We start from the raw sequence: 72089 nt of genomic DNA, 5'->3' as shown, positions 1-72089 counted from the left end.
CATGTTTGAGTCGTAGTGGGAGGGATGGACTAGGGATAGGCACTATTGTGCACAGAAATTGAGTATTGGAAATGAGTTAAGGAGCATGGTGGGTTCACAATTAGTATGGCATTTTCACTGGGAGCACAGAACAAGTGCACTTAGTATGTAGTGGTTATGTTTTTGGACTATTTATTTCTAATGTACATATTGTACAGGCTGTGCACTGTAACATGGGGCACAGCTAAAAGGTACAGCTGTAGAAATCTTGTAACACGCACAAACCAAGGACATCTATAACATGCGGTTGTACTTTGATTTTATTGTAGTTACCCCTGGGGAAGGGTAATAATTGCCTAAAATGCATTGGGTCAATCACTCTTCACGTCAGATTATACCTAATCTTGAACCTCTGTGTGTTATTTAAACAAAGATAGGAGGGTACACGTTGAACTATGAAGAAACATAGAATTATGAATACACAAAATCATGAATGACCTTGGGATTACTTTGTTATAAAATGGATTGAAATTTTAATGAAGATGTCTGAACTTTCTTGGACGATTTATGTATTCATGCTATGCATCCTGGGTGTGGTGCCTGATGAGGTTCTAAGTGTTTTCAGAAGTATTCCACGCACACAGACGGAGTGCATTTCAGGATAGCATGAATCTATTATTGCCTGGAGCATCTAAAAATCATTGACCAAATTGGTATGAAGGTGTGCATTCTAACATTTTCAGAAAAGTGGCTTAGGAGTACCATTAAAGGGGGTTATATATTACAATTCGCTAGACACTAACTCAACAGTCCTACTTACTCCCAATTAAAAGTTAGCACATATTAAATGTAATAAAGTAACCAAATGTTCTCCTATGGTACAGGTAGATCTTCAGTAGTGAAAAATGAATTTAAGAGTTTTTAACTACTAGGACATTTAAACCTTAAAAATACACACCCAACTTTTCAAATACACTGCAATCTGCCCTCTAGAATGTTTAGGGCCCACCATAGGGGTAATTTATATATGTTAAAATAAAAGGTTCAGGCCTGGCAAAAGATGTATTCTGTCAGGTTGAAATGACAGTTTACAACTGCACACACAGGCTGCAGTTGCAGACCTGTAATATGTTTTAAGAGACTACTTAATTAGGTGAAACAATAAGTGCTGCAAGCCCACTAGTAGTATTTTAATCTACGGGCCCTGGGTACAAGTAGTACCACTTTATTATGGACTTACAAGTAACCTCTTTGGCAGACTTTAGAAAGGAATTCAAGACATGGCTCTTTGACTGAGACATCACACCCAGCTTCCCCAAATACCCCTCGGGGTGACAGTGCTGTGCTTTACAAATGCTGATTGATGTATTGATTAAAGGTGCCTATTGGGTGTAAGCTAATATTAGTTACCATGTTTAAAAAGGAGATCACAAGCAATTTAGCACTGGCTATCAGAGGTAAAGTGTACAGTGTACAGAGTACTAAAACCAGCAAAAACTAAGTGAGCCAAAAACAGGAGGATGGACGGACAACAGTTGGGGGAAAACCATACCAATGATGTCAGGTCCAACACTGATTGAACAAGAACATCTGGTCAAGCAAACATAGAAAGGCCAAAAGGGCCAATAAATACCCTTTAGCAGGGCCCACTGCAAATTCTTGTCGGGCTTAAGACAAAATAAACAATAATACATATGAAAAGTTAGCCCACAATAGGTCTGCTTGCTGGTCACTGCAGCAAGCCACAAACGTATCTCAGTGCCTGGGATACACACATTTCAATTGAATGGTGCCTAGCCGCTAAGACAACATCAACAACTTTGGGAGGAAGGTCAAAAGGAATGAACTATTGACACTCAGTCTCCATTCATGGAGGTGCAAGTTGGACATGCTCAGGTGCAAGACCGTGCCCTGCTTCTGTGACAGGAGGTCCTCTGGAAGTGGCAGCCTCATCCGAGGGCAGATGCTCATGCTCAGAATTTACAGGTGGCATGCTCTCCTAGCCCAATACGGAGCCACTAAGATTTCTTGGACCCGGTCATCCCTGATCCATTTCAGAACTCAAGACAGGAGAAGAAGAGGTGAGGTGGGGATACAGGGGTCCAGATCTCCACTGTATTTGCAATGCATCTCCGCGAGAGAGCCTTCTTGGAAACTCCAGCAAGCAAAAATGTTGACATTGTGCAGTCTCCATAGACTTGAAGATATCGAGCCAGGTTTATCCCCATTGCTGGAAAATGCCCTCGCCCACTCCGGGTGCAATTACTATTTGTGATCCGCCAGACGTCATCACCTGAATTTGTCTATTCTGGCATTTAAATATCCTGACAGGTGGTGTACCACCAGGGAAATGCCTGACAATTCAGCCAGTTCCAGAAGTGTACAACCTTCTGACACAGAATTTGGGACCCCACCCAGTCATGCTTGCTGCAGTAGACAAGGCAATGGTGTTGTCAGAGAGAATCTGCACGGGCTTCCCCATGATTTTGGGAAGATAGGCCTTGAAATGCCCAGCATATTGACCACTACTCCATCAAATTGATGGGGAGGTACTGCCAGAGACCAGACTCCTCAGATTGCCACCCCAGCCCAGTAGTGATGAGTCCCTCACCACATCAACTCTGGGTGGGGTAAAAAGAGGGGCCTGCCCCTGGTCCAATTGCAATTGAGCAGTCACCACTGTAAATCTGTTGTAGTCCTCTATGACACGTGAATGGAATCTTACAGTCTTCCTTCATGCTGGGCCCACTAAGACTTCAGGTCCTTCTGTAGAGGCTGCATATACCATCTGGTGTATTTGAGCAGGAGGAAGGAGGCCAGCAGACCAACAAGCCTTAGATTATTTCACATGGAGACCCAGGACAGAGGCTGAAACATCAGGCTCACAGCCTGAATGTCTTCGACCAGTGGACTTCATGGAAAGGCTCTAAAGGGCACTGTATCTGGATGACTCCAATGAAGGTAAACCTCTGTCAAGGAGTCAGGAGTGACTTTGGCAGGTTGAGCTGAACCTCAATGAGGTAAAGAAGTTCACCATCTTCTTAAGGTGGTGGGTGACTAACTGTTGCAAGGGGGCATTCAACAGCCCTTCATCAAGTTAGGGGAAGACTGGCACCCTGACCTCAGAAAACAGTCTTACCACCTCCATCACCTTTGTGAACACCCAAGAAACACTAGTAAGCCTGAAAGGGCAAACTTAAAGTGCTCCTAGCCTACTTTGAATTGCAGGTAGCGCCTATACACTTGCAGGGCAGGGATGTGGCAATAGCCATCCTGTAGGTCCAACATCACCATCCAGTTTCTGGGACCCAAGGCAGAAAAAAACTCTGCTGGTGTTTGCATCTTGAATTTGTCCTTTCACAGGAAGGCATTGAGAGGGCAAATATCCAAAATAGGACAAAGACTCTATCCTTCTTCAGTTTAAAAATGAAACCGGAGTAACAACCAGTCTCTACTTTTGAGGCTGGTACCCTACCTATGGCTCTTTCGGTCAAAAGAGCCTGTGCCTCTTGAAGCAAAATGGTACAAAAGGGGGGTGGTGAAGCAAAATGGACAGATGGTCCTCAGAAAGTTACCCTGAGACAGAGGCCAGGTGCAAAGAGTTAAATAGGATTTGCAGGATATAGTCCATGGAACAATCTGAAGGGCTCATCTGTCAGATATAATGCTTTGCCATCTCTGGAAAAAGTGGCTGACTCTGCCTCCAACAGAATGACTGTTCTTCACAAAGGGTGCACCTAGGAAGTGCGAAGGCTGTTGCCAGAGGGGGGGGGGATTGTAAAGTTAAATGGCTGAGGGCCTTTGTTAGTCTGTTGCCCACACCCCTTACCTTGAAAAGTATGGGAGCCTGTTGTATAGGTGGAAGCTCTTGATTTTGTAGATATGCCAAACCCCTTGCATATCCTGCATAATGGTGGAACTGTTGAGGGGATTGCTAAACTGGAGCTGAACAGACCAAAAAGTGTGGCAAGGCTTTCTATAAAACACTTTAGGGCTGAGTCGCCTTTCCACCACACTGGTGGGAGGCATAGAAGGCCATATACATCAAGGATGCCTGGATGTCCTTGGAGAAACCTGTGAATCTCATAGATGTGTGGTGCCTGAGAACGTTGCCTATACCAATAGCCCTTCTAAGACAGTTTGTGGTGTTTATGCCTGAGCGGATGATGAACTTGGCCACATCCCAGCCTTCATGAATGGTTTGGGCCAAAGAAGCTTGAAAGTCTTCAGGTGCTGTCTGCAAGATCCCACTTGCCATGTCCAATAGGGCATGAGTGTAGTGTCTAAGGAGGCAACTCTAGGACTGATATCAAGACAAGGCTGGCTGAGGGAAAATTTTGCTTGCCAAAGTTTCTATATGTTTGGTCTCTGTGTCAGGAGGAGTAGTCAGAAAGACATTAGGGTTTGCTGTGCTGTTGGATGTCTTTACTACTAAACATTTGGGAGTTGGATGTTTGTTTAAATCGACTGGAGCTGGTCTATGGTTATGGGTGGCTTGTGGGTTGACAGAGGTGCCAGATAAAGTTTTAGTCTAAGTGCCTATGTGCCCAAGAGCATGTCAATGATGGCTTCATTGAAGGGCAGGAAAGGTTGAATTGGTGACTGGCCAGGCTGAAGGACCTTGAGCACATTAATTTGTAGCTCCACAGTTGAAAGATGGTGGTGATGGACCTCATCTAATCAAAGTTGTGAAAGATGTACTTTTCTTCATTGCTGGTCTGGGGGGCACCCCAATTTTGGGCACGGTGTTCAACCCGCTGGCATCCTCTAGGTCCATGTACCAACTGTCCTTATCATAAGGTGTAAATTCTTTCCCATTCCCTCTGGTTAAAGTCCTATAAAAACAGCTGGGGGAGTGTCTGTGCAAAACTGTGCACTACTGGAATATTTCTGAATTAAATTAATTGAAAATGGGCTGCACCACATCAGGATCTGAGTGTGGCCTCAGTAGGGGTCGGAAAGCAGTCAGCTCAGAGTAAGACAACCACAATGGGTTGTGATTCCTCCTCCAGCACTGACGTTGTCATTTGAGGGACCAAAGCATATTGAGCGTTGGCAGTAAGGCATTGTTGTTATTTGATGGAGTATGCAGAGAATATAGTGCTGTGCTCCCTGAGCACTTACTTAGGGCCCAATTACAAGTCTGGTGGTGCGGCGCTGCGTCCGCTCAACAGCTGCGCCACCAAACCTATGGTGAGGCCGCCCGCCAGATTATGAGTATAACTTGTGTCTGACAGTCTTTTTTGCCGTTCCCATGGCGGTGCCTTTAAAAACAGGCACCGCAATAGGAATGCCAAAAACAGTTCCTGATGTTTAGGAACTGGTGTGCATGCACATAGGGGGCCGCATGTTGTGCCCTCCTGTGTGCATACATAGGGCATAAAGGACTAGGGCCCCTTTGTTTCTTCTCTACCCCAGTATACATAGAGTAAGAACCTCATTGTAAACTCTGGTTGCGAGGAAACCCGTAATATACTTGGTGGGACCACAGCGGTGAGCCAAGCATATTGCGGCCTGAAGACCAACACAACACTGCCAGGGAGTGGAGTTTCCCTGGCAGCTGTCCCAGGGCAGACAGGAGACTGCCACCACCTCGTCCCCGCGAGTCTGGCGGTCAGTGGACCACCAGACTCGTAATTGAGGTATTAATGTTTATCAGGCCATAGCTGTGGACTTGACAGGGTTATTGCAGATGTCTGAATTGTTCAGCAATACTCATCATTGGTAGAAGTCCGTCAGTTTCAACCACAATGTGTGGTTAACATAAAATACATTGTAGTGTAGTGAAGAATTGATGTAATAGATGGATCAGTATATTCTGAAATAGGTAAAGAAATTTTGGTTAAACAACCATTTTTATCAGAGCAATGCTAAATGTCATTTTATTCTAAAAATAAATTTGCTCTTCATAGGTTGAAATGGGTATTTTGCAGTAATCTTCCAGGATTGTCTAAATATACCTATGAAGCTGTATCACAATGTATTAAAATGTAAATGTAAATGTACAGGAATTTATATAGCGCAAATCACCGAGCAGTTTCTAAGCGCTTGCTTAGGGAACCGGTCCTGGTATTCCCCTGTGAGATAACCCCAGCAGGGTATCCGCAAGGTGAAAGCCAGGCATCCCGCCGCGACGGGCCGTTGTGGAGATTCAGCAAGCTATTGCCCAGAGTCGTGGAGATTCAGCAAGCTATTGCCCAGAGTCGCAGAGTGTAAACCCGTGAATCGAGTAGGCACCGGATCGAGAATTGTCGAGTACATGGACATTTTAGGACTCCAGACCCCGCCGAGCCGGGAATTGAACCCTGGTCCCGGGCTGATCTCTGCTTCCAGGTCTGCCTCCTCTAACCAGTGAGCCACACTTCTCCACTAAATAGATGCTGATTGTGAAATCAATGGGTGTTCTACCTGATGTTTCTGAGTGCAAGGTTTGAGGGGAACAGCACTAACTTATACCAATTATTCGCTAGTACAGACATCCCTCCAAATTTTAAATATGCTCTGATTATGGGTAAAATACAGGTAGACGGGTCACTCACAAATAACAGAAAGTCGTCCGCATATAGCTACACCAGCATGTCTAAGACATGAAATTGAGGAGGATGTGGAAATGGTATTGCTAGAGTTGACATGGTAGTGGTTCAATACCTATTGTAAAATTTAACAGGGATAGGGGCAGTGCTGTCTTGTAATCCAGAGCATGTTTAGTGTTTGGGAAGGATTGTTATTGACAAAAATACACGCTGTGGGCTGTGCATACAATAGACCCACCCACAGCACAAAATCTGCACCAAATCCAGTCCTGCCAAGCACCATTAACATATTTTTACATCTAAGTTTTCTCTAAGCTGCACGCTTGGGCACTCCCTAGCATTTGGCTCCATGCTGCACACAGAGATGCTGAAAGCAGACACTCAATGACTTGTAAACAAGGCATCGATTATCACCCTCCAGGAGTGGATTGATTGTTGCCCTCATGATACCTACATGAAAGAGCTTCAGGCAGATCCCAGGCTGTTTTAGTTGCATCCCTGCATATTATTACCTTTCAGTTCATTATCATCGCGGTATGACACCTTGGTGCAGCAGCACCACATGTAAGTAAATGTCAGCCATGTAAGTAAATGTCAACCACATAATATACTTTATTCTATTCATTACATGTAATGAAAGTGAAATTACTTTTATTGAAAGTTAATATGTTATATCAGAATGTAATGCTGCCACCGACCTCTCAACAGAAGCTAAATATAACTTAGTCATGGTGCTGCATGTCACTGCTTCAACACCAAAACTCTATGCATACAAAAAGCTCTAACTTTTTTAAACCATGATTACAGAATAGTAAAAATATTACTCTGGAAAACGTTCAGTACAGTTACCGAGACCATATGTGGTCTGGACACCAGACTCTTGACATAAGCTGGAATATGTTGTCCAAGTGCTACACCAGTTACTATAATCAACAGCCACCAGACATTTAAATGCTGCAAGGAGAGAGCAGCTCAACTTTCCAGGAGCCCTGAGCCCTGAGCAACCAGAGAGAAGGAGAAGCTGCACTGGTCAGGCACTAGTTATTCAGTCTCACTTGCCCGCCGCAGCAAAATAGACCACAAGCAGGTCCGTCAGCACCCGGTCACGATTCATTAGAGGCTAGACAGGGTCACCCACATTGTGCCATCACTGTGAACTCACCCACTGTGCTCCTGCTAAAGGGCTCACCACACAAATGGTAAGAGAAAAGCTGCAGATTTAACTGTGTCAAATAAAGAGCGCCTAATAACTCGCACTATTACTAGCTTTATGTCCACTACTATGGGCACTATAAATACTGCCATTGAGTGTGTGGAGGAGACTCTGGGAGTCACTAAAAAGTCCTAACACTGTCCTTATCTTGAGACTCTGCCCCAGATAGCAGGTTTGTGAACCCAAATGTAGAGCACGCACAGTGGGACTCCCTGGAGGGCAGCAGGGTAGCAGTCTTGCACCTAATAACCCATGTGTATTTACTGGGAGCTTGGGAACAGCTCAGGAGATTGAGCTACATAATGGAAATGATTCCATGGGATCAATACCAACCAAGAAGAAAAAAAGTAACGTACACCAGGCAAAAACTAGTATTGGGAAATTACCCATGGTTATGAAGCCTCCAAATAAATCAGCTTATCAGTAGAAATTGGACTTGTTGCCCAGAGAGTTCACAATGTGCTCATAAAACCAAGGAACATATTGAAATGAGGAGAGGTTCCCAAGAAAAAATGAACAGTGATGTTACTGATCAGTCTTTAAACTTTAGTGCCTCTGCACACCAAGGCCCATGCCGGAAAATTGAAGTTATTTCCCCGCCCCTTGATACTGGCCATACATCTAGCAGCAAAGCTAATGAACTGCTTGTAACAGTATCTTCCATTATCACCAGATCAATTGAGGATGAGTCCCAATTAAAGAACACGATCATTCATTGGATGTCTTTGTCACCCGTGAACCTTAACTGTAGCAATATTCATAGAGATATCGTCAGAGTCTGTGGAGTCTCCTGGCTCGGTAATAGGCCCAAAACGAAGGAATGCACAGTTGACGGGCCTTGTACTGCAAAGATTGTCTATATCAGATAATCTTAAATATAATATATAGGCAGTTCCTCATGGCTACTTTTATAAGCTGTTTCCCTCTGTACCTGCCAAAGCTACTTTACTGAGTGCCCCAGTGTTCAGGTCACCTGTCTTTTCAACTTAGAACCGTGTTTCTATTCTAGCATAAGTTGCATGACTGGCCAATATTAAACTTATGAATAAATCTGAAAAATGAATCCTGCATAAAAATGAATCTACTTTAATGACACATGCGACAAAAAGGAGCCATAAGGATTTAGGCCCTAACTACAGGCCGGACTACTCTCCTTTTGTGCCTAGCATTACTTTTACAGCAATAGACCCTTTTATTGGATGCAATTTGTTAATTTTAAATCCACTGTTATTATATCCCAACCTGGTTAAAAACCCGATAAGCACTGAAGTGCAAAACATTGCCGGGATTTCAAATAAGTTGACCGATGTGAACTGGGTTAATGTTTAAAAGACTTTATTTATTGTCAATAAATACAGCAATATAAAACCAAAGAACTGATAAATATACAATCACCAATAAACATACTGTATTAAGAACTTGGGAGAAACAGTAAAGTCTTTATAATTGTATAAGGGTGGGAATGGGAAAGAGGGAAGGAAATACATAAAGGATAAAAAAGGAAAATACATTTTCTCATAAATATGACAATTGAAAAAAAACAATATTCTCACCCATATCCTAATCTAAAATAGCGAACATGAATTACATAACTCCAAAAAGCCATCTTACAATCAAGATACAAGAGGAAAAACAGAGAGCAAATATTAATTGAGGATAAAGGGTAACCATAACAATTCAGCATTATGAGAAGACAAACATTGAGTGGTGTACACAGTGTTCAACTTACGATGCGAACATACAGAATCCCACCAAACCTTTTAAAAGTAACTTAAATGATGCTTTACAATTAAAAACAATTTGATGAAAGGAAATTGCTAATAAAATATCTAATAGTTTATGGGTAAGAAAAGATGAGACAAGGGAACGTTTTAAGGAGCCAAGAAAAATATAAAAGACTTAAAAGAAAAAACGAAACCAAAGATCTTCTTAATCTGGGACCTAACCTTATGCCAGAAAGAAAGTGTATTTTGGACACCCAAATAACATATGCGCCTTGGGAAAATCCCAAGACCAACATTGATCAGAGATACCTAAAGAAAATATGGAGCAGTGAAGAGGAGTGAAATATATTCTATGATAAATGAAAAAGAGGGAGTGAGTAATACTAGCTGCCCATGATATTCTATATATGTGTTCCCATATGTTATTCCAAAAAGAAACATCCCAAGTAATCCTCAGATCCCTTTCCCACAAGAGCTCTGACTGGAATTTGGTTCGAGAGGGAGATTAAAGAGAGAGATATCTATAAATAAGCAAAGCTTTAGGGACGGTTTTTAAGAAATCAGTAAATCCGGAAGAGAAACAAACTAAACTTACTGAATACTGCAAGGAAAAATTAACATCAAGAATGACATTCATCAATATTAAAAAATGACGACAAAAAGACTTGGGAAAGTTATAATTTAGACAAAATTGAGGAAAAGAGATTGGAGAATTATTATGAAAAATTTGAGATACCTACAGAAGACTTGTATTCGTTCCAAGTACACCAAAATATAGGTCTATTAATTAGAGAATTGTACCAAATGGTCATTGTCAAAAAGATAGAAGAAGTCAAAGGAATTAGGAAAAACGTAGATTTGATCAGTGAAGTCATATTTTTCAAAATGGGAGAATGGAGGAATAACTTTGTGTAAGAGAAAAATAACACCTCTTTGAAAGTAAAAGGAAAAAGAAAGGCTATTTCAAGCTCGAGCCACAACAGAAAAAGGGGCGGGTGTAGCCTGACAAAAAGTAAAAGCTCTATGATAATTATTGAAATTTGGAATATTCACACCTCCAACTAATTTTGATTTTGTAGAGTAACTAAAGCTAGTCTTGGCGTTTTACTATGTGATGAAAATTTGGGAAGAATCGAGTCAAGTTACTTAAAGTAATATTTTGGAATACGAATTGGGAACATAGAAAGAAGATATACCCATAGTTGGGAGATCATCATTTTAATGGAATCTAATTGACCCCACCATGACAAAAATAAAGGATTCCAAGAGGATAGAATGGTCTCTATTTTGGCACTTAGGTCTTTAAAATTAATTTTAATAAAATCCGGATTGGATATGGTGAACCAAATACCTACGTTTTTAATCCTAGCAGAAGTAGACAAATGATAACTCATAAGAGGATAAGAATGTCTGCTGGTATGATTATTAAGCGGAAGAATTTCAGTTTTTTCTCTGTTCATTTTATATCCAGAAACATTTGAATATAAGGACATTTATTGAAAAAACAGGGGCAAAGAACTGTCAGGAGAAGTAATACATTTTAAAAAAATTCCACATATGCAACACATTATAAATGACAATCTCCATAAGGAAAATCAGACAGAGACAAAATATTGCAAATGCGAGAGAGAAAGGGATCAAGCGCTAAAGGAAATAATAAAGGAGAAAGTGGACATACATATCTCACACCCCTATAAGGAGAGAAATACAAAGAATCTATACCATTGACCAATACAGAAACATAAGGATTAGAATACAAAAGGGAAATAAGAGCTATTAACATCCATGCCATTTTAACAATGCAAGCATAAACTCCCAATTTATTCTATCACACACTTTTTCAGCATTGATTGTTATGGCTGCAGGGGAAGATTTAAATCTAGAAGCTTTACTAAAAACATTAAGAAACAACTAAAACATTATCTGATATAAGTATTCCTTTAATAAATCCTGATTGTTCTTTCCCAATAAGACTCAGAAGGAAAGATTCCAGACGAAGAGCTAAAAGCTTAGCAAAAATGTTGTAATCCACATTAAGTAAGGAGATGGGCCTATAATTTTTGCAAACCATCTTTGTGTATAAGACAAATAGTCTTGAATACCTCTTGAACAGTACCTGAAGTGGAAGAGGATTGAATAACATAATTAAACAACCAATATAGATAGGGAAGGAGAAGATGAGAGAAATGAAGATAAAACTCCATTGTAAAACTATCTCGGCCTGGTGTTTTCCCTAACTTTAAAGATGTTAAAGTTCCAGAAATGCCCTCAAAGGCGATATCAACCTCCAAATAACCAAAATCCAGATTGGGGGGACATGATATGAGGTTTGACTCAAATGTTCTGTCATTATAGAAGATTGGGGCTCTAATTCTGGAGTATATGAGGATTTTTAAAATGTAACAAACTCTTCAACAATAGCTTTATGGTTAGTAATAGACTACCCTTGTGTAGTTCTTTTCTAACCTTTAAGTAATTTGCTAACAATTTAGCAACTTTAATCTTCCCACCATAATAACGCACATTTATCCTAAGAAGTATAGAATTACCTTCGTCAGTGAAACTAGCATTGAACCTCAATTTGGACTGCAACAAATTATAAAGATGCAAAGGCAATTTTGAGGAGAAATATTGTTTTTTCAAAGATTTGACAGAAAAAAGTAATACATTATGGGGCATATTATCAAGGGGGTTTATCTCCTCTTTTTTGGCTTTAAATGCCAAGAAAGCGGAGTTAAAATTATCTCCCTATTACTTAGCTGTCGCTAACACCAGTTAGCGACAGCTAGTAGGAGATAGCGACCATCTTGGGCCCCACTTTGCATGTCAGTGATATTTATCACTAATTACATGCAAAGTGGGCGTGCCAAGATGTTAGCGACTGGAAACAGTCGCTAACATCGCCATCTCCTATTACCAACTTATGGAGTTATTCGCGCTAAGCGCGAATATCTCCAAAAGCTAACACCTGCCCTGAGCAGTTCTTAGCCATGTTATCCAATGGGAGGTGGATAACATGGCTAAGATCATTAGCTCGGTAATGCATGAATATCGCTGACTTTTCAGCGATATTCATGCATTGCGGCCTATTTTTATCGCATTTGCGATAAACCTTGGTGTTGGAACTGGGGTCACCAGTCCCCTAGGGTAGCATGGCACGAGCGGGTAGGCATCCGAAAGCACATGTGTTAAGCGATCATGCAGCACACACTCACACTGAGACAGAAACCTGGGCACGCAATAAATGACTCCACTCCAGAGCTTGTATAAAAACAAGTGATTTGTATTAAGATAAATAATCAGATAGATAGAGCAGGATCAGGGAAATCATAAATTCATTTAAAATACATGTGTCTCAAGACTTGCAATCAATATTGGATGAATAAATATCCGTTCTGCAATAAATATTAAATATTGGATCAATAAATAGTTGAATACATTTTTAGTGGGACACAGGCCCGACCTACGCCTTGCTTCTTGGTCAGTACCTGAAAGGACTTCATCTCAAAGTCATAAGAACAACACTGCATTAAGCATCAATATCCATTTCCTCAGGTAAACAAAGGGACAGTTCCATAACAGAAACATCTCCCCGCTGTAGGAATAAACAATTCGTTAAGTGTAGTTCAAACATTTCCTTAAATATGAAACATTTCATTTGCCACAAAAGTATGTGGACGTAACTCTCCTCCTGTAATAGGAATTAAACATTTCATTAAGAATAATTATTCCATATAACAAGGTTGGGCATCCCTTTGGGAGAACTTCTCATTGGGCCCAGCTAACCATTGCATTAGCCAGCACTAACTAGGAGAAAACATTGCAATCTAGGTAACCATCCCCTTGTGCAGGTTTAACTGTATCAGGGCTACACCAACATTCCATCAGGGAAGTAGAAATCCCTACATTGAGCAGGTGTAAGTAGATCTCTGTTATAGCAGGGGTATGAGACCCTTCCCTGGGCAGGAGTAAACATTGCCTCAAATGAGGTCAACACCTTTCATTAGGCATAAAGTATTTCTTTAGGCATCACACACCATCCTATTACCTGATGCCTGAACAGGCAGGGCCTTCCCCCTATTAATAAGGAGCTTACAGGTAAAACATGTCCTGCAATAGAGATAATCAGTTTAGCAGAAGTAAAACACTTCACTGAGGGTAAAACATTTCATTAACCATTTCCTTAGGCAGGAATGAAACTCCTATGGCAGGAATAAAAACACGCCACTGCGGATAAAACATCTCATTAGGCAGTGTAACTATATCCTTATAGCATTAACGTTCCCCTACTCAGCAATCAACAGTTAACAACTCTTCAAGGCAGAGATAACCATTTTAAACAGGCAAGCCTGAGCTTAGAAGACTTGGTTTATGCATGTAAAGCCTTTTAGTAAATGTAAACATTTCTTTAAAGCAAGGAGCACCTCACTCCATAACTGTGGGCATGTGCTCCACCTTTCAACCAACATGAATAAATGTTTCATTAGTCAGCAGACACAGTTCATTATGCAGCTGTTTGCGTTTCCACCCCCAGGCCAGGATCAACATTCTAATTCCTACATTAAGCAGGAATAAACCTTTCAGCACCCAAGAGTAATCCTGTAAATAAGTAGAGGTTATAACACTGGGGCAGGTGTGTAATAAAACTTCTATAGTTCAGAATAATCCTGGTTCCAAGCAGGAATAACCACTTCAAAACTCTTCCCCAATCATAGGTAACATCCCCCTAATCAGGAGTAAACATTACAGGGAAGGAATCAGGCATAGGCATTTCATTAAGTAAATTATAAATAGAACATTACTCATTGCTAGAGAGCAACATCTCATTAAGCAAGCACAGGCCTTGCTTTAGACTAGTAAAACATTTCTGTTAATTAAGGTGAACATTTCAATAAGCAATTCAGTAAAGCATTCTCAATGAGCATTTTACTATGCCTTGGACTCCCCTATGCAGGGCTAAGCCATCGCAGGTGAACTCAGTATGTCTTTAGCCCTACGCCGGAACCAGGGCCCAAACAGGTAATGAATGGCAAGCCTGTCCTCAGGCATAAACAGTAACTTAATGGCCTCCACGTCACTAGAGGCACATAGGGGCCAACAGGTGGGCACTTAAGGTAAAAAATACAGCGTTTCTCTGGGGCCTACAAGAGAGCACTTGGAGGCACAATTACAGCGCTTCTATGGGACATTCAAGAAAGCGCTTGGAGTGAAATTACAGCGCTTCCCTGGGCACTACCTCAGTTCCTCACATGACAGCGCTTGGCCACAGGCAATGCTGGGGACAGCGCTTCAGCAGGCAATCAGGTTTAGATAATAGCACCCTGCAGGTACAGCACTTCACAAGGCAGCAACCCCCTTCAGTACCTCAGCACTCTTCACAGGGACAGCAAAGGAATGTTGGGGGAGCAGGGAGTCAGCGCTTCAGAAGGCAGCAACTTCTAGAGCCACAGAAGTTCTTGGTGACACAGCGCTTCAGGGGGATAGCGCTTTTCAGGATTCACAGCGCTACGATATAGCAGGCAATTCACAGCAGAGGTAGCGCTCGGCAGACAGTTCATTCCAGGTAGCGCTGCTGAAGGGCACCACAGAATATAGCGCTTCAGGCGGGGATCACGCCCAGGCTTCTAGCGCTTCACAGACAGCAGGGTGCAGGGCTATAGCGCTTTGGCCCACACGAGGTGGGGGCAAGACCAGCAGGTCTAATAACATTCAGTTCAGGGTGCTGCAGTTCAGGCAAATATAGCGCTTCAGAAGGCAGCAACCCCCTCCATTACTTCAGCGCTCTTCACAGGGTCAGCAAGGGCAGCGCTAGATATACAGGACAGGTGACACCCCAGTAGCAGGTTAGCAAGGGAGACCCCAGGTGACATCAGGAAACGCAGGGTCAGTACCGCGCCAATACCTGTTTGCTTCTTCAAAGGTCCTGTGATGATTTAATTTCTTCTTAGCGCTTTAGGTTTCTTGCGCCCTTGTAAATAGAGGCTTAGTTTCTTCTTGGCGTGATGTTTCTTGCACCCTTTGGTTTCTTGTTTCCTTGAAGGGGGTTAAGTTGGTGGCTGGTGTTAGATCTCCTCAGCCAATCCCCTCAAGTGGTCCCTGGGGGTTCCCTTCCGCGGGGTTAGGTCAGTGGGGGGGTACAGGATGCCTCAATACTTGTAAAGCAGCACTCTAGGCCCTGTCATTTCCAGCATCATAAGACCCTGCCCTGACCCTCACTGCCTATCCTCCTGCGTAGGTTCTTCCCCAGGTCTTCCCCTCAGTCACTCTGACAGGAAAGTTTTCCTTCCTTTCCTTATACAGTGCCAGTTGACAGTTGGCAGTGGCAGTTGGTGTCACCTCACCTGTTCCAGAAGGTTCCAGGGGGTTCTAGGAGGTTCCACCATTCTACCTGTGGGCAGGCTGGCAGGCTAAGTTGATACATTGTTTGGAGGGTTCCAGCCAGGCCCTAGCCACTAGAATGCGCCCACTAACCCCGCTGCAGCAGCAGTGGTCAGTGGCAGCCATGTTAGGGGTATAAGACACCTGCATCTTAACATCAGTTTCACAGTACACAGGGCTTTCCTCACTACACAAGGCCTATACATTGTTGTTACAATAGGGGCATTCTAAATTAAAAGGGGTAAAAAACGAAAAATTTCTGGGGAAAGGGCCAAGTCCCACACATCTCCCCCCCAGCCAAAAGCCAGGGTATTCCGATCATTCCCTTGATGGGCTTCCCTGCTTGGGGCGGAAAAAGGTGGACGCAGGCCCAATACCACCATGACATTCTCGCTAATCCAACCACCCCACTGGTGTTCCCCAGTGAGATGCAGCCAGGACGGACCTCTAAACAATTCAGATGTCTCTGGCCCTTGCTCTCTCTCAGAGTGGGGGGCAGTAGCCCCAGGCCCGTGGTACCCTTTCCACTCTCCTCCTCAACCTAGGGTCTAAACCCTTAAGTTGAATTGGTGACAGGGGCGAGACCTACCTCTCCCTGCACCCCCTCCCAGGGTTCCGCACCCTCCCACCTGGAGTAGTACCCCTGAGAGTCACAACCGGGGGAACTCTGAATACAGAGATTCCTCCCGCCAGGTCAGGCAACCCCTGAACCTGGCCACCCAACCCAGGATCTGAACCCTGTGGCTGGACCGGTGCCAGAGGAGAGTCCTTCCTCCCTCTGCACCCCCTTCCAGGGTTCCGCACCCTCCTCCCCGGATAGGTACCCCTGGAAGTCACATTGGTAGGGTCCATAGTTACTGGTACCCCACCCTCCAGGTCAGGCAATCCCTGCACCTGAAACCCCAGTCCAGGTTCTACACCCCGTGACTGGTCCAAACTTCGAACCTCGGGTACGCTGCCACCATGGAAGTACCTGGCACACATAATTCCCAGGCCTTCAGCTCTAACTCTTCTAGCTGAAGCCTGTGCGCCAGCTTCCTTTCATCCAGTTCAAAGGCTTCCATTCTCCCTCTCATGCTCTAACCTCTCTGACGACGCACACCCCCTCTCAGGGTTCTCTGGTGTGGCCGCCTCCCTGGGTGTGACCTGCCCCTCCTGTCCCCCATCCCCTCTCCCCTCTAGGTGGGTCCTACACATGCCCCAAAGTGGTACGGAGTTCCTTCTTCCCTCCGCCCAACAGGCACCCCCATCCCCTGACACAACACTCCAGTGCCAGGTGAGGACTCAGATAATTCAGGAAAAGGTTCTAGGATGTGGGTGACAGTATAGGTCAAACAGGCCCTGATACACTCATAGGCTAGACAGTGGAGGGGTCAATTACTAAGGCTTGCACACACAATCAGTGTGCAGCCCAATTGCTGTGCACCCTGTCCCAATGGAGGGTGCTGCATGGTCACAGGTCCTGGATCCCACCGCTCTACACCAATATGTTGGAACTGGGGTCACCAGTCCCCTAGGGTAGCATGGGACGAGCGGGTAGGCATCCGAAAGCACATGTGTTAAGCGATCATGCAGCACACACTCACACTGAGACAGAAACCTGGGCACGCAATAAATGACTCCACTCCAGAGCTTGTATAAAAACAAGTGATTTGTATTAAGATAAATAATCAGATAGATAGAGCAGGATCAGGGAAATCATAAATTCATTTAAAATACATGTGTCTCAAGACTTGCAATCAATATTGGATGAATAAATATCCGTTCTGCAATAAATATTAAATATTGGATCAATAAATAGTTAAATACATTTTTAGTGGGACACAGGCACGACCTACGCCTTGCTTCTTGGTCAGTACCTGAAAGGAATACATCTCAAAGTCATAAGAACAACACTGCATTAAGCATCAATATCCATTTCCTCAGGTAAACAAAGGGACAGTTCCATAACAGAAACATCTCCCCGCTGTAGGAATAAACAATTTGTTAAGTGTAGTTCAAACATTTCCTTAAATATGAAACATTTCATTTGCCACAAAAGTATGTGGACGTAACTCTCCTCCTGTAATAGGAATTAAACATTTCATTAAGAATAATTATTCCATATAACAAGGTTGGGCATCCCTTTGGGAGAACTTCTCATTGGGCCCAGCTACCATTGCATTAGCCAGCACTAACTAGGAGAAAACATTGCAATCTAGGTAACCATCCCCTTGTGCAGGTTTAACTGTATCAGGGCTACACCAACATTCCATCAGGGAAGTAGAAATCCCTACATTGAGCAGGTGTAAGTAGATCTCTGTTATAGCAGGGGTATGAGACCCTTCCCTGGGCAGGAGTAAACATTGCCTCAAATGAGGTCAACACCTTTCATTAGGCATAAAGTATTTCTTTAGGCATCACACACCATCCTATTACCTGATGCCTGAACAGGCAGGGCCTTCCCCCTATTAATCAGGAGCTTACAGGTAAAACATTTCCTGCAATAGAGATAATCAGTTTAGCAGAAGTAAAACACTTCACTGAGGGTAAAACATTTAATTAACCATTTCCTTAGGCAGGAATGAAACTCCTATGGCAGGAATAAAAACACGCCACTGCGGATAAAACATCTCATTAGGCAGTGTAACTATATCCTTATAGCATTAACATTCCCCTATTCAGCAATCAACAGTTAACAACTCTTCAAGGCAGAGATAACCATTTTTAACAGGCAAGCCTGAGCATAGAAGACTTGGTTTATGCATGTAAAGCTTTTTAGTAAATGTAAACATTTCTTTAAAGCAAGGAGCACCTCACTCCATAACTGTGGGCATGTGCTCCACCTTTCAACCAACATGAATAAATGTTTCATTAGTCAGCATACACAGTTCATTATGCAGCTGTTGGCGTTTCCACCCCCAGGCCAGGATCAACATTCTAATTCCTACATTAAGCAGGCATAAACCTTTCAGCACCCAAGAGTAATCCTGTAAATAAGTAGAGGTTATAACACTGGGGCAGGGGTGTAATAAAACTTCTATAGTTCAGAATAATCCTGGTTCCAAGCAGGAATAACCACTTCAAAACTCTTCCCCAATCATAGGTAACATCCCCCTAATCAGGAGTAAACATTACAGGGAAGGAATCAGGCATAGGCATTTCATTAAGTAACTTATAAATAGAACATTACTCATTGCTAGAGAGCAACATCTCATTAAGCAAGCACAGGCCTTGCTTTAGACTAGTAAAACATTTCTGTTAATTAAGGTGAACATTTCAATAAGCAATTCAGTAAAGCATTCTCAATGAGCATTTTACTATGCCTTGGACTCCCCTATGCAGGGCTAAGCCATCGCAGGTGAACTCAGTATGTCTTTAGGCCTACGCCGGAACCAGGGCCCAAACAGTTAATGAATGGCAAGCCTGTCCTCAGGCATAAACAGTAACTTAATGGCCTCCACGTCACTAGAGGCACATAGGGGCCAACAGGTGGGCACTTAAGGTAAAAAATACAGCGTTTCTCTGGGGCCTACAAGAGAGCACTTGGAGGCACAATTACAGCGCTTCTATGGAACATTCAAGAAAGCGCTTGGAGTGAAATTACAGCGCTTCCCTGGGCACTATCTCAGTTCCTCACATGACAGCGCTTGGCCACAGGCAATGCTGGGGACAGCGCTTCAGCAGGCAATCAGGTTTAGATAATAGCACCTTGCAGGTACAGCAACCCCCTTCAGTACCTCAGCACTCTTCACAGGGACAGCAAAGGAGCGTTGGGGGAGCAGGGAGTCAGCGCTTCAGAAGGCAGCAACTTCTAGAGCCACAGAAGTTCTTGGTGACACAGCGCTTCAGGGGGATAGCGCTTTTCAGGATTCACAGCGCTACGATATAGCAGGCAATTCACAGCAGAGGTGGCGCTCGGCAGACAGTTCATTCCAGGTAGCGCTGCTGAAGGGCACCACAGAATATAGCGCTTCAGGCAGGAATCACGCCCAGGCTTCTAGCGCTTCACAGACAGCAGGGTGCAGGGCTATAGCGCTTTGGCCCACACGAGGTGGGGGAAAGACCAGCAGGTCTAATAACATTCAGTTCAGGGTGCTGCAGTTCAGGCAAATATAGCGCTTCAGAAGGCAGCAACCCCCTCCATTACTTCAGCGCTCTTCACAGGGTCAGCAAGGGCAGCGCTAGATATACAGGACAGGTGACACCCCAGCAGCAGGTTAGCAAGGGAGACCCCAGGTGACATCAGGAAACGCAGGGTCAGTACCGCGCCAATACCTGTTTGCTTCTTCAAAGGTCCTGTGATGATTTAATTTCTTCTTAGCGCTTTAGGTTTCTTGCGCCCTTGTAAATAGAGGCTTAGTTTCTTCTTGGCGTGATGTTTCTTGCGCCCTTTGGTTTCTTGTTTCCTTGAAGGGGGTTAAGTTGGTGGCTGGTGTTAGATCTCCTCAGCCAATCCCCTCAAGTGGTCCCTGGGGGTTCCCTTCCGCGGGGTTAGGTCATTGGGGGGGTACAGGATGCCTCAATACTTGTAAAGCAGCACTCTAGGCCCTGTCATTTCCAGCATCATAAGACCCTGCCCTGACCCTCAATGCCTATCCTCCTGCGTAGGTTCTTCCCCAGGTCTTCCCCTCAGTCACTCTGACAGGAAAGTTTTCCTTCCTTTCCTTATACAGTGCCAGTTGACAGTTGGCAGTGGCAGTTGGTGTCACCTCACCTGTTCCAGAAGGTTCCAGGGGGTTCTAGGAGGTTCCACCATTCTACCTGTGGGCAGGCTGGCAGGCTAAGTTGATACATTGTTTGGAGGGTTCCAGCCAGGCCCTAGCCACTAGAATGCGCCCACTAACCCCGCTGCAGCAGCAGTGGTCAGTGGCAGCCATGTTAGGGGTATAAGACACCTGCATCTTAACATCAGTTTCACAGTACACAGGGCTTTCCTCACTACACAAGGCCTATACATTGTTGTTACAATAGGGGCATTCTAAATTAAAAGGGGTAAAAAACGAAAAATTTCTGGGGAAAGGGCCAAGTCCCACACTTGGTAATACCAAGGTTTATTTGCGATAAAAATCGCCGCAGCTCAGCGGTAAATTTTTGTCTCTAACCAAGCAATAGCGATAATTATCGCTATTGCTTGGTAATATGCCCCTATGTTCTGTGGCTCGACTTCTCTTTTTCTTGGAGTCATAGATTAGGATAAAATCTTGTGCAGATACTTTCAACATGCCCCATTGTAACAAAAGAAAATTTGGAACAAAAGAAGTAAAGGTACTAGAAAAGTGACTGTACCATAGCATTGAATGATTGAATCTCCACATATGCGAAGGCGAACTGGTGGGAACCAAATCCAAGTGAGTGACCACCATGGCATGCTCAGAAATTACAATTGGAGTGCTGTGGGATTGTATGAGGCATTTTGATAGAGGTTTGGAAAGAAATATGTAATGCAATCGTGAAAGTGAATAATGAGAGACTGAAAAAAAAGGTATAATCTCTGACGGTACAGTTCGATAATCTCCATAAATCAACCGTGCCACTGTTAGAAATAGCAAAATGACATTGCTTGTGTATTTTGTGTGAGAAAAATGGAACAGAGGACTTTCTATGTGAATCGTTAGCCTCTTTTTTTCGGAATAAGGTGGAAGGGTTCTTCTCCTTCTTCTCCAATGCTCATGGGGAGTTGGGGGAGGCAGCAATTAGCCTTGAGTCAGCATCAGACAGATTAGAGGGTTTCAATCCGCTACAGACCACTGAGGTCATTAGCCTGTTGCAGGCGGCTCGCTCGTGCTCTCCCAGCGATCCCTGTCCGGTTGCGGTACCTAAAAACTGTCCCGAGGTCATTGCTATGACACTTACTCCCTTGTTCAACTCCATCATAGACTCAGACGAATATCCCAGGAGGTGGAAATCCGCCTCGATACTCCCCTTAATAAAAAAAACCAATCTTGATAAAAATGATCCTAACAGTTACAGACCCAGATCCCGACTCCAGCTGCCGGCCAAGATGCTGGAGAAGGCCATAAACAGAAAACTCATTTCTTTCTTTCAGAGGACCAAGGCACTCGACCACACGCAGTTTGGGTTTCGTGCATGACATAGCACGGAGCTGGCACTTATTAAGGCCACTGAGGAGGTCAGAGCTGCGGTTGACCAGGGAAAGGTGGCTGTCCTGATTCTGCTGGATCTGTCGGCTGCCTTCGACATGGTACATCACGGTGTGTTGATGGATTGTCTGTTAACGGTGGGGGTGGAAGGCAGGGCCGGGAGCCTCCTGAAATCTTTCCTGGCCTACAAAATCCAAACAGTAGATTTGGGGAGGGACAGATATAAACCTTTTGCCCTCCCTTGGTGGGTGCCACAGGGGTCCTCCCTGAGCCTGGTGCTTTTTAATATCTATGTCAGACCCCTGGCGGCTTTGATAAGATCTTTCATCCTGCAACTCACATCCTACGTAGATGACACACAAATTGTGTTATCGATACAGCCAGGGACCCTGGATGCTCTTGCGCCGAGGTGTCATGACTGTCTGAAAGACATCTCTGGTTGGATGGCCTCTAACTGCCTAAAATTTAATGCAGGCAAGACTGAGGTAATTATATTTGGGAACAACACTAATATCTGGATGCCCGATATGTGGCCGGTAGACATGGGAAAGCTACCAGCCACTGCTGGTAAAGCAAAGAACCTGGGTGTGACTATGGATCAGAAACTTGACTTTTGGGACCAGGTTAATGCCTGCTTCTATATCCTAAGGATCCTGAGAAAAATAAAAAAAATTCTTGCAGCCGAAGGCTTCAGGACAGCAGTCTCAGCCCTTATTCTGTCGCGCTTGGACTATTGCAACAGTTTGTACCTCAATCTGGAAAAGAAACATCTGTACAGATTACAGCTTGTACAAAACACAGCAGTGAGACTGCTAATAGGCATCCCTAGGTTTGCCTCTGTACGAGAGGGACTTCGGCAACTGCACTGGTAGCCAGTAACAAGACAAGCACAATTCAAAGCTCTTTAAAGCACTGAGTTTTTGAGCTGGTGCTTTGAACGATATGTTCAGGGGAGAGCGTTGCGCTCCTCTGTAGGCAATTTAGTAGCGGTGCCCTGAATAAAAAAGACCAGATGGGGAGGAAACAGCTTTTCTTACTGTGCAGCGAAAGCCTGGAACAGCCTGACAATGCATTTTAGAAATGCCTCAGAGTTCCTCTCCTTTAGAAAGGGGCTGAAGACATGGGTATTTAGGGAATACGGCCCCATTTGTCTCCGGTGAGTCAGAGTGTTGTGCCAGGACACCCTTGGTTATAAGCGCGCTTTATAAGGTCCTAATAATAATAATAATAATATTAATCTCCCCTTTTCATCCACTTCTTGTGAAACCACTTTAAGATTAAGATTAAAATGTTTTTTGCACAAAACCACAACCTCCTTCATCTTATTCACTGAGGTAGAGACAGACATGCCCAACCCAGCTTTGTTTAAATTTCAAAGCTTCAGACTGTGTAAGGTGAGCTACTTGAAAAAGAACGAGGTCAGGATTACGTTTACCTAAATGTGATAATACTCTATGTCATTTAACAGGACTCTAACAGGCACATGCATCAAAGCTATTTGCGATCGCAAACTGTGCGAATCGCAAAAATCGTCCATTTGCGATAACAAAATTAGCTTTTTCGATGCATGACACAACTTGCACTCGCACTTTAAAAAAGTGCAATTATTTGCTCGTTTTCAAATTGTGATTGACTTTAAGGAATCGCAATTTGCGATTCCTTAAGTGCAATGCAAGAACCACTTGAGAATAGCGATTTCGCTAATAGGGGGGCGCTAATTACCATGAAGTTGAACTTCATGGTAATTTGAAAAACCGTTGAAAAATTAACTTTTGTGCATTTTTCAAAGTTTCATGTTGTGCACACACACACCCTCAGGGCATGTGTGTGAGTAACATATGTGCACAGATCAATTTCAGGGGTGCAACAGTGTGTCCTTTTGACAACGTTACACCCTGAAATTGCATGCGCATTTTGCGAGGACCTATTGGTACTCGCAAATTGCGCATGCAATTTCCCATTCATTCCTCTGGGCTCTAGGCCCATACGAATGAATGGGAAGCCATTCCTTTTTTGCGACTCGCAATTTGCGAGTTGCAATTAAAGAATGTGTAGGAATCGCTATTTTTATAGCGATTCCTACATGCATAGGCTTTTACGAGTCCTTAATTACTATTCCTTAATTATTACAATTAAGGACTCGCAAAATCCTACCTTGATGCATGTGCCTGAAAGACCCTTTAATATTCCATGATATTACTCGGAATTATTAAAAGCAAATTAGAGAATAGGAATTTGGAGAACTTTAAACCTACTAAGAAATAACACAAGAAGTATCAAAAGGTAGAAAAAGGGCCATGAAGGAATGAGAAAAGAGAATAGGAAAAAATATAATGAAGGGGCATGAAAAAAAGAATGACAAGTAGAGAATAGAAGAGACCAGGAAAGGCAAACAGGAAGATAAAAAGAAGAAATGAGAAACAAGACGAAGAGACAGTGGATATCCAAAAAGGATGACTATAAAAAATACCTGAAGAAATAACAAAGGGAAGAGAAACAGGGTGCTCACTACACAAGAAACGATGTCACGCTCAAACAGGGAGGAATAAACACCACAATGAGACCAAAACACATAAGACTTTAAGGAGATAGTACCAGAAGTATTGGAGTTAGCCATTGCACCAGGGGACTCCAAGTTGTCTGATGTAAATACTCTTGAAGCAGAACCAGCAGAACCAGCACTCAATCCAGAAGTAGAGTTTACATTGGGAGTGAAAAATGTGGCTTCCGTAATTTTCCATATAAAGGAAAAATACTGCCAATCAATAATGCCAAGCTGAAGGAAGATAATAGTAGTGTACTGGTATTGCACTTAAAACCATGGAAATTGTCCTAAATAGGAATAAAGGAAAAGAAAATCTGTATATACACTCATAGAATAAAGAGTAAAAGTTCAGTGCCAGATATACAGTTCCATGCAAGCATTCATAAATGAAGAGTCATTGAGTGAAGCACAAGCAAGGCAACTTTACGTGAAAGGACTTTCAAAGCCCAGAGCGCGCTGATAAATTCACTCGTCAAGGAACAAAGCAGGAAATGGCAGCCACTTCCGAGGCAGCTCACTCACCGACATGAATGCATAGAAAAAGGTGCAGCACCCTCAATTGAAGCAGAGCGGCAGCATCTCTCCACTCTCTGCCACCCCCTTAGCCTAAAAACTCTGTGAAAGTGGCTCCAGGAACACCGCAAGGCTTGCAACCGGTCCACGATGAGATGGAGCCTCTCATTTAGGCGGCCATCTAAGTGGCGACAAGATTTCAATGTTAACTGGGTTAACATGATTGTTATGAAGTTAGCACACTAGTAGCTGGGAGTGGGAGGAGCTAGGGGGCGAGAGGAAGAGGAGGAGTGGACGCAGGATATAGTTAGTTAGAGCAGGGACAAGGTAGGAGTAACATGCAAATAATAAAGCTCCAGTTAATACCAGAATAGTGGTTGTGTTTATTGTAGCTGGATGCTACAACTGGCGACGAGGAGTGGGATTGAGCAAACCCCACTGTGCAGAGCCTCGAGAAAACGCCGTGTCCCCAGCAGCTGTCACGCTGAAAACGCACTGCACACTGGAAGCGTGTGTCCCAAGTGCAAAGCTGGTAAGCAGGAATCGGGAGCCCACTCCGACCCTGTGGAGTGCCCCAGTGGCGTGGACGGCGCCCACGACGTGCCGCCAGCAAGCGCTGCTGAGAGCGCTGTGATTTGAGTCCAAGCGAAATCGGACGTCGGAAAACCTCACGCCCGATGCGTGAGGTTTGGGAGGCCATCGGCGGAAGAACGCGGGAACTACTGAGGCAAGTCGGGAGCCCACCCCGATCTCACCTGATGTCCGTGGTGGTGGTGGAGAAGTGAATCCTGGCGTGGACTGCCCCAGAAGCCGACCGCCGGTGAGTTCTGAGTGCCCCCGAGTGAATGAGCCTGGAGAGCCAGCCTCGTGTGTGCCTGCAAGGACGGTGGCCATTTTGAAGTCAGGCGCCTAGTAAGGACAACCCTGTGCAAGGCAACGGCGGCCATCTTGAAGTCAGGCGTGGGGAGAAGACAAGCATTGGTAAAGCAGACAAGCATTGGCGACTACAAGAAACAAGCATTGGCAAAGTAAACAAGCATTGGCGACTGAAAGAAACAAGCATTGGTAAAGCAAACAAGCATTGGCGACTACAAGAAACAAGCATTGGCAAAATAAACAAGCATTGGCGACTGAAAGCAACAAGTGGTGGCAAAGCAAACAAGCATTGGCGACTGAAAGGAACAAGCAGTGGAAAATAAATAAGCACTGGCAAAGACCAGTGAGATCGTTGCAGAATGTCCGACGAAGATGCTCAACTTCCACCCAGTGGATCGCTTTTGCGAGCACCCGCTCCTATCAAGGTAACAACGGAAGGGAGCATGGGCCCCAAATGGCAAGAGTGGCTGGAAGAGTTTGAAGACTATATTGAAGGTTCAGACATCACTGATGAGAAAAAGAAACTGATTGCTCTGCGCAACCTGGCGGGGCGAGAGATAGTCAAGATACTCAAAGACCTGCCCGCTGCCGACGTAGATACTTATGTTAAAGCGTGTGAGGTCCTGAACAAGAAGTTCCTTCACAAGAGAAATGTAGACTATGAACGACACACATTTCACTCCGCCAGGCAAGGGAAGGATGAGCCCATGAGTGCCTTCATGGTGCGTCTGCGGAGACTAGCCAAGTACTGTGAATTTGATTCTTTCTCTACTGACGCTGCCATCAAATCCCAAATAATAGACGGATGTCATTCGGATCAACTTAGGAGACGACTACTGAGGAAACCGCATGGATTGGATGAAATAGAGGAGATGACACGAGCTTATGATCAGGCGGAGAAGTACGCCGCCGTCATGGAAACGGAACACAAAGGGAGTCATGAACAGGCGCGACGCGTACACGCCAGGAGTGACAGTCGAAGAAGCTCCAGAGACAAACAATGGAGGTCGCACACGTCCTCCCGTCAAGAGCAATCAGGCTATCAACGTCGAGAACCATGGAGGAAGGAGAGACGACAGGAAAGAGTGAGAAAGTGCTACCGATGTGGGTATGATTACCCTCATGTGGACAGCTGCCCGGCCATGGGCCAGAGATGTCGAAAGTGTGGTCGCACTAACCACTTCGAAGCGATGTGCGGGGATTACAACAAAGAGAAGCGAAGTGGCCACTCAGGTACTACACGATCTGACACACGAAGCAGAGCTCCAAGAGTGTCGCGGTCCGACACTCGAAGACACCATGCGCGAGCTGTCCAAGATCAGAAGGAGCGGTCCCCTGAATCGTCACATTCCAGCAGAGAGTCACGTCGGTCTCGGTGGGAGAGGAGGTCACCTTCCAGAGAATCCAGACCTTCGTCCCGAGACTCAGTTTACACCATTGAATACCTGAATTTGGCAGCAGACCCGGACCAGCTTAAGAGATACCCTCGGCTGGACATCAAAGTTGGAAATCACGACTCAAAGTTTGTACTAGACTCTGGTGCCTCCTTAAATTACATTCCAGTTACTGAATATGAAAGGATGAGTCCACGACCTCCCCTGACATTTGCACCTGTGAGAGTTTTCACGTGGATGGCTAAGAAGCCACTTCCCTGCCTAGGGAAATTCTCAACGACGCTTACACACGACAACACAACTATTTCAGCAGTCATCCATGTTATCAAGGGCCCTGAAGCAGACTGTCTGTTGAGCCTACCAACTGCTGAACGACTCCACCTGGTGGAAATTCTCTTCAAAGTTAGCGACATCCGAGACGTGACTCGCCTGTTTCCCAGGTTGTTTCAAGGTCTGGGCAAATTGAAAGACTGTCAAGTGCGACTGCACATCAACGAACAAGTCAGGCCTGTCGCCCAACACCCTCGGCGGGTACCATTTCACCTACAGGCCGCTGTTGAGGAAGAACTCCAAGATTTATTGGCTGCGGACATCATCGAACGCACTGATGGCCCGACCCCATGGGTTTCGCCGGTCGTCATCGTTCCCAAAAAGGGCACGGCCAACAAAGTCAGACTCTGTGTGGACATGCGCTTGCCCAACACTGCGATAGAACGAGAGCGGCACCCGGGGCCACACTTGAGCGACATGATCGCAGCACTTAACGGAGCCACTGTGTTTTCCAAATTGGATTTGAATAAAGGTTACCATCAACTGGAATTGGAAACAGGGTCTAGATATATGACTACGTTTGCAACTCACCTGGGGTTGTTTAGATATAAAAGACTGAGCTTCGGTGTGTCCTCGGCGGCCGAGATATTTCAGGAAATGATCCGGCAAGTCATTCAAAATATTCCAAACACGCTCAACTATAGCGATGACATCCTTGTCTATGGTTCTGACGTCAGAGAACACGACATTGCGCTCAATCGTGTCTGCCATGCCTTATTGGCAGCCAACTTGACTTTGAACAAAGAGAAATGCGAGTTTCACCAGGCCACGCTGAAGTTTTTCGGTCACATCTTTTCTGGTGCTGGCATGAAACCTGATCCTGACAAAATCATGACTTTAAACAACACCAAGAGTCCCTGAGATATTAGCGACCTCAGATCGTTCCTGGGAATGGCCAGTTATTGTGCTCGCTACATTAAGGATTACGCTACGATTAGCCACCCCCTCCGCATGCTAACCAAGCAGGGTCAGCCGTTTGAATGGACTCCCCAATGTGAGCAGGCATTCAAGGAAATCAAGAAGGCGGTGGAATCGGCGAATCACTTGTCATATTTCAACCCAAAGCGAAAAACTGAAATAACTGTAGATGCAAGTCCGGTGGGTCTGGGAGCGATCCTGGCACAATATGAAAATGACTCAGATCAACGCCGCATCATTGCCTACGCGAGTCGTAGTCTGACTGAGCCGGAACGAGCCTACTCCCAACCCGAAAAGGAAAGCCTAGCCGTGGTATGGGCATGTGAACATTTTCATGTCTTTATTTACGGAAAACATTTCACTCTAATTACAGATCATCAAGCTCTCATCACCATCTATGGAAATCCAAGATCCAAGATGCCCCCGAGGATCGAAAGGTGGGGCCTACGGTTACAAGAATATACCTTCACTATACTTCACAAACCAGGGAAGTCTGAAAATCCAGCGGACTACATGTCCCGGCATCCTCTGCCATCATCAGCTTCCAGATCCTCCATTGCGGAAGAGTACATTCATTTTGTAACGGATCAAGCTCTTCCTCCAGCTATCCCTATGGAGACTATTCGGGAGATTACAGCACAGGATGTCATCTTGCGGAGAGTCCTTCACAAAATCCGCAACAATAGATGGAGGCATGATCCTCAGGACGATAAAGCTGATTCCTTGACTCAACGTGAACTACAAGCCTTCCGGCATGTGAGTGGTGAGCTTTCCGTCACGACTGATGGCATATTGTTGCGTGATCAGAGGATTGTAATTCCTACTCAACTGAGACAAGGAGTGGTTGCTCTTGCACATGAAGGACATCGAGGAATAGTGTCGACCAAACGAGCACTAAGGGAACGAGTGTGGTTTCCGTTCCTTGATCAACTAGTGGAAGCCACCTTGAAAGATTGCCATCTCTGCCAACTCACCAGCAAGGGCGATCCTCCAGCTCCTTTACATATGACCAGCCTGCCCAGTGGTGTGTGGCAAGAAATCGCCATAGACTTTTATGGACCCCTGTCATCGGGCAAATATGTGCTGGCCATCATTGATGAGTATTCCAGGTACCCCATTGCCTGTTTTGTGTCATCCACGAACACTGCCAGTACTCTCAAAGTCCTTGATGAAGTCTTTGCAACGTGGGGAGTTCCCAAGATCGTTAAATCAGACAACGGACCTCCTTTCAACGGAAATGACTTTGCTGCTTTTGCGAAGCACCTAGACTTTCATCACCGCAGGATCACGCCGCTCTGGCCACAGGCGAATGGGACAATTGAGAGGTTCATGGCCACCCTCAAAAAGACCTTCCAACATGCTACCGTGGAAGGGAGAGACTTACAAACAGCACTCAATGAAGTCCTTCGAGCTTATCGTACAACTCCTCATGCTACGACTGGCCAATGCCCGGCGACTCTCATGCTGGGACGTCCCATGAGGAATCGCATTCCCACGTGGGATGGAGCCCTGGAAGCATCATCATCTGAGAAGGACTCGTGGGAAATGAGAGCCACTGATGACCGCAACAAAAGAAAAATGAAGGCCTATGCCGACAACCGGAGGAGAGCACGGTCATTATCATTAAATGAAGGGGACAATGTTATCGTCAAGCAAGAGACGCAGAAAAAGACTGACTGTCCATTCAAGGATGAACCGCTGGTGGTCACCAGAAGAAAAGGGACTATGGTAACTGCGGAGTCCGAGCAGCGGCGAGTTACGAGAAACATCTCGCACTTCAAGAAACTGCCAACAGACACCTCGAGAACCATGATGAGTGACATAAACAATCCCAGAGTTGAAGAACCACAGCCAAATGGTCAAGAGGACATTGCTCCGATCACTGAGACATTGAATACTGATGGTCTGAGGGCCAGGTCGCCACGACCTCATCGTGACATACGTCCACCCAAGAGACTGATCGAGGAGATGGACTAAGAAGTCAGTATGCTCTGTTTGTTTTGTTACAAAGGGGGGAGATGTTATGAAGTTAGCACACTAGTAGCTGGGAGTGGGAGGAGCTAGGGGGCGAGAGGAAGAGGAGGAGTGGACGCAGGATATAGTTAGTTAGAGCAGGGACAAGGTAGGAGTAACATGCAAATAATAAAGCTCCAGTTAATACCAGAATAGTGGTTGTGTTTATTGTAGCTGGATGCTACAATGATCAATGATTATAACATTGTCTGCTTACAGGAGGCCTGGCCATGTAGAAACCAGTACATTAATGGTTTTTGTTCAATGATGATACCAGCCATACTGAATGTGCATGACCATAAGAGTGGTGTTTACCAACCATGAATAATGTAGAATCGACTTGCAGAATAAATAAAACTTTTCTAGAATCACCTTTTTTTTCATTTAATCTCCTTGTCTCTCGCAGCACACCCACTCATCGTATTGATCAGGTTTTACAATAATAACAATAGTGGATTCATTAGATTTTATGCTCAGTAATGTACTAGATGGGATAAAGTGGGATTATGTCATAATACGGGGAGGGTATTTCAACTGAAGTCTCTGCCCTATATCTAATATTGCTGTGTACGGTTTAGGGGATAAAGGTGCAGTCGATCATTCGCATTTTTAACATAATTCATGTGGCGATGCACTGAATAGAATAGTGGTGAGGCAGAATCTTGGGCCACATGTACAAATGGTTTGCAACTAGCAAATCGTTTTGCGAATGCAAAAAGTGTCATACATGATGTACGACAGCCATTCGCAAAACAAAAATAGCAATGTGGCTGATTTGTGATTCAGTTTTATTTGCGACCAGAAATTTGAGAATCGCAATTAGGAAATCCCTGATTGTGAGTCCCAAACTGTATGTACAAGCGAGTCGCAAATTGTGACGAGTTGTAAATTGGCTCGTTTGCACATGCAATTTACAACCAATTCAATTCAGGTGGTAACAGGTTCCAAAGTATAAAAGCAGCCACAGAATGCATCAGGCGCTTCCACAATAACTGTCCTGTTTGTGATAGCGAGGAGGATGCACTTACTGGCTGCTCAGCAGAGGAGGCAGAGACAGGAGAGGATATACCGAACCCAGCTGTCCATGATTGAGAAGACAGAGGAACAATACAGTAGCAATGTAATGTTAGAGCTAATAGCCTTCTTAAAGCCTCAACTTTAAAGCAGTATGCAGCACAGCAATGCAATCTCCACCCATGTCAGGTGTTTTGCTCCCTCCGCCTCTTGGCCAGGGTCAGTTACCAAAATGTGATAGCTGTGGCCAGAGAGATGTCACAGAATGCGCTTTTGCATTTATTTCACACTTTCCTAGAAGCCATGCTCCTCCACATACATCAACACATTTACCTACCCAGGAATGATGTGGAAAAACAAACTGAGAAATTGCAATATTACCAGATAGCCAGATTTCCACATGTCATAGAGTGTATAGACGGGACACATGTGCCCATATGTGGCTAATCCCATCTGGAGTACCTATTCAGGAACTGCAAGAACACCCATTTCCTGACCATCCAAGTCTTCTGCAATGCACACAATATTATCACAGATATTGTGCAAAATATCCAGGGAGTGCACATGACTACTACATGTTCAGGCCCAGTGGCATACGCCAACGACTGGAAAGAGGAGAGTTTGATGAAGGGTACCTACTAGGTACTGGAAAGTAATGATATCATATATTTGTATTTACCCAATCAAACTTTGTATGTTGCCTCACACAGATATTTGCTTTGTCAGGTGACAGTGTGTATTCTCTGAGGCCCTGGTTCCTCACACCCAACCTGTCTCCCGCCAACCCACATGAAAGGAGATATAACATGGCACATAGGCACACCAGCTTGCTGACCGAGCGGCCATTTGGGCTTCTCAAAGGCTGCTTTAGGTGCTTACACAAGAATGGAGGTGCCTTGCAGTACATGCCCAAGACTGATTGCAAGATTGGGGCAACCTGTGCCATATTCCACAGAACTGCCTGCAGGAGAGGTCTACCCTTTGAGGTACTCAAAACTGACTCTGAGGATGAGTATCCAGGCCCACTTGCATGGCAGTCAACTGAGGCAAGCAGAGCAGCGGAGGGGAGTATGCACAGGAATCACATAGCCAGACATTACTTTCCACGGTAAGGCATGTTCATAGGCACAATACTGTGAGTACATGCTACAACAAGTGAATGATTGCTCAAACTTAAGCTCCTTCTCTGGCTGTTGGTTTGGGTGCTTTTCAGCCTCCTCAGGTCACTCACAGGTGTGCAGCAGGTCTCACCTCCTCACTCTGCCTGAACTCCTGACTTCTCCCAGGCAGCACTTCCTGTTTATTGGGTGCTTCCCCTGACCCAGGAAGCAGAAAGGCAATTTTTTCAAATGAGGTAGTTAATTGCGATCACAATCCCAAATTGCGGCCGCATTCTCAGATTGTGACCAAAAGTGAAATCGCTATTTTTGTGTTACTATTTAGCAGTGTGACTTATCATTGATTCACCTAATTGAGCCAACATGAGAACGTCCATGCCATTTTGCTATTTTCTAATTGTGACTTGCAAAAAGTTGCAATTAGGAAGTTGCAAAACTGCGTTCAAACATGTTGCCCCTTGATCATAGTGTAGATTCGGCTGAGGAGGTGGTTGTCAGCCAAGTGACTTTTATCTGGAAGGGTGGTGGTAGCAGGACATTGGAGCCTTTTTCCCCCTTTTCCACTGTGGTATGCGTGATCACAATCCCCAAGCTCTAAACCTATCTCTGGGACAGCCTCTATTACAACTAAAATATACTATCAAGGTATTTATCGCAAGTGGGCGGATAGCGACACAGGTTAAATTGTGAAAGCCCTGGTGGAAAAAATTATGGAACATATTATGGTGTATTTAGGGCATGACGCTAATTCATTAGATACATTGTATGCCTATAGTGAGATTTGTAAATGTGCCTCAGACTTACTAATGGTGCCATTGTCGCTAGCAGAGGCAAGGCCAAAGACATGGTTTGACAGGCCCTGCTCAAAAGCACATTGTTCATAAAAAAGGACTCTGAAAAGGACACCTAGGGATTGTGAACAAGTACAATTTTGTAGACATAACTATAAGTCCATGATCAAGGCAAGAAAGGAAACAGTAGGAAAGGAGGTGGGCGAGCAGTTTATAGAAGGCAATTATCATCAATGATGTGTCCCTGTTCTGGAAAATAGTGAATTAATCTGGTTTTGAAAGGAGTCACAATGCTAGTACTGATGTGTCAATAACATCATCAACATGGGTGACACACTTCACCAAGGCTTTTGAAGCAAACAGAAAATGTGAATAATTGCACAGTGGAAAGTGTATCCATGGCAAGGGTAGGAGATCTCCTGCCAGTTTCATTAAAAGAAGCCACTTTGACAGAGAAAAGGTGCCCAAGTAACAAAGCACCAGGTCCAGAAGGAGTCTCTATTGATCTTTTTAAAAGTAGTCTCAATCTTTGGGCCCCACATTCAGTAAATATACTGCGTAGGGCAATTGTGTGTGTCCCACCGAAGTAGTGGTCCAATGCAGTTATTGCCCCGATCTTCAAACAAGGAGACTGAGGAGATCCTTGTTATTGTCCCAAGTTGCTTATTGATCCAATGGCAAAAGTGATCGGCAGGATCCTGCTAGATCGCCTGGAGAATTGGGCCACTGAGAAGGGCATTCTAACTGCGCAAGGACTGGTACAGACAGGGGTTGGAAACTACAGATCAGTGCCTGAAGCTCCACTTCATGATTAGATAATACATACATATTAAGGGCAACTCCGTGCCTTCATGGACCTCAGTTCAGCATTTGAAAATGTCAACAGAGGTAAGCTATGGAAGAGGATGTTGGCATTGGGTGCTGACCCTAAGATTGTGTATCTACTCTCCAAATACCATTAGGATGTAGAGGGATGTGTTAGATATGAGACCAAAGGAGAATGTATACTCTTATTAAGATCGGGTGGGGTGTCAGACAGGGCTGTGTTCTTGCACCTGTCTTGTTTAGACTCTGAGTTAATGATTTTGAGACAGTTCTGTTAAGGAGAGAGATGGATCCTCCAAGGGCTAGATTTAAATGCCTCTCAGTCCTTCTGTATGCCAATGATTGTGTCTTAATGTCCAGAACAGTGGTAGACCTTCAAAAGCTGCTGGACAAATTTGTGGAGTTAATGGATGGGCTTGGGTCATCACGAACAATTCTAAAACCTTTACTATGGTCCGTGGTCAATCAAAGACAAAGGAGAATCACATTTATATTAGCTGCACCAAACTACATACAGTTCCATCCTTTACATATATGGGGATCCCATTTGATAACGAGTACGTCAAACATCTGATAAAAGTGAGTTGCACACAATTTGAGCAATATGAAAGTTTGAAAAGAAATTTGGCTGAACACCCCTTAAGATGACAATTAACATATATAAGGCTTGATGTGTCTCCGTTGCTTCATATGACCTGGTATATGGGGGATTTGTGACCTGATACAGGTACAGGTTGGTGAAAATAGTTTTTTGCTTAACTGCTCCGACTTCCTAGGAGTGTCCCTACCTCTGTGTGTAATGAAGAGCAAGGCCTACATCACCTAGAGGATATTATCAAGATAGCGCTGATTCTTTTGTGGTTATCGATCTGGAATAAATCTGAATCATCACTTAATCAATTGGTGATCGTGGATTGTATGGATTTAGACAGAGTGTGTAATAGCCAGCGGATGCAGCACATGACGGTTCAACTATACTCAATTGGACGCTGTGATCATTTTGCTAATCCACAGAATCTTGAAACATGATCCAAAGCACTTGTTAAAAATGACCTACTGGCACTTACGGCAAGAAAAGGGGCTATAGTTGTGCGTGGTAAAAAGATGGTGGAGGCTCTTATGCATTATTATCTAAGACCAATCACATTGACCCATATCTTTGCAGCATTGCTGATTACCAGAGATATTACCTAGTAAGATTCTGTCTTAACATGGCCTATTTGTGTGTCTCATATCCTTAAGACCATACTGCAAAAAAGATCTTGCGCCTTTCCCCTGTTATTCTATATCAAATCAATAGCAGTTGCATTTTTTCTTTCTCTGTGATTTATGCAGGGTGCCAAGGAATAATAACCTAATCCCTTTGCTTAGAAAGCCTAACATGAGAATTTGTAGACCAGCTCTACTACAGCTGCAACTGTTATACGCAGAAATGGTGTGTCACACAGTATATAGGTTTTTTGCTTCCGCTGTAAGGCTATGTGAAATAGTGGGCAAATAATTGTACTGCGACATAAGTACTTTACATTTTTAATTGCTAATATCTTATTATAAATTCTGTGTATGGTAGAGATTTATATATAGTAACCTGCAGCAGGAATAGCGCTATAATGTCTGCAAATTCTTTTGAGAACTCAGTTATGAGTCTATCGTTCCCTAGGGATTTACTGCCTGGCAGTTTTCACACACTTTCTTTAAAGTCATCAACTGTTATAGGTTGTACTACGCATTCTCTATATGAGTCTTCCAGCCATGCTGAGGCAGTATCGTTCAGGTATTCTATTACCTCAGAATCAAGGCTCAGGTTCCTCGATGTGAATAAGTCAGCTTAACATTTAGTGAATTGTTGGAGTATCTTCCCTGTCTCACATATTTTGTCACCCCTTCATCGTGTAGTTCCACAATGCCAGGACTTTCTCTGTCCCAGTATTGCCGCACAGTAGCATATTTACCCACATAGAGCACTTCTCTGTCACCCACATCAGCATATTCCCAGAGGAGCATGGATTTTTGTTTTTGTATCAGTGCTTGAGGTTCTTGCCAAGAATATAATCTGCATCTCTTTAAGGGAGCCGTCCAATTTAGCAAAGGTACCCTTACTCCAGGAATGCCTCTGATAGTAACCGCCATGATCTCCGTCTGGCATAGTCAGTGCGATTGGAGCAAGGCCATGGTCAGACAGTGTTGGAGCTAGGTGGGTAAACTTCAGTAACCCAGTTACTAGTCTCTTTAGATAAAAGCCTGAAAACCAATCTGGAGAAAGTACAATACCTGGTAGAGAGACATGTATATTAGTGTTTCTCTGGAATTCAAGCTTGCCATATGTTCAATAGGTTATGAGACTGAATTATTTGGAACACAGGTCTATCAGAGGCCCACAGTGTGCCAGATGGTGCTGCTTTCCTCTCTAGTAATTGGTCTAAAATTATATTTAAGTCACCACCTACCCTCACATATGATTGGACCATGCTTTGTGGGAGCTAGTTCAGTATATGTGTAATAGTATACAGAGGTGTTGATATTACAACTATATATATTTAGCAAAGTAAGGGACAAGAACTGCCTTTTCTGTGTTTTCACTCCAGATAGTTTGCCTTTTGCTTGACCCTATATTATTGCTGCCTTTGAATCTCTGTGTACTTTACCCATGCTAACCACTGGTAAAATGCCTGTGCTCCCCCTTTAAGCATGGTAGAAGCGGCATACTCCTAATTTGAATGTTTAGCTTACCTATAGGTCCCTATTATATGGTACATGGGGCACTGAGGGCCTGGAAGTTAAAAACCACTAGTGGGCTGCAGCACCTTTTATGCCATTTTCAACAGTGGTCGTGCAAACATGGCTTCATATATACCCTGTGTATCCTGACTGCAGCAGTGTACAAAACTGCAAGTTGACTACCAAAATAAAACCCTTTGACAGGTCAAAACCTCCTTCTAAATATTAAGGCCCCGATATGTAGGCCTATTAGTCCACAAGGAAGGGTACTTGGTAGTTAAAAGTTGAACTCATAAACATTTTATTTTAACATTTCCTTAAAGTGACTAGCACCAAAAAGCTGCTTTTCACTGTGGCAGGCCTAGCTGTCTTATGTTGAAAAACGGTTAAAATCTTAATACTCAGGAATGAGACAAGCTAGAAAAGTAATTTCACAACAATTTTCATAGGTATTTAAAATCTAATTCAATGGTGAAGTCAGATTTGCAATAAATATTGAGGAAAAGTAACTATTAGAATTTTACCTTTTCCCTGCCTGAATTTCCTGGAAGCTAATTTTGCATTTGTTCTCCTACTTCTGGCAGCCAGTAATTACCATTTGAATACATGTGAAAATGTGTGAAATGCCTCCCAGGACCAAACAATAGCCTGACCTGAATGGGCAGAGTTGAATCCACTGATCCGTACCAAATATGCAAGGTGGGTACTGTGAGCATCCTTTTTGATATTACAGTGTCAAATCTTGCTTGAGTGTCAAAAACTGATGGGCAGGTCTGCTGAGTTTTCACATAACATTGATGGGCATCCTTGAAAGGCTGAGAACATGATGCCAAGATACATTTAGTGTATCCACTGTCTTCAGTTGAAGGGCCTACAGTGTTCCACCAGTCTTCTGTCACTAGATTTTAAATCTGACACTGAGGAGCACTTGAAAGATAGGGACACAGGATGCCACAGCAATTCTTATGTATCCACCGTCTGATTGCTTAACAACCCTGGTTTTTTTCTTCTCTGGGGTTATTGAGGATACTGTGGCTGCTTCAATTAGTATTAGACGTGGAAGGACACTAGAGTTACATTATTGCACTTCCAACATGCACCCTCAGACCCCAGAGCTCAAGTTGAGTGTGGCGGAAGACATTTGCCATCCTGAATATGCCCAAAGTGGGTAGAGTTGGCCCCCGGGAGCTTTTACCTCAGTGGTTAGGGTGCACCCAGGAGTTATTCATATCCACTAGCTCATCACAGATTTAAATGTGGCATCCTAGGCACCCACTTCAGAACACTTCTTGACCTCAGGGAGAACAGACGAGGACTGGACCTGGTGTATTTGACCTGTTCCATCTTGAACCCTGGACAAAGATGTAGATTCCAAGGGTCATAAGATTAACTTCCTGTTCAAGCTATAGGGTTACAACAAGGCACGAGAGGCATTTCCTGCAACTTCACAGCTGAAAACTGGACATGACTGGCCGCTGCTGTTGCTCCCTGCCTGACACAATGTGAGTGTCTAATTGCCTCCCCTGAGGTCATTAGAAATGTAGTCCTGTGGTGGAGCTGGGCTTGAAGGACATAGAACTATATGTATAAAGCTAATTTTCTGTCGCAAACGCTGCGAATCGGTAATAATAGCGTTTGCGACAGAAAATTAGCAATTTACAATGTATGAAGGTGAAATTGCTCGCAAAACAAGGAATCGCTATTTAGCGAGTTCCAAACATTGCGAGAGCCGTAAATATGCGATTACCAAATTTGCGATGAAACCAGTTAGCGATAATCGCAAACCTGGAAATCGCAAATAAGGATTCGCAATGATATGTATCAAAAATTCGCAAATTGTGAATTTACGAAAATCGCATTTTAAGGAATCGCATTTACCACCAATTGGGAGCAGGTGGTAACCAGGTGCAAAGTTTTTAAGGTAGCCCACAATGCAACACACTCTTTTCCACAATGTCTGGGCTCTACGTGATAGCGAGGAGGCGAAGACTGAGAGCTGTGACGCAGAGGAGGAGACGGCAGGAGAGGATATTCCGTACGCGCACCACCATCTACCAGCGCACTGAGGAGGACATCTACATCCACTACAGACTGGAGGAAGACAGCATACTTGATTTAGAAGAAGAACTCAGACCCTATCTAGAACACCCCACCCGCAGGACACAAGCCATACCCACACACATCCAGGTCCTGTGTTCACTACACCTGCTGGCCTCAGGTAGTTTTCAGGGGGTTGTAGCCTCAGCAGGAGGGGTGTCACAAAGTGCCCTGTCGCACTTCTTCCATGCGTTCCTCGATGCCATGACACATAGGATGCAACACCACATACACTTCCCCAGCACCCCACAGGAACTAGCACAGACCAAGCAGGACTTTTACAACATTGCCCAATTCCCCCACGTCATAGGATGCATCGATGGGACACATGTTGCAATATCCCCCCCTCAAACGTAGAGTACGTATACAGGAACAGGAAATGCTACCACTCACTTAATATACAGGTAGTGTGTGATGCCACAAACATCATCACTGACATAGTGGCAAAGTATCCGGGAAGCACACATGACGCCTTTATCTTCCGTCACAGGGGCTATACCGTAGACTCTCAAGAGGGGATTTTGGCGAGGGATACCTACTAGGTAAATGCTCACATACATAGGCCACATTTCCAATGACTAGCATGTGCATTACAGTGACTAACCGTTAACATTTCCAACCACAGGTGACAGTGCTTGTGCAGTCCGTGATTTCATCCTGACACCCTACCTCAATCCTGCTACTGCTGGGGAGCGGCGCTACAACCGGGCACACATTTCAACAAGAGGCACACCATTGAGAGAACCTTTGGCATATTGAAGAGCAGATTCAGGTGCATTCATAAAAGTGGAGGAGCTCTCCAATACAGCCCCGAAACGTGCTGTAAAATTGTTGTAGCTTGTGCTATGCTGCACAACATCGCTACCAGGAAAGGGACACCACTGGAGTTGAGCGATTCTGAATCTTCCGACGTGGAGGGACCTGGACCTGTACGCATGGAAGGTGGCGTAGCTGGTGCTGCAGCTGGGCGACAGAGGCGTGATGAGATCATGCACAACTGCTTCTAGGTGAGTAATAATGACACAATGACAACTTCAATCTTTGAAAATGTGTTTTAATTGCTACAGCAACAATGCCACACATCCTCATAGGCAATTCCAAACACTCCTAATGTAATGCACATGTTCAATTCACAGTGCAACTATTTAACTGGAATGACTGAAAAGTCAACACTGTACTTGTCCATATTTTGCCCCTGTAAGTCATTGTTATTTGGCTGCACATCCCATTGGAATGTAGCAGGCCTGTTGCTCTTGCCACTACGGTGCCTCTCAACAGTGGGTGGTGGGGTGGTGGAGCTCCGCACTGACTGGGAGTCCTCCTCACTTGGAGTCAGCACTCCTGGTCCTGTGGTACGTAGGGCACGCAGTTCATCCAGGGCAGAAGTGGACTGCACTACGACAGTGGCAATGTCCTGAATGCCGTGAGAGAACTCACGCTGGGTTTCAATGGTACGCCTGGACAGTATATTGGTTGATGAGGCCAGGCGGTTGATTGCGCGCGTGTAGCGGTCCATGCGGGCCAGCTCTTTGCGCCTAGCAGCGTGTTCTAGACACAACTCCGCAGTGAGCTCTTGCACAGGGCCCCTCATTTCTTCACGCATGCCCCTGAACCCTGCCCTCATCTCACGCTGTATTGCCTTCATGTGTTTGGCTTGTAGGCACTGTACTTGGAGCATGTGCACTTCCAGCCCTGCAAACACCGAATCTTCCTGCTGATCAATTGAGCTGCTGCATGTGCGGGGTCTAAACCTGCCTGTGACCTGTGGACCCTGGCTGTGTTGTGGCCTTGACTCCTGCTGCTGGGAACCTAGGGCTTCAGGCTGCATTATGGTATTGTTGTCCTCATCATCTTCCTCCATGACTGCCAATGGCCACACGATCTTCCTCCTGTGTCCCTTTGGTGGAATGACAGGGCTGTCCTCCCCATCTGTGTCCTACACGTGGCTAGCGTCTCCAGAGGCTGGGGGTCCTATGTCTCTTCCACTGCCTGTGGGCTTATTAGTTGCAGGTGCTGTGGATAGAACAGCACACATTAATTTTATTTGCTAATGTATGATGTGAAAATAAAATATTTCACAGTTATCCCTTACTTTACTTTTGTTATTCACCTTTCCTGGCCTGCACATGTGAAAATTGCCTAAGATGGATGCTACTTCCAACATGTATTTCTAGTGTGACTACATCTCCCACAATGCATTGCTGTGACTGCCTGTGTACTTGCTCTAGTGTGACATGTGGTTCCCATAATCCCTAGGTTGCTGTAGGGGGGTGGGGGGTGGTTTAGGGTGTGAAGGCATGCTTCTTACCTGGTCTGGCAGCTGCTTGGTCAGAGCTGTCTAGCACGGACACGCCCGCACACTCTCTGGAGCCAGTGTTCCCTCGACTAGTTCCTCAAGCGGTGTATAATCTTGCACATTGGAGGTCCCCCCACCAGTGAGCTGAGACTGCTCCAGTCTGGCTACCAATTTTTCTTTGGAGCGCTGGCGCAGGTCATACCAGGGCTTGCGCAGTACTTCAACACTCCTGTGTGTTACTCCAAGGGCATTGGCCTTCGCCTGTATGCCTTCCAAGATGCGTCTTTTCCTTGCTTCAGGAACCTTGTGTGAGCTTCTCCCAAATAACAAATCATGGTTTGGAACCATCGCAGTAATGAGTGTCTCAAGTTCTGCTTCTGAGAACTTCATCTTTCTCTTCCTAGATGTTTCTCCTTCTTGCTGCTCCTGCTGGGTTGCAGGCAAATCCTTGTTCCCACTCTCAGCCATGGCTCCTCAGTAGCAAACCTCACTCTCACACTCTCTCACAATCAATGCTGTTGCAGCATGGGTAATCAGTCACTTCCTGGATGGTGATGTCATCAAACTGCATCAGGATTGCGATTGGTTGATTCTAGAAAATCGCAATTTTGTGATTTTTTCCGATGTGAACTCGCAGTTTTGCGATTTTTTTTATGTGAACTCGCAAAGTTGCGAAATTTCAACACTAAAGAATCGCTATTGAATTTATCGCAAATATTTAGCGATTTTGGGCGAATCGCTAATTATTTGCGATTGTGTTGATACATTCCGATTTGCGATTCTGAATCTGCGATTCGGTAAAAATCGCAGATTCCGAATCGCAAATCGGCTTCTTCATACATATGGCCCTTAGTCAGAAGATAACATCCATTAGGTTGCCCTAAAATAAGCCAGTCTGCTGTGTGTCACAGTTACCAGGGAGTTGAGCTCAGGTTCATTTAGTGATATTAAGGGTTCACCCTGACAAAGAATTTAATCATTCCTGAGGTGGGAAGTCATTCACCCAAATTTTCATTCATAATTTGTAATTCCATTACCTGTATGTTTTTGCAGCTGTGGACTACAATATGTTGGAACCATAATATTGAAATTGAAAGAACAGTGAAGGAACACTTGAGAGTGATTATGAATAGAGACAAGAAGTATTCTATAGTCACATATCTACAAACATTCCATACTAATACTATAGATTTTTTATTCATACAGTTTATAGATACTGAACAGTTAAAGAAAGATTGTGGTGGTGGTGATATGGAACATAAGCTGCAGTTAAAAGAGATTCTTGGGATTGATGAACTGAAAACAGTAAGGAAGGGGATGAATTGTGACAGAGAATTACTTAGAATAGTGTTAGATTAGATGTTTTACAAACCTTTTAAGACAAGTCTGAAGCATTGTGTGAACTTAAAGAGGTGAGAAGCTGGTCCAATAGTGAAATCAAAAACAGGTTCTATAGGTATTTGATCTGTGACCCGGGATTCAGACTTTGCGAAGGTTTCAAGTCACAAAAAATACAATGTGACCACTGGATTAAGGAGATTGAGAGTTGTCAGACTCCCAGAATAAAAACATTTATACATTCATCAAATACTGTTCTCAAATGCATTGAAACACATACATTTCAAAAAGTTCCCTGTTATACATTCTTAGTAATTATATACTATACATTAACAATACCTAGATGGGATTTACCAAGCCACGCAATGAGAACTAGCTTTCCTTTATTAAAGATTTCTATTCAATTTCTTTCTTTCGCTTGAAAATTCCTGAGGAAACATGCTTCTTAACTATGTACAAGTTCAAAGTCTTGAAGTTTTCATATAGTACTTTATGAGTTTCAATTGGAAATCACTTTCACTCTTCTTTGAGTGTTCTCTGTAAATAATTCTATGCAGCACTGAAAACTGGATCACTTACTGACTTGTCTCTTTACAACTAAACTCTCTGGAATTCTTCTTCAGAAATTCTTCTTCAGAAACACCAACTCAAAACTACAAAAACCACCTCCTTAAAATGGGGAATGCCTAATTGTGCACACCAAAAAGAAGACCAACAACTTGACTTTGAGATGTATAACACATTGCATTTGGAGCATGTGTGAAGCTGAAACACTCCTCTTTCTCCTGATGACAGTTGAAGTGCACAGCACCAACTTCATGAGTTCCAGAAAGTTTAGTTGTAAAGAGACAAGTCAGTAAGTGATCCACATTAAAGATTTTACGGCTGGGGATTGAAGTAGAAATAGTAGACTGCAGACTGTACTTCAAATAAATAGTGACCGCCACCTTGAATGCCTTAGATGTGATAGGCATTCAGTATCTTTAGCAATTATTTCGGAAGAAGTTTAAGAAAAGGTCTCCCATGTCTCCAAAATAGGTGGGCACCTTTGGGATTTTAATGCCTTCAATCGATGATTCTGTTCTGCTCTGGTGTCAGCAGCCATGGTCCTGACAACAGTTACAATCAAATGATTTGGGTAGGGATTGTTATAGCTTTAACATCAAGTGATTTGAGGAGTGGAAGGTGTAGTAGGAAAGGGTTTGAGTACCGTAGGGAATTATTTATATCAGTGGTGGCTGGTGGAATTTGAAAGTGGTGGGGTGAGAGAGCAATGAATGAGTTATAGTGCATGAGAGCATGCCCAATGCTTATGTGACATTTTCAGCACTATTTCTGTGATACAAGGACCAAAGATACAATTCTTAAACTGGCTTCAGCCTGCCACCTTCCCTCTACCAAGGGAGATAAAAGAACCAAAGATACAGTTCTTAAACTAGCTTCAGACTGCCGCCTTCCCTCTACCCAGGGTGTGGTGTCATAGGAGGAGCTGCTGACTTTGGAACTGGGGAACCAGGTCCAATTCTTGTTGTTAGCTGAATATCCTGTGATTCTAGGCAAATCACTTAGGGCCATGTTAATTAGTTTTTCATGCAACACAATTCAGCAGAACGCCTTGCTGCATTGTACTGTGTGGAAGGGAGAGGGCAGGAATGTGCCATATTTATTTAGGTATGGTGCATCCCTGCTCTTTCCATGTGCTGGCACACTTTTGGCTGCCTAGCACCAATGCAGACACCTTGGGTTATGGCTTAAGGGTGCCTGCCTTGCAGGCATCATTGTTTTTGTGCACGCAGGAACACCTTCATGCAGAAACACAATCATGTGAGCCTTTTTTTCCTTTTATAACATGTATTGCAGCACACAGAATGAGAGAACAATGAGCCGAAACAAAAAGATATTTCTCCTTGGTATGCCTCCCCTGGAAAGGCGTAGCATTTTGCCCCGTTTCCAGGTGTCCTCCTCATGATAAATCTGGGAATGTGACAAAATCCATTGTTGGATGCTTGGGAACGCTCATGTTTCACTCATGGAACCCCTCCCTGTGGCAATGTATGCAGAGCAGCAACTTGCTCTGACTTGTGTTACTCCACATTTCCCAAGAACTCAGGGCCACACAAGCTGGCCTTGCGTGGCTTGGTAAATCCCATCTAGGTTTAGTGTCACCCTTGTGTTACCTTGCCCCTTAATCTCCCAGATTCCAGAGCTGTCCTCGCCATGCTGCAGGCTGCAGACTGTGGCTGCGAGTGAGAGGACTGCCATCTCTACCCTGCCCGCTACCCTGACCTGTCTGCCCTGCTCCACTGCTGAGAGATCATCGCTGCCACCATCCACCATCTCCCACTATCACCGTGGGCACCAGTGGTCTTGGTTAAAGCTGTGCTAACAAATGATGAACGGAATTCGACACAAATTAAACATTCCCCCCTATCAAGAGATTCATGTTAAATCCACTGTTCCTTTGCTCCTCATGCCACCCCAGTTTGGACCCATAATTTGCAAATCACTCTTGACCCTGCTTCTCATGGAAACAGTTCAGCCTGAACTGCCAAGGTAGGTCCTCCCTGGACCGTAAACACGCATCCTAGCACCTGTTTCGGGGTATCAGCCCTCATCAGCCAGGCTAGCTTGAATCTAGTGGCACACCAAGCAAGGGACCCACGTCTGGACATACCCATCCCACTTAGTGCAAAAAATGCTGTCCAAACAAATGATGGATGGAATGCTGAGCAAATCAAACATTCACCCATAGTCAAGAGATCTGGGTTAAATCCATCGTTCTTTTGCTCACCAGTCTCGGGAAAGTGGGCGGCAGGCAGGGCTGGGGGCCCAGGAGTTTTTGACAGCCGTGAGAGGGCGAGGCCAACATGAGTGCCTTCATTGGGGTTTTGGCACCGGGCTGGGGAGCAGCTGGCTGGGTTGGCCCCCTGTGCTAATTTTCTCACTACATCCCCCCCCTACATGATCATTGATGACGTCTCCACAGGCTCTGCATGCAGACGGGAACAACCTGGGAAAAATCCAACGCTGAGGAAACAAAGCACTTGAGGCAGAGGGACAAAAGCCCATCTCACTGAAGAGGACTGATAGGTCAGGTGCAGCTTGTGAGCGGGTCCTGCATGATTAGTCTACCACAAACTGTAACAGAATTCCCACAGAACTGTCCCAAAAAGCACCAAACCCTTATTCTCCCAATGGCCTATGAAAAAAGAATGTGACCTTGTGTAATGTAAATGGTGCTCACGTAACGCTTCAATACCTTTGGGTCAATCTTGCGCTGTATAACAATTGTACAAAGAGGTTACAAGCAAAGATAGTTGCCCATTTAGTGGATGATTTGTACAAAGTGAAACCAGAAACTCTGGATAAATCATGGCTTCCCCACTTAAATTGTGTGATCCTAGGCAAATATTTTATTTCACCAAAACTCAATTTTCTTCATTATCAATTATGTCTGACACCGGGAGGAATTGCCGACCTTTGGACATTTAACGTCTGCTGTAGGGGCCGGGACTGCGAGATCCAGGGTTCATCGCGCTTCACCAACACAGCGCACCTGGTGTCTCTTCCCGCCCCCTGCTCCCTCGCAGCTACTTACGGCTCGCGGCCCCCGCTCCGCGAGAGCCGCTCGCAGCCGTTGCCGTTGGTCAGAGCACTTTGGGTTTCTACTTCCCTCGCCTTCATGACTGCTACGGAGCCTGACACCGGGAGGTATTGCCGACCTTGGGACATTTAATGTCTGCTGTAGGGGCCGGGACTGCGAGACCCAGGGTTCATCGCGCTTCACCAACACAGCGCACCTGGTGTCTCTTCCCGCCCCCTGCTCCCTCGCAGCTACTTACAGCTCGCGGCCCCCGCTCCGCGGGAGCCGCTCGCAGCCATTGCCGTTGGTCAGAGCACTTTGGGTTTCGACTTCCCTCGCCTTGACGGACTGCTACGGAGCCTGACACCGGGAGGAATTGCCGACCTTGGGACATGTAACGTCTGCTGTAGGGGCCGGGACTGCGAGACGCAGGGTTCATCGCGCTTCACCAACACAGCGCACCTGGTGTCTCTTCCCGCCCCCTGCTCCCTCGCAGCTACTTACGGCTCGCGGCCCCCGCTCCGCGGGCGCCGCTCGCAGCCGTTGCCGTTGGTCAGAGCACTTTGGGCTTCTACTTCCCTTGCCTTCACGGACTGCTACGGAGCCTGACACCGGGAGGAATTGCCGACCTTGGGACATTTAACGTCTGCTGTAGGGGCCAGGACTGCGAGACCCAGGGTTCATCGCGCTTCACCAACACAGCGCATCTGGTGTCTCTTCCCGCCCTCAGCTGCCTTATATAACCAAGCCCCCCTCCGTGTTCGCGGGACGCGCGCGGGCGCCGGGCTAAGCCCAGGCAAAGGGCGGGCCGTTTGAGGCCGTTCGAGCACGGGCGAGACTGGACCGGGCCACCCCCTTGGCGCTTCTCCTGCATCTTCAAACAAGATTTCTGGTTGCAGCGAAAGGACCATGTCATCCAGAGAAACTAGGAGTAAAAGTGCTCTCGCCGGAGGAGTTCCTACTGGCACCCTGGACAACTATTTTGTTAAAGCCGGTGCTCTCCTGATTGACGAAATCACAGTTCTGGAACGACGCATTTCCCAGGAAATCGAGTGGGTAAGAAGATCTTCCATGGGAACTATAGCTCAAGCAAGGACTCCTGTCAAAGAACTTGATCATGTACCACTTGGTTCAGGGGTCACTGGGAATAGTGGGGTAGCGGCTATGTCAGATGTAGACATTTTGATTTCTTTTAACCACACCCACACCCATCTACTCCACCACACAGCCTCACACAATCTAGCTCCCCCCCATTGTTAATATTGTAAGTCCCAAAACTAGAGACACTCGCTTAAAACAGGGAGTTAGGGAAGGAGCTATCCCGAAAAGGAAAAGAGCGACCCAAAATACAGGCAGCCGCAAGGCTAAAGCTCCTAAGCTCAACCCCTTACTGGAGGCAGACTCAGTATAAATTAGTAAATCTGCACCCACACTACCTGAGAATCCTCTACTGACATCTATAGTGGATTCACCCTTGCGGGCAAGGGAGCATGCAAACCTTAATTCTAGTTTGACCGAAGGAGGCAACATCTCCTTTACTAAGATTGCTGCTCTTCTGAAGTCTCTCCTCAGCCCTTTAGAAGCCCGCCTAATAAAGATCGAGGCTAGGCTATCGACCATAGAAAAATCAACGGTCCAACTAGCAGATGCCCTCAAAGTTGAGAACAAGGCTGTTAGGGGCGGGGCGGAGCCTAAGAACACGAAGGGTACACTAGTTCCATCAGTGAAGGACACTAGACAGCCGTCAAAAACCATCCAGCGTGAGCCGCCCATTGCCCACCCTATAATTCCTCACCCAGCTGAGGGAGTGCTCAAACCGACTCACCCGGGTTCTAACACCCTAGCCATTCCAAGAGCCCCAGTCACGACACAAAGACCTAGGCCCCTGAGTCTTCCCCCAGAGGCCGGACCTTATGTAGTCATATTGGCTGGCATTCCGGAGCTAAAACCGGAAACCTTCGAATCAGCCACCTCTTTAAAGAACAAGGTGGCCAATTGGCTTTCTTTAAATCGACCCCTCCCCCAGGGAATAGTGAGTGAGGTTCTCATGGCAAGAAGAGTCCCCTGGGTTGGCAATTCACAGGAATCAATCAATGGGGACTGTGGAGTGATTAATTTCAAGGATCCTAGGACTGTATCCTACATCTGTGGCTGGCCACATCCTGACCAGGGGACCTCCATTCAATCCTTACCTCTTTCCTTCTTTTATCCACCTAGGATAAATCGGTTCGATGAGGAGGGATGGGAGACAGTGCCTAGGCGAGGTGGTCGGGGAGGTTGGGAGAGAGGAGATTCCTACCGTCACCTAGACAGACAGCCTGCCCAGTTCAACACATATAACAGGTTTAGTTGCCTGGATATGATTGATTGACACACCCCGAAGCTGCGGGGGGTGGGACATGAGCGAACCAGGGGTGACCGGGATAGTAGTTTTAGGCTATCAAATTACCCCACTGATCGAACCACAGGGATTCCGACACGTGGTGAACAGCCCAAAGATCAGGAAGGACAACACCCGTTAATGGGGCTTTTGCTCATCCACCGCGAACTGCCAGGCACTAGAGGGGACCAGGCAGAAACCGTAACACCCCCGCTTAGTCCCCAGGACAAGAGGATTCCCGCTTGTCCTGCAAACAATCCAAGATCGTATCCTTTAAAGATACTTTCTTGGAATGTGGCCGGTATTGGAAACAAGCTTGATTGTCCGGACTGGAGTTCATTTGTGGGAAGCAAAGATATTTGCCTGTTCCAAGAAACCGGGGCTCGAGAGGAACACATCCGCCCAGGTTTTGCGGTATTTTCCATACTTGCGAGATGGGGGGGTAAGGGGAGGCCATCTGGGGGCCTTGCAATCTGGGTGGCTACACACCTAGGTTGCAAAGCTGTATCCCACCCCACAGCTTCGGATGATATTCAGTGTGTCATTCTGGAGTGGACAAATTCCAGTAAATTGGCACTGGTAAATGTCTATTCCAGGCCGGTGAATATAACCAGGGAGTCGAGCACCATCGAGGATCTTTCCGCCCTCTTGGGCGATCTCCCCCATGGAACTCCATTCCTAGTAGGAGGTGACTTAAATTCCCATTTCGAGCCTCTTCCAGGACTAGCAGATGGAATATCACTGGAGGAGGATGCTTGTGGCGAGTTCCCCCGACGGCGCCCCCCCCCCCAGAGCTTGGACACCCCTTGCAGTACAGATTACCACTTTAACCCTTAATCATGGTATCAGGGCCTGTAATGGACGTACGAAGTCTGACATCCCCCCAAAATGTACATTCAACGAAGTGGGAAGGGAGTCAAGATTGGATTATATCTTTATTCAACTATCTTCCTGGTCGTACATTGAGGACTTCAGGGTAATACCCAGGGAGGATAGCGACCATAACGCGCTAGAACTAGAATATTCCCTCCCTGGTACAGACATAGCAAATGGGGCTGTTTTAGACTTGCCCGACATGGGGTTGCCCGTGGCAAACAACAGACGGAGAGTGAGGTGGGAAAAGCTAGCAGCGAATCCAGAGAAGGTGGTGGGGCTGTATGCCCGTGTCATTCCAATATTGGAAAGGGTGGGAGCATTAATGGAACATCCTAATACGGATGATGCACACACAAAACTCGGGCTGGCACATGAGGACCTTATTAAATCCTTGGCAGAAGTTCTTTTCTCTATGGGAAGGACAGGCGAAGGAAGGCCACAACGACCCACCTGGTATAACGCTGCATGCCGCAAAGCCAAAACTGACCTACTGACTAGCATCAAGGAGGGTAAAAGCAGAACACTCATACAAGAAAGGAGAAAAGACTATAAGCGGTTGATTATCCATGCTAAGGCCGAATGGGACTATGATAAATGGGAGAATCTGACCACCACACTAGCCGTCAGGGACTCTCGGAAGTTCTGGCGCCTAGTGAACGCCGGGTCGGAGGACCTTACTCCTGCCATTGAGCCCAACCTTTCAGCCAAGGTCTGGCAAGATCATTTTCAGGCCTTGTACATAGACGGTGATAGGGCTCCAACCAAGGTACTACCAATCACTGGAACACAGCCGGAGGTGGATCTATTCACAGAGGCTGAGGTTCGGGTGGCCATTCTAAGGCTGGCCTCTGGAAAGGCGTCGGGTCTGGACGGGCTCCCAGGCGACATTTTCAAACAGGAGCCGGACATTTGGGCCCCCTGCTTGTTGACTATTTTTAACGCCGTCTTGAGGGGCATGGAGGTGCCCTGTACTTGGATGGGAGCAGATATTGTCCCTATATTTAAGAAGGGATCCCCTCTGCTTCCAGCCAACTACAGCCCCATCAGCCTCATTGATGTGTCCCAAAAACGTTTTGGTAGGCTGATACTTGATCGCCTCCAAAACTGGATGGAGGAGTACTCCATTCTCACCCCTATCAGGCTGGCTTCCGAAGGAAGATCTCAACAACAGACCAGATTTTCCGACTCAATCTTTTGTTTTGGAAAACTGTTATAATCGAAGGAGGCAGCCTTTACATGGTCTTTGTTGACCTGTGAGCCGCCTTCGATTTGGTACCAAGATCTAGACTTTGGACAGTGCTGGCGGAGATGGGTATCCCCTCGGACATCCTGAACATCTTGATAAGACTGCACCAAGATAACTACGCACGGGTCAGGTGTGGTAGAAACGGGATGCTCTCAGGAAGATTTCCCGTTGGCAGGGGGGTGAGGCAGGGTTGCGTGCTCGCACCCACCCTGTTCTACCTCTTTGTCAACGGGGTACTTGACCACCTGACTAGGATAGCCGACATTGATGCTCCAAAGCTCAGCGGCAGCAGGGTGCCCGCCATCATGTTTGCGGACGGCACCCTGCTGCTGTCCAAATCCCCGATGGGAATCCAACGGGTTTTGGATGGGTTCGAAGCCTTTTGTGTTGACCGGGGACTGGAGATCAATGCGCTGAAAACTAAATACATGATTCTTAGTCCTCCTCTTTCAACACACCCCAATCCCACCATAGGTACACTGAGACTAGAGAGTGTTAACACATTCGAATACCTAGAGGTGACCATCAATCAAAATATGACTTGGGACACACATCGGACAAAGGCCAACATTAAATTGGCTCAGTTAACGGGTGGCATCTCAAGGATGGTAAATAGATTAACCCACAAACCCCTCGGCCCAGTGCTCCAAATCTACAAAATGCAGGCCCGGGGGGCAGTCATACATGGGGGGGGGGACCTGCCCAAAAGTTGACAATCACGGAGAATAAATTAATTAGGCAGATGGTGGCCCTACCGCCAAGCACCCCACTCCTGCCGCTCAGATTAGATCTGGGCTTAAGAACCATTGAGGAAGAACTGGGATTAAAACCTCTAACTTTCGGGCGTCGAATTTGGAGTACCCCAGAACTCATGAGCTACAGGAAGGAGTTGCAAGAGATTTTATCTCTATCAAATTTAACGAACATTCCCTGGCTGAAATATATAAAAAATATATGTGAGAGTCTGGGAAGGCGGGAACTGTGGCTGGACCCAGCTAACGCTTGTAGTAGAGTATCTCGAAAATCTTTATCAAAGGACTATTATGAATTCAAAATAACATCATCATTACAGAATTCACACATGGGGTCTTTAACACACTCATTTATTAAATCTAAAGACTCCTATCAACGGGAACTTGTCCTTGACAAAATTAGCCCTGCTCTGACAAGAAAACTATTCCTACAGTGGAGGTACGGCACACTCCCACTTAAAGCATTTAGTAGTACCTGGTCCCATCCCTCCACCCCAGAGCTATGTCCAGCATGCTCGTATCAACAGGAAACTGATTTGCATGTCATCTTCTTCTGTAAGGCATATCAGAAACCAAGAAAGTATTGGCGTGTTCCCCTACTTAAAAATCTGGGGTTCAGGCACTACTTGTCTGCCTACAGAATACTAAAAACGGACGTATCGCCTCCAATTGTGTTTGTGGTAGCCACATTTTTAACTGCGATGTGGCACATTCGTACTCGTTATTTGCACTGACATAGACTCGGCGCAGTTTTAAAATTGCATTTATTTATTCCTGATTTTTAACTGAAATACAGTTCACACAATCTCTGTCATTTTAAAAATTCAATGTGTGATGTATGATAGGTACACTTTTGTTATTGTCTGATTTGTTCCTCGGGTGGAAACTGTAAAGCCTTTTTAATCATCGTCGACAGATTTGTAATAACCACCTGTACTGTTTAATTATTTGGATGCTACCTTTGATGATCTATTTGATCGAAATAAAGGAAAATGGAATGGAATTATGAAAGCACTTTCAAATATGTGAGTTCAGAGCACCAGTTGTACAAAAAGCTATTAAGTTTTAATTATTAGACTATTATTTTGCTCTATAATAATCTGGGCCTGGCACAGGGTTTACATGATTTGTGTCTTGCCCCTTAGTTCACTAATAGTTCATGTTTAAAAACTATCACTATTAAAAATGACCTGTTAAAGAAAAACAGTTTTTTTGAAATGTTGAAGAGACATCATACTATTTTTAAGTGATTTTTTTGTATGCACAGTTGCTGCGACTAGGCAGAAATAGAGGGACAGCAAATAGCAAGAAAAGAAGAGAGCAACTGGACAAAGACAGTTTGGAAAAAAAGGAGAAGGGAGAGAGGAAGTGGGAAATGGAGGGAAAGGGAACCCAATCTTGAAGGAGAGACACCAGAAGGCATGACTACTTACCTCAATTGTCATCTTGTTCAATTGGTGTCACAGACAGGGGCACAGCACACCAACAGTCTGCTCCTCCTAGGCCAAGGTGGCAGCTCCTAAAATCCTCTGTCTGGCTGGAACGCTCTAAACAGATACACAAGGCACATAAGCATGTGCCATATGTCTGTTAAGAGCATGCAATACAGAGCCATGAGTTTGGTTTCATTTCTCTGTGATGTCAGGCACTCTTGCAATGGCTGAAAACCCTTCCCTTTTCAACTCATCACCCTGTGACGACGTGGAAAAGGGAGGGGTGGCGAAAGGCAGTTCTAAATAACTGACAAGCAGTCTGGGAGTATAGGGCTTATACTGTACACGCTCTGGGCTGATTCAGAATGTGACATTTAATGCATCATTTTTGGGTAGTCAAATGACGAAGTGTAGAATGGATAGCTTGTAACATAGGGGATTAGTGGATCACGGTTCGAGTCTTTGATAGGGTTTTAGTTATACGTAAAAAGACTAGTCGAATTAATACATTGTTATAAATATCATTAATCTTCCCTTTTGGGATAGTATTATTAATTATTGATACAAGTGATAATTATTGAGTACGGTGAGGAGCCAATTCTGTAAGTTTGTTTCAGAATCCCGGTCACACCATGCACTTTTGAGTTTGGTGAGAGATTTGAAATTGTCTAAATAGTATATGCAAAACGATGGCCCATACTGGGGTCACCACAGGCTGAGCACTCTTGGTATGCAGATGCTAGGTGAATGATAGATGGGCGCAAGCAACATCAGTCTTGAAATAATGTTGGATATTTTTTAGTGATTGTTTCTGCTTGATATGTTGCCTGGATGCCAAACAAGGGGGATTTTTGATTCTTTGAAATGAGGAATGATCTTGACGGGCCAAATATACTGCTACATTTAAATGTATATTTGGTAAGTGGGCCAAAGCAATCCCAGATCTTTTTTTTTAGGACCTCTGCGAGAAGGTTGATGAAAACCTTGCAACCTGCCTTGATAATTCCAAACAGGGGACGGAGATATTTACAGCTTTCGAAGGTGTTTGTGCACAAGTAGCGCTAGACCTCTCTTTGCCCACTAGAACTGAACAACACACTGGAAAGATATGGTTCGTTAGTAACAGTTCTGAAGCACACCGTAAACTGGTAGTCGCACTGAAACAGGTCCTACAAGACAAGGTTCATATAGCAACTTTAAGATAGTTGTATAAGTCTGCCCTAAACACCCATAAAAATTAAATTAAGGAGGATGCATGGGAATGAATTATTAGCAGTGGAGGTACTAAAAGACAGCTCTAGATTCCAGTGGCGGCTGGTGAGATTTGAAAGAGGTGAGGCGTAAACTGATAATGATACTGCACCCTAGCAAGCGAGCGTAGCGAGCGAGCCCGGACCCCCTAAGGATGGTTCGGGGGGATTTCCCCCCGAGAAAATTTTGAAAAAATAGTGGAAAAATGGTGCATTTTCAAGCAAATTTGAGAAAGCAGGAAGGTTAATAAAGCAATTGTGAAAGTGCAGGTATTACATTATTAAAGAGCTGTCATATAACATACTAGGTAGCTGCTTATTCAGTATAACAACAGAGCTTCATAACAGACATATGCAGTGACTCACTGACCTATTTACAGCATTTTGTGATCGGGATCAGGTACATGTTCCTTGCAGCAGGCATATTAACCTTCTCTGCTACCTTCCCATGAGTCAAAACCTCCATTAGACAAAACTCTGATCTCTCTCTAGGATAAACATGACCTGGGGCCACAAATTATGGCAGAGCAATGCGGGGAGTGTTTTAGGGTGTCCCATGGCAATGAGGGGTCATGGGCTCCAACTGAGTCAATTCTATTCAGCTCTTCACCTCTATAGTTCGGCCCCCCTTACCATGAGCCCAGCACTAAGCAGTGTCAGCAGCACCAAATAGACCTCGGTAGCGCCTGTCCTTTTAGGGGTGCCTGGGCAGTCAGCGACTACTGTCCTCTGACAACCAGACCCCTTTTTGCTGTTGATGTCCAGAGGCTCAACCCTAAGTGTTGGACCCAAAGCAGATCGCCAAGTAACCCTACAGCAGTGGCCCTGTGGGCAGTGAAGTCCCTTCGTCACACACCATGAAAAGCTAGAGTCGATCCACATAACCCGGCCAGCAATGCTTGCCTGCCTGCCTTAAAATCCCACAAGCCCCCTCTATGCAAACCACCCTCACACTTAATACCGTTTCTGTTCAGAAAAGCACCTAGAAGCAGTTCAATTATGTTGCGTGCGCCTTACAAACAACATTGACATGGATTATAACAGAGGGTCGGGATGTCTCACTACTCACACATCATGAAAAGCTAGAGTTGAGCTAATGCCTGCCTGCCATAATATGAAAACCTATTCAGTAGCACTTGAAAAAGGGAATTGTGTTTACATAAGCTACACGGAAATATTCCACTTCGGCTACCAGCTGTTTCCATTATTTGTAAACAGAATGTTTCTCAGAATGGGGATGAAGCTCGACTCTGTTTGGTACTGACAGCTAGAGAAAGAAACAGTTTACTGAACGGGATAAAATGCTTTACTGGCCCTTTAAAATGAAAATTGCATTCTACCTTTGTGGCCCCTGGCTACATCTTATCAGGTATGCTCGAGACCGATTTTGCGTTGGCAAGATCTCATTTAACAGCAAACATGAGAATGCCTGGGAAAATATAAACAGGGCATTTCGTTTTTTTTTTAGCACTTGTACATTTTGAATTGAGTTTTTCATTCGTAAGGGCAATGAAAAACAGTCCCTTTAAGCGACTGAACTATGCATTTTTCCTGACACACATTCTGCCCCCGGTACTCCCAGTGACTTGAGTGAGCATTCACAGCAGAGACTACAGTAGTAGCCACATCTATCAGCACAGAAGGGACCAGAGCGGCAACAACAGCTGTCGCTACAGCAGTAACACATGTGCTGTCATAGCAGTTACCAATGAAGCAATCACAGCTTCCTTCATGACAAGGACCATACAAGCAACAACCGCTGTCTGCACTGCAGGGACAACAGCAGCGACCACAGTAGTAACCACACCAGTGGGGTATAATAGCATCAACAGTTTCGATTGAGTCACAACCGATGCGACAATTGCCACCACCACTGTAGCAACAACTGATGCAACAGCAGTAACAACGGCTGCAAGTACTACAGAGCTAATGATATAACAGGACTCCAGTAGTGTTCAAAGGTACCATCAGGGTCGAGACCAACGCAGTGACCACAACTGTAACCACAGCAGGGAAGACAACACCAACCAATGAATGCAGCATACAATCACAAGCGCTGAGTGCAAACCTCTCTCACACGTACTGGTGTTGCTCTCGAAAGCACCTCCTAGAAGCAATTTAACTAGTAACAGTGTACGCTTTACAAACAAAATTAACTTGGTTGGATGTACCAGCAGGTAAGTGCTCACTAATAGGATTACTCATTAGTAGGACAGGGATGACGTATAGCCACCTTATTGTTTATAATTTAAGTTTTAGGTCCTTGCTCATGGCAGACCAACCAACCAAACCCACCCACACCCCCCCACACCCCCCACACACACACACACACCCACACACACACACCCCACACACACACACACAAACTCCCACACACAACCCCCCCCACACAACCCCCCCACACACACACAACCGCCCAATCCCACACACACACAAACACCCACACACACACACACACACACACACCCACACCCCCACCCCCACACCTACCATTCGAATGTGGGCCAAACCAGGGGTTAAAAGTGGGTGGCGGCCTCCTTGGAACCATTTTGGGCACCGACACCTATGAGTGTTCCAAATTAATCACTGCTCTTTGCTCTTCTAGGTCTCAATAAGAAAACAAAAGTGAGATTACGGAAATCTCACACACAAAGGAGATCAGTGCCAGCGCGTGCAGTGACTGCCGGAAGCAAATGACATGCATCATTACTTTATTCACCTTCCCACCACATGTCAGGCAAACAAACTTTCATAGTCTCGTTGTGGTCATGTAATGAACAACATGGGGGTTCACTCGAGCTGACAATGCAATGCGATGCAGTGGTTGCTTAACCTACAGATCTAATATTCCCCAGTTCTCTTAATACTACATTACTACATTCAGCATTTAAAATAGACTTAAGGTCAAACTTCAAATCTCTGGTTGCAAACTGCAGGCCCAATATCTGGATTATCTGAGTGGAAAACGTTGCCTTTCATGTGTCAAAAGTGGATAAAACATAGACCCATCTGAATTAAGTAGCAATCACTAAAGTTCTAAGAGACAATTTTTTAAAGAATGACATGCAGAGTCACAATGAAGGATGGTAGGAGCACTGTATGCTCCGTAAGCCAACACATTACACATACAACACCTAAAATAAGAGAACATGCCATATTGAAAACAGTAAAAGCATAATAACCATATTATTGATCCTAGACAGATGAACGCTGAAAGCCACCCATCCTCATCACCACTCCCAGAATTGGTTTGCATAATGTTGTAAATCTGATCCCTTCTGTACCTTTAAAAAATGTGATTGCTTTGTCTTCACCTATGCCTCATTTCCATTAAAGTAACTATTTTCTGTGTAAAGCACTCTATCACTGATGGGTTTCAATGGTGCTATATAAAAACCACTACAATTATTGCCAAACAACTGAGTTGGAAAAATAAATAAGTAAACATGCAATTTTTTAAATCATGCATGCGATTCAATTAGCTTTACCTCAAAGAACTTGTGTTTTAATGTGCTGTGACTTATTCTTGGTTTTCTATTTCTAAGAAACACTAAAGAAAAAAGTGCTTTGTTAAGTTGTGTCGAAGGGCTGCAGCACTACATTGCAAACCAGCGCCTATGGGGCCTACAAACACAAAACCACAGTTAATTGCACAGATCTAAGGGGACTTTAACCCGGGCTGGAAATGTGTACAGTACAGGGCAAGTACACATGGAATGCGAGGATAAAAAGGCATCAGACCCATTATTTAGGCTTTGGCCTATTGTAGCTCGTATTAAGTCTCCACCCCTAACCCTGTGTGCTTCTTTGTGTGCTTATGCAATAAAAATGTCACAACATCGCAAAGATTCTCTGATCAGCAAAGGCAAGCAACTATTACTTGTTGCTTTACAGGTTTATGTTTATTTTTTTGCAGTTTTATATGGCGTAATATCAACCTGAAAGTATTGTCGCTTTACATGAACACCAGCTATTACAGAACAACATATTCATTTTTGTAGCCACAGGGAGATTAAGTAATGTGCCCAGACTCACACGATCTTGATATGGCGCCTAAAATAAACGTGTGAAAAGCAGGTCTACTGTATGGGATTACAACTCCAAATGTGTGAAAATTACCGCCGTTCAAGCCGAATCAGATATGACCTGCAGATGAAACTCCTCCTTTCTGAAAATCAAACAGGCATGGGCCATAGGAACAGGTCCTGAGTCCCCGCCAACCCTACAACAACTCCGGCAATGTCTGAACCCCAACCTGATCCCACACACCAGAGTTAATAAAAATCGATTCCTTGAGCATTGTTGTGAAGGGCAGCCTTCTGCCAGTAAAACGGAAGCTTGGTAAACCACAGGCGGCACTGCAGTAGGCCTGCTTCTCACCCTTCCTGGGGCATGTGGTTCGATAGCAAGGCTCAGAAATGCGGCATGTTAATTAGCAGCAGGCCCTGAAGTAAGTGAAAGAGAGCAAGAAGGGTGTGTTGATGAAAGGAAACACATCGAGGCACACTGGAGGAGAGGATTAAAAGAAGGTTTATACTGATGTCCCGTACCAAGAGAGGTGTAGGAGGAACCCAATTACATATGCCTATAGTTAAGGCAGGTTTGTGCAGGCATAAGTTAACCCCCCTAGTCTGCCTACCTATTGTTTCTGCAGCCCAACTGTAACGGGTGACTGTGGCTTGGAGGAAGGCATGTGGAGGCTCCAATGCCCGAGCGGAATGGAGCTTTTGTACATGAACCCCCTCCCCCCACCGCTCTGACAGGAATATGCATCCAGACATCACGTGCGTACTGGACATTGTAACGTAACTGGTTCTAATCTATTGTACAGCGCTCTGACACCTTCGGGTAATGTCAGGCTTTATAAAAATGCACTAAATAAATAACAATTTTGTAACGTAACTGGTTCTAATCTATTTTTACATCACTCTGACACCTTCGGGTAATGTCAGGCTTTATAAAAATGCACTAAATAAATAACAATTGCGGGGAACGAGGCTTTGATGTTTTACTCCAAAGGCACGCAGCTGATTTGAGCCGCACAAGCTGCTAATGACCAACCTACTGCAAAGTCTTGCTTTTCACTCGTAACCTGCCCTCGACCAGCAGCATTCTTTCTCACAACCCTCATTATGTGCGTGTTCTAGTTTTGTAAACTGGGACAAACCTATCCAGCCCGAGTGAGGTGGTTGCTCCCGGGCCTGGAAGCTCCCTCCAGCGCCATGGCAGTAAGCCTGTCATGGGCTGCTGCATTCCTTTTCAGTGCACCCCTCATTTACTTCAATCTCTACACTGCAAACAGATAAACCCACTCACCACGAAGAAGCTCTTGCTGCATCTAATGGCGGAAAGGAGCTCCAATTTCGGGAATACATCCCCTCACCGTCCCACAAGTACATGGCAAGGAGAGACACAGCAGATCTCTCTCTGGCGCCGTTTTTCGTTCTCCTCAGCAGTGGCAGTAGCCACAGTAATTCTGCAAACGAACCACCTCCTGTAAGCCTGGGTGGTTGGTGTTTGTGGACATTACAAAGGACGCTAAATCTGCACGGCGCCACTTTGAGGTACAGGCGCTATCTTAGCACAACTTTCACAGTACACAGCCAGCAACAATAACTTGAAATGTGCCCTGGCCCGCGCTCCCGCAGGCAGTAGGAGGGAACTGACAGACACCGTAATTTGATTGGTCACAGTCAGGGCAGGGTGGGGTTAACACTACAGTGAGGCTTGCTCAGCTATGATTGATGTGTAGCCCTGGCTCTGTGGAGCTGAAGCCGTCAGCGCCCAGGAATAGCTTTAATGGCGGGGGAGGTCCTTCAGCAAAGACTTCAATAGCTTTGCCGAGCTGGTGACGTCACAACCCTCGGGGCTGTAGCTCCTCAGCCGGCAAATCTGTGTAGCTGGCGCATGCTCAGAGTGCATGATTTGTGCCTGCCATAAACCTGACTTGCGAACGCTGCCTGAAGTCATCAGACAGCCCGAGTCAGTTTACTGGCACTTTGGCACAAAGTTGTTTTCACTCGTAAATGTAGTCACAATTGTTCAATAAAATTAAAGCACAAATTAGGGGGCAGAAAAAGGACGAGGGCGTAGCCCCTCCGCCCATATAAAGGAACCGCCACTGCTAGATTCTGGGATATTGCAAATAAACCTTTCTTTTCCAGAATAGAGAATCCCCCCCTAGAATGTAACAACACAGAAGTCCAGTGGCTCTCTCAATTGAATCTATATATGAGGCTTTTGCTACTTCGGATTTACCTCTTAGTCTAGAACACGGAAGGCAACCCCCTGAAATTGTTTTTAATGAAGGCGAAGAAGTACTGGCAATAAAGCAAATGAGCAGTAACAAGGCCTCTGGCCTGGATGGTCTCCAACTTTTTGGGCCAAAACTTTGACAAATGTCTATAAGGTGTTAAGTCATCAGGGTTTCCCGTCATCATGGTAAAATAGGCCATGGAGGTGACCCACGCTGTTATAGGCCGATATCTCTAATTGACTCTGCAGTAAAAGTTTTAGGGAGAGTGATTTAAACTAAGTTAATGGACTGGCTGAACGAGAATGAGGTTTTAACAAACCTTGAATATGGTTTTAGACGAGGAAGGGCTACACTGGATCAGTGTTTAAATTTACATCCAATAGCAGGGAAATACACATTAGCCAAAGCTGGGACTCCACAGCCTGCCTTTCTGGACCTCTCTTTGGCTTTTAATCTGGTCAATAGATTTAAACTTTGGTCTATCCTGCTAATTATGGGAAAAGACCCATGTTTAGTTCACTTCTTGGCTAACTTACATAGGGATTACTCCGCAAGGGTGAGGGTCAACCAAGGAGGTAAATGCACAAAGCACTTTAAATCTGGAAGAGGCGTCTATCAGGGCTGTATTTTAGCTCCATTGCTTTTTACCGTATATACAAATAATTTAGGAATGTTTTTAGACTCTGCCAGCTTAGATATAGCTCAAGTAGGGGACAGGGCTATCCCTGTGCTCCTATACGCGGATGATGCAGTTTTACTGGCCCGTACATCCGTATGGCTTCAGAGGCTCCTGGACTCCTTTGGGGCCTAAATGAAATCACTGGACCTAGTAGCCAATATAGCTAAATTACATACAATGACTATGGGTCAGAAACAAATAATAGCAAAAGCTTTTTATTGTATAGGTGCAGAGCTGTCCAGGGTGAACTCTTTTTCCTATCGGGGGTACTCTTTGATGAGAGGGGCGTGTGGGTCCCCCAACAGAAAGCTAAAAAAATGTGATTGCAAGGTCCACGGCTGGTGTTCATGGCTTTGCACAGCAATTTAGGCCCTTGCACATGTGAAGATTTCTCAACACAGGACACTGCATTTTGTAATGTTTTGTGACCATTACAGTATTATCAGAAGGAGGTTTTTATTTCCAATTTTAAGGGGAAATGGTCAGACCGCCTTACTCTATCTTCAGATGCTGAAAGACCCATTTGGGATATTTAACATTGCGTGTTTCCCAGTCGCAGCTGTTAGACTTCGGAGAAAACGGCATCCTATGACAAGTGTTTTAAGAGTAGCGGTTATGCCTAAATGATTACCATTTTTATGCTGGCATTTTAACTCTGAATTGGTATTATCGAGGCAAATTTTTACCATATATGTACTAATGGCAGCCTGGGTTATTAAGTGTGTTAATGGATTCTGGCTTTGTAACCTTTTTTTCACTTTTTTAGGTCACCCATATTTATTGATGAATTGTATTTTAGATGTTTTTTATTGTGTAGTGTCATTTGTCATATATGTTGTAGTTTTATGATTTTTTTTAACCAAATAAAGTGGTTTTGACTGCCTGACTGGCTGAGCAACATATACAAATATTTTACATGTATTAGAGAGTGATTTGGTTCTGGATATGTTGAGTGCCTGGATTCAAAAAGCAAAAAAGTAGGTGGAAGGATCCCCTGGTGACTTTACAGGGAGGGGAGTAAATGTTACAGAAAATAAGATCCTGCCATTTGTAAGGAATAAATTCCAGTTGTTAATTTTTAGGCGAGTCTGTGGAGGGACGGACCTGTAACGGGTCCCAGAGGTCAGCTATTATCTCTAGATCTAGTAATAATCTGGAGTTGTGTCACTATATAATAAACCAATGAAATAAATATCAAACATATACAGAGAAAATATTGTTTGAAAAAAAGTTTTTACACTTTATTGGATACCTCCCTTAAGGGTTACATTCTAAAATTTAGAAAACACATCATTTTGTGATGTATATATTCATACATTAAAAACAGTCAAGAAAAACAGTTGACGCGGCGTTTTGGTGTAGTTAAAATGGTGTCACCTTCATTACTTGTTGCACCACCTCCGGTTGGTAAATACCTTCAACTGAAGATTTGTTTTGGGCGACTTTATAGTTCGGTTTTTATGGGGTACCGCTTGGGCTTCACTTTTGTGTTTTCCTCTTGCGGACTGACAAGCTTAATATCTAAAAAGAGAACACTGAGTGTAATGCCTGTAATTAGCTCTCGATGTTAGAATCGCTTATTGTTAAGAAGCTCATGTTTACCTTGGTGAGAATTTCGGCATTTAAAATGGGCACGTAGAAGCCACCGTAATAGAATACTAGGTGCTGTCTTATGCGATTTGTAGATTCTTTCTTCATTTTAGAATCACTAGAAAAGGTCAAAATAAAGAACAACATTGCACATAGCACTACTCACCGGATTTAAATATCGTATATCATCCGATGGGGGTTGTGAGTCATATATCTCTATTTCGAAATCGATATTTCGCTCCTTAAGTTATGTACCTGTGGTTATAAGCAATATATATGTAATGTCCTTAAATGCCCCAATGAGGACGCTGCAACGTTTGTGTGGTTAACTTGTTTTATTAATTAAATCTCCCTAAAGAGCGCCGAGCCGCGACAGCTCTGTGTCGGCTTTTCGCGCTTCTGAATGCGCGCTGCACGCGCACCCTAACATGGCGGCCGCACGTCACGTCTGTACGTGACGTGCATATACTAGACAGCGCCACTACATATCTCCCCTTTTTTCCCAACCAACATTTAACTCACTGTCCGTTGCTCATATCAAAGTCTCGAAATCTTGCAGGCTTATTCACCACCCTACCGCTCCGTGTGAGTCTCTGGGGATCAGGCGGGACCGCTCCTTCCGGCGACCCTTCACTCGTTCCTCCACCTTCAAGCGCGGTCACGCCTCCATCTCGCCTGCTCATTTCCGCCTCACCAACTGATCCCTGATCACCATAGTCCATTGTCTCTCTCCGCTGTTCTCCTCTGCTCACCTCCAACTCTCCATCTGATTGTTCTTGTTCCTGAGACCCTGCTTCTACCCCTTCGGGGTCTCCTCCATCACAGTCCCATCTTTGCACTCCGTTGCATCTGGCCATGCCATCCTGTGACCACACGTTACCGTCACTCAGTAGAGCCGCCCTACCCCTCACTTCCTTGACTTGCAGGGGCTTGCTGTATTTACTCTCTCCTTTCCTCCTTAGCGTGGCCAATTTCATTCGTACCCACTCCCCTTTTTCCAGCTCTGTCTCTTTCACATTTCTCCGGGCGTTGTAGTGTCTAGAGTAAATGGATTGTGCTTTTTCCAGGTTGGCTCGCACTACCGCAGGGGACCATTCGCTTGTTATGACTTTGTCTTTCCACACACGGTTGTCCCGGGTGAATGGTTTGCGGCCTCTCAGTATTTGAAAAGGGCTGTACCCTGTACCTGTGGGGGTGATCCTGTACGCCCACACCATGGGCTCAATCTCTCTTTCCCAGTCCTTGTTGTTGGAGATGGCTGCCTGCACGGAGCCCATCACCACTCTGTTAAATCGCTCCACAAGTCTGTTCCCAGCCGGGTGGTATATGAACGTGTGCTTTGCCAGGATTCCATTTCTTTGCATGAAGTTGCTCCATTTCTCTGATCTGAATTGGGGGCCATTGTCACTTAAGATGGACTTCGGAATGCCTTCTCTCACGAAAGTGTCCGCCAGGAATTTTATGATAGTCTCTGTATCCATCACCTCGTCTATTTTCAGCTCAGGCCATTTCGAGTACCTATCCACCAGGACACATACGTATTTCTGGACTCCATGCACATCCAGGATGGGGCCCAGTATATCCACTGACAACTCTTCCCACAGATTCCTTGGGGGGTCAAATTTGCCCAGGGCAGGACGGAGTGGTTTGAGCGTTTTGTCTGCCCCTTGGCACTGTGGGCAGTCTCTGACATGCCTCTCGGCCCTTGCATCCATACCTGGCCACCAGTAGTTCTGCTTGGCCCTTAGTTTAAGTTTTCCTATTCCCAAATGTCCCTCGTGGAGCATGTCCAATAGTTTGGGGATGATGTCTGCTGGGGGGATGACTTTCTCCCCTCTGTATACAAACACTCCTTGGTCGTCCATCGACAGCTCTTCTCTGACTTCGAAGTATGGGTTGAGGCCTCCACGGGTTAGTCTTTTATCGGGCCACCCTCCTGTGATGTATGATTTCACTTCCTCCAGTACCGGATCTTTTCTGTAAGCCTGCCTCCATTCCTGGTGTCCGATGGTTTTCTCTTGATCTTCCATGAGTGCCACCATTTCTTCCGCTCCAGCATGGTCTACTCAACTCTGATCCATGGCTGCCTCTCTACTCAGGTAGTCTGCTACTCTGTTCTTGCTGCCAGGGATGTGCTCTATGTCGTACCTAAATTCCAGCAGTTTGAGGGTCATCTTTGAGATCCGCGGTGTGGCACTTGCATGTCCGCTGGACGTTAGTACTTTCAGCAAGGGTTTGTGATCTGTCCTTAGCAAGAACCGTGTGCCCCACAAGAAATGTCTGAACCTGGACATGGCCCACACAACCGCCAGCATCACCTTCTCAATTACACTATACTTCTTCTCGGTCTCACTGAGCATGCGGGATGCAAAACTGATCGTTTCCATTCTCCCTTGGCCTCGATCTTGCATAAGGACGGCACCCAGCCCCTTGTCGCTGGCATCCGTGGTTAGTACTGTGGCTCCTTGGGGGTCGTATTCTTGGAGCAAAATTGCTCCAGCCACCTCTCTCTTGATGACTTCAAATTCACCTTGCGCTCCCTCCGACCAGCAGAATTCCGTGTTGTCTCGTGTCAGCTGCCTCATGTGATGGGTTTTGGATGCGAAGTGCTGCACGAACTTACTATAATACTCCGCCATTCCAAGGAATGATCGTACTTCTTCTTTGGTGGAAGGCGGTGGCGCTTCGCAGATGGCTCTCACATTGTCTGCCTTCGGGGTAACCCCTCGCACCCCTATCTCGTGACCCAGGTAAGTCACCAACTCCATTCCAATCCGGCACTTGGTCCATTCAGCTGTGAGGCCCTTGCTCTCGAGGATCTTTAGTACCCTTCCCAGTTTGCTGTCGTGATCCGGTCTGTCCCGTCCCATTACCAGGATGTCGTCCTGGAAATATTGGACTCCATCGGTGTCTCTAAACAGCTGGTGCATCAACTTTTGGAACACCGCAGCCGCCGAGGCTAGCCCGAACGGCATGCGGCGGAACTGGTAGCACCCGAATGGAGTGATGAAGGACGTGAGTTTTCGGCTTTCCGGATGCAGGGCTATCTGGTGGTGAGCGACGGTCAAGTCTATGGTGGAATACCATTTGACTCCCCTGGTTCTGGCCAGCATTTCCTCGATCCGGGTCAAGGGAAACCTCTCCACCACTATGCTCTTGTTCAACTCGCGTAGGTCGACACACAGCCTGATCTTCCCGCTCGGTTTCTTCACGACCACCAGGGGTGCAAGCCACTCCGCGCACGTGATAGGTTCGATGATCCCTTTCCTCTCGAGATCCTGTAGTTCTTCTTGCACAGCGTCCCTCACCGCCAAAGGAACGTTTCTCACTTTGTGGGCGACGGGCACAGCACCGTCCTTCAAGACTATCTTGTGCGCAAATTTCTCCATCCTTCCGACGGTGCCTCCGAAAACCTTGGGGTAGTCTTCCTTCCATTTTTCTAGGTCCGGCCAGACTCCCGGTTCCGTGAGTAGTATCTGTTCCTTTCCTCCTGGGTCCAGCTTGATGCCCAGGTCGCCTTGGTCGAGCCATCCTAAGACCGAGGGTCCTCTCTCAGAGATGTACAATTTGCAGAACGCTGACCGGTCTCTGAACTCAAACTGTAGTGGTCTGAATCCTGCCATGGGAATGCGGTCCCCGTTGTACGTTACCGGGCGGATGTCTAGCCTCTCCAATTCTGGGCCTAGGTGTGGTGCAAAGCTCTCCTCCCACACCGCCCTTTGGATGATGGTGTAGGGCGAGCCGGTGTCAGCCACGACCTTAATCGGTATCCCGCCAATCAGCATCTCCAGCACCGGTTTCATTGTTCTCTTGCCTTCGATGTTCAACACCTGGCCATCTACGCTTTGTACTTGATCTTCAATGTAAATGACTGTGACCACGTCTTCTTCTGCGCCCTCTTCTTGTTCTTCGCTTTCTTGTCCGACGTACTTTACCATGCTCTTCGAGGACTTCCTCCGACACACCTTCTCGTAGTGGCCCACTATGCCGCAGTACAGACATTTGGCACGGAACGCGGGGCACTTCCTGTCGTGTGCCTCGTGCGACCAGCTCCCGCACCGATAGCACGGTTTCTTGGTACTTCCTGCCTGTTTCCCTGGAGGGCCTGGGTTACCTTGCCATTTGTTGGGCCCCTTTGCCGCCGAACCCTTGCTCTTGTAGTCCCTGCGGGGCTCCTCCTCGTCTATTCTGTTCACCATTGTGTTGGTGGTTGTCTCTTTCCTCGTTGCGTCCGCGCATCTGCACGCCAGCTCTGCCCTTTTGACGATTACCATCACTTCTTTTAGGGTGGTGTCCCCGCTGGCCCACAACTTGTCCTGCACCGCCGTGCTCGTGGTATGCATCACCACCTGGTCTTTGATGAACTCCTCCTCCCAGTTATCATATTTGCACGTGGACGCTAGTCTCTTCAAGGCTGCAACGTACTCCTCCACTGTCTCTCCCGGCCGTTGTTTCCTTTGCTGGAAATTGAACCTGTCCACTGAGACACACACCGCCGGCCTGTAGTGTTCATTCAGGTCTTCGATGGCATGGGCATACACATCCACGTCGGTGCTTCCTCTTTGTTTCGGGACAAGGCTTTTGTAAATTCTCAGGCCTTCTGGGCCCAGATTTAGCAATAATATGCGTTTCTTCCTCTTGGGATTGAATTGTTCTTCATTCTCATCCTCCAATACTCCTATGAAATTGTCGATGTATTCCCTCCAGTCTTCCCACTTCATAAGCGGTTCTCCTGGTCTTGGTAGGAACTGTACTGGCGCCATCGTGTACCCCGCCTGCGCACTCATTTTCTCGCTCTTGATCGCAGGATGTGCGTTCGCTTGGCCTCTGGGACTTCCTGGCGTGTTGTCCTGCTCTTCCTTGCTTGTTTGCGGTTGGGGACTGCCTTCGTCCGCCCCCTCAATCTTGCCTGGGGGATCCAGCGCGGTCCTCCTTGTCCGGTGGGTCGTCGCGTGCTCAGGCGCGCTGTCCTGACATCTCTGGGGTGTGGGCTACCCTTTAGGCTGGTAGTCACCTCCCCTGGGCTGTGCTGAGCTCTGCCACGCTCTTTAGGGTGGTACCTGTGTGTTGCAGCTGGTCTCCTTCCGACCTCTTGCTCTTCCTGGCACCAGGCTTCCTCTTTTCTTTACCGTGGTCAGTTCCTTACTGCTTGCCCTCTGGCCACCGGTGGCAGATGGTGTCCTTGGTGGTCTGGTCCTCTGCGGGGGGCAGGGGGTCTAGAATCCCACCCTCATCGCCATTGTAATATCCTTAAATGCCCCAATGAGGACGCTGCAACGTTTGTGTGGTTAACTTGTTTTATTAATTAAATCTCCCTAAAGAGCGCCGAGCCGCGACAGCTCTGTGTCGGCTTTTCGCGCTTCTGAATGCGCGCTGCGCGCGCACCCTAACATGGCGGCCTCACGTCACGTCTGTACGTGACGTGCATAGACTAGACAGCGCCACTACAATATATACTGAACTCACTACGTATATTCGACAGATTATGCATACTACTTTAAATCTGATGTCTCGATTTCAGAGCTTAGGCTTTTCCGTTAATCTACCCCTTTTTTTATATTAACTCAGTGTTTAATTTGTATTCAAGTTCCCTTTGTTGTGGAATATAAGTTAGGACTTGAATGGATAGCAAAAAAAGGGGGAGACCGGGGTCTTATTTCTATCTGAGAGTTACATTTTCGGGCTTCTTTGGCTCTAACAGAGGTTTTCAAACATGACTCAGTGTTTAATATATTTTCGTGTTCCAGTCTCCTCTGTTGTGGAATATAAGTTTAGGACTTGAATTGACAGCCAAAAGAACCTTATCTTTATCTGAGAATCAGAGTTTCTCAGTATCTTTTAGCTCTAACAAAGGTTTACAGTACGATATTGCTTCCCATACCTGTATCAAAGGATTCGGCCTCCCTGCTTCGGCGTGCCTGTGTCTTCATGGATAATTCTGACACGGCACGCACGACGCTTTTTATGCTGACTCTACTCCACATGCCCCGGAAGTGCCTCCTAGGTCATTCCGATAATTTCGTCGGAATATTACTATTATCCCTTTAATTGTAGCGCGTTTATGAATCTCCCTTGATATTATGTGGAATTATTTATGATATTGTTAGGGTATCTCCATGCAAGATCGGTCTAAATTCACTCAGTTCCGACAATATATCAACCGACCCGGAAGTGTTTGATTGTAATTCCCGCGAACGAGATATACTTTGTTGAAAAGTTCATACATTATATGTTATTTTCAAAGTATAGTGGCACAATGAATTTAGATGAAAAAAATCCAATGTTATTGGGCCCACTTAATTGAATGACACCGCGGCCACGCGGATGTGTGCAATTCGTAGCGGCCATTTTGGATTGGGTTTGTTTTACATTATAAAAACCTACTTTAAATAAGTATACACAAATCGTCTTTGTCAATCCATAAATATTATCGCAAACATGTGGTTCATATTTTATATAATATTACATCTATTTATTAGGGAATCTGATGTATAAATTAATTATTTGGCGATCGTTTAGATTATGGCACTCTACCTTCTTTCAGAGTTTGTCTAGAATTGAATCACATATAAATATATAATTTACGGTTAACTAGACATGTGTGATTGATATCACTGTTGTTTCCATACTTACGAAATATTAAGACTGTTGGCAAAATCACATATGATACTGAGAGTACATACAATACTGAAAGTTATTGAATTAAACGGTGATATTAAATAGTCACAATCATTATTGTCTCTACATATCAAGTGATTACACAAAATTCCAATATTCTATGTATATTCTGTGTGTGAACAGCCACAGTAGGTTTAAACAATCCTCAATGGAATATTGAGCAATCTATTTTTAATTAAACCATCGTTGACTATAGTGTACATTCTATTCTTTTCTTAATCCACATTATGCATTTTTCAATCCTTACTGTCAATACAAATAACATTACTATACTCCTGGTTAGTTAACGTTCTATATGCTTACAATCTATCAGAGAATCAGATATTGTTACAGTATTAGTCTTTCCCATTCCTCTCTGTTGTTTAGGCCGGTTCTAAACGTATTAAAAAGGGACATGAAAAACTGTTCTCTCTTTTTCCTCTTGTTCTGGGTATTGCCTCCTCTCATGCTATGTTGGGTGACTTCTAAGCCACACCATTTCAAATCATCAATTTCATGTTTGTGGGTCAACCAGTGATCCACAAGTGGTGCAGTCTTTTTCTTTGTCCTAATTGCTGACTTGTGCTCTGTAATACGCATTTTAATTTCTCTCGATGTTTCCCCAATGTACGCTTTATTGCACGGGCAGAGGATAAGATAAATCAAATTTTTAGTTCTACAATTGATGAAACTTTTTATTTTATGAGTGATTCCATTATGTGTTACTGTGTTTAGCTTCATTTGGTTATCACAGTTGCTCAACATATTGCAACTGAAGTTCCCGGTTGGAAAGGGCATCTTATCAATTGTATTTTGTTTCTCATTCCGATCTTCCCTGAACGCATGCACCAAACTATTTCTCACTGTTTTATTTCTTCTGAAACTAAACATAGGTTTTGGTATCTGGGTGCCATTCGTATCATTAAGCAATGACCAATTTCTATTGATTATATTTTTTACTTTATTGCTTGCTACACTGAAGTTTGTAACAAAGATTAATCTGTCATTTGTTTTTTCTGCATTTTTGTTTTCAGACGAAAACAAAATATCTCAATTGAAATATTTTGCTCGTTTGTAGGCTTTCCGAATTAAATTTTTCGGATAACCTCTTTCCTTTAGTCTCCTGGATAATTCATCTGCATGTCTATTAAAATCCCTGATATCTGTACAATTTCTTCTAATCCTTAAGTATTGACCAAAGGGGATGTTATCTTTTTGGCATCTGGGGTGGTTACTTTTATAATGCAGTAACGCGTTTCTGTCTGTCGGTTTGGTGTATAAATCTACCCCTAATGTACCATTCTGATCTCTAATACTAATATCTAAAAACTCAATTTTTTCTTTATTGTCATTTGAGGTAAATCTAAGGTTACTGTCTCCCAGATTGAGCCAAATGATAAGATCCGTCAAGGTCTCAATTGTCCCTGTTCAAATGAAAAAAAAATCATCTATGAACCTTGACCAAAGTGTGATGTTTTCAAAAAATGGCGCCACATTGTTGAAAATGTGTTTATTCTCAAAGGCTGTCACATAAAGGCATGCCAGACTGGGGGCACAGGTGGCTCCCATGCTGGTGCCTTTGGTTTGCTTATAAAAGTCTTTATTGAATAAAAAAATATTATTTTTTAATATTATTTCAACGCATTCCAAAATGAAGGTTGCATGGGCGTTGAGATCTCCCTCTTCAGTACTAAGGAAGCCCTCCAACATCCTGATGGTGTCATCCTGAGGGATGTTGGTGTAGAGGGCCTCAATTTCTAAAGTGACCAGCCATTGATTCTGCATATTGTATGGGTGGCCTTCCACTTTTTCTATCATACAAGTTGTGCCTTTTATATATGCCTTTTGAATAATTACTAAGGGCTGGAGGAACTTGTCTACATATTTACTTAATGGCTCTGTTACTGAATTAATGCTTGACACAATGGGTCGCATAGGTGGGTCTTGAAAGTTTTTGTGGACTTTGGGAAGTCCATAAAGTGCTGGTATGATGGGGGCTTCATTTAAAAAAAATCTATATTCGTCGTTACAAATGACTTCATCCTCCTTCGCATGATTAAGCAATGATCCTACTTTTAAAATAAGTGCATTCCACTCATGTCTACTAGATTTGCAGTAATGTTCAGGGTTATTAAGAAGCAGCATCAGCATCATCATTTTTTTTAAACAATATTTTCTCTGTATATGTTTGATATTTATTTCATTGGTTTATTATATAGTGACACAACTCCAGATTATTACTAGATCTAGAGATAAGAGCTGACCTCTGGGACCCGTTACAGGTGCGTCCCTCCACAGACTCGCCTAAAAATTAACAACTGGAGTACCTGGATTCCACATTGTTTATGGTCTGGATAGAGACGGAATTTAACATAAGTGGCATTAAAATCATGCGTTAAGTGGTATTATTTTTAGTATGAGAATTTGGATGGAATGAGATTTTATAAGTTTTGTGAGATAATAAATTAGGTGGTGAATGATATGTGCCAGGGTAATCAGATGCTAGTTGTACTCCACAGTAAGTTTATAAGCCACGTTATTTAGAAAAATTCAATAATATAACGTCTGGCTGTGCTCTACTATGGCGCCCAAGGTGGCTCGCGGTGGGAAGACCAGATCTGTTGGTGAAGGGGCAGGAGCAGTTGCTACACGGGCAGCGCTTGCTGCTAGATCTAAGGAAGCCCCGGGAAC

The sequence above is a fragment of the Lissotriton helveticus genome, chromosome 1_1 (assembly GCF_964261635.1).
Source record: "Lissotriton helveticus chromosome 1_1, aLisHel1.1, whole genome shotgun sequence".
Classification (NCBI taxonomy): domain Eukaryota; kingdom Metazoa; phylum Chordata; class Amphibia; order Caudata; family Salamandridae; genus Lissotriton; species Lissotriton helveticus.
This window is presented reverse-complemented; position numbering follows the sequence as displayed.